This window comes from Falco peregrinus, chromosome 7 (assembly GCF_023634155.1).
Source record: "Falco peregrinus isolate bFalPer1 chromosome 7, bFalPer1.pri, whole genome shotgun sequence".
NCBI lineage: Eukaryota > Metazoa > Chordata > Aves > Falconiformes > Falconidae > Falco > Falco peregrinus.
The window spans coordinates 11,749,008-11,820,024 of record NC_073727.1 but is presented as its reverse complement, the minus strand read 5'-3'; the positions used below and the strand labels follow the sequence as shown (position 1 = coordinate 11,820,024).

General features: G+C 45.2%; 2 protein-coding genes across 6 annotated transcripts; one reads left to right on the top strand and one right to left on the bottom strand.

The window, feature by feature from the left end:
* Positions 1–24,191: 24,191 nt before the first annotated feature.
* On the bottom strand, positions 24,192–42,881 carry URB2 (URB2 ribosome biogenesis homolog). Of its 5 annotated transcripts, none has more exons than XM_055810367.1 (10): positions 42,790–42,881; positions 42,480–42,639; positions 41,117–41,293; positions 36,008–39,386; positions 33,922–34,082; positions 32,573–32,683; positions 31,392–31,634; positions 30,252–30,342; positions 28,454–28,593; positions 24,192–24,936 (listed from the first exon to the last, which is right to left on the bottom strand). In XM_055810367.1, exons 2-10 carry the CDS (start codon positions 42,603–42,605, stop codon positions 24,739–24,741), a joined length of 4,626 nt encoding a protein of 1,541 aa, XP_055666342.1. In that variant the 5' UTR covers positions 42,606–42,639; positions 42,790–42,881; the 3' UTR covers positions 24,192–24,738. The 5 variants fall into 5 exon arrangements, with proteins under 5 accessions (XP_055666342.1, XP_055666344.1, XP_055666343.1 ...); XM_055810369.1 differs by having other exon boundaries at positions 42,480–42,641; positions 42,787–42,848; XM_055810368.1 differs by having other exon boundaries at positions 42,762–42,830.
* Positions 42,882–42,954: 73 nt separating this feature from the next.
* On the top strand, positions 42,955–64,739 carry TAF5L (TATA-box binding protein associated factor 5 like). Its single transcript, XM_055810636.1, has 5 exons — positions 42,955–43,177; positions 48,148–48,292; positions 53,091–53,195; positions 56,034–56,758; positions 62,792–64,739. The coding sequence occupies exons 2-5, from the start codon at positions 48,151–48,153 to the stop codon at positions 63,587–63,589; spliced, it is 1,770 nt and encodes a 589-aa protein (XP_055666611.1). The 5' UTR covers positions 42,955–43,177; positions 48,148–48,150; the 3' UTR covers positions 63,590–64,739.
* The last annotated feature ends 6,278 nt before the right edge of the window (positions 64,740–71,017 follow it).

The following is a 71,017-nucleotide window of genomic DNA, read 5'->3' as shown; positions in this document are numbered from 1 at the left end:
TTACATGACTTTTCCATTAGCAGAGAGGAATTTGTGGGAGGTGTAAACTTTTCCAGACATTCAATTTGAGCTGTTTAATGAAACATTTTAACTAAACCATCAGGGTATAAAAGAGTAATTTACAACAACTTATTGCTTAGTTAAGAGTAGAGGAGAACATTTTAAGTAAGTGTGAGTACAAGGTTGAGCCTACAGTCCTACACATCGCAGTACTTAAGAGCACATGCGATCTCTGCGTTATTATCCGGTTACAAACCCAGACCACAGCCACTATTTCCAGGAGGTCCACAACAGCCCCACTAAGTCTGCTTAGGGGAGGAAAGGCTTCACTTAGCAGTTTCTGCTTACAGGGCTGGGTCCTTCAAGGGCAGCAGCGTCTGTGTTGGTGAAGGTATCATTGCTGTGTCACATAGTATCTTTGGCCTGTAGTTCAGAACCTCTTTTACTGAAAAAAACCCAAATGTTCAGCTAAAACCTGAGGCAATCTCTTCCCCTTCCAGCAGAGCCACTTTTCCAGCAGGGAGGTGCAAAAGGACTATCCATTTAGTCTGCTACCAAAATATTGTTTACCTCTGGAGGAGCAACAACTCCCTACAGCTGCCCTAATGTGGTCAAAGTGGCGTGAAAACAAAACTTTGGTGTAAGACTTGAACCACAACTAGTCACCCACCACCCAGGGACTCATCAAAGGGATTTATTGTGCTCTCTTCTATCCAGCCAAACCTGTTTCGCTGCTGAGCAAAGACAGCTCTTTGCATTTTTGGGGTGGATGTGATAGCAGGAAACAGCTCTCTCCCACAGCAACAGCGGTCATCTTACCGGGCATGGCTGGTCTCATTGGAGGGAAAGATGCATAAAGCAGGAGGGAGGAAGCTGTAGCTCACCATATCAATAAACCTGTTGACAAGTCAGCATGCTCTAGAGGAGCCTAGTGCAAATAGAAATGGAGGTCAGAGTTGGTCAGCCTGCTCCCCTAATTGTCTGAGTATCAGAAAGCACTGATGGCCACTGTGCTGCCATGTGGAAGCATCACTTGCTCTAAGTCACTTATTGATCCTTCATATAGCTGCTTCTTGCGTAATTAAGCCTCTAGAGAGGATAGGGGAGAAAAATAACTTAGGAAACAAAAAGTATCAATAGCTGCAGCTGAGGTTCTGAAGAGTTTTACGGATTCAGGTTGCTGGAACGAGCACCGCGAGCTTCCCTAGCAGAGAAATGACATTCTTACACAAAAAAAACCCCAACCACCTGGGAGTCAGATTATGGTAACTACCACTTCACATGGAGTTACAGAAGGGAAGAATTTGTACCCCAGAGTTTAATATCTGGACATATCTTTATAAATAAGAAGTTCTATTGGGGATATACTGGATAGAGCAGCCCATGGCTGGCCCTGCTCTCCCAGGCAGGGCAAAGGTGCTCTGCTCTAGCACTAACACAGGTTTCAGACCCTCTGAGCAAAAGTTCTGGGGCCTCTCAAAGTTTCCCACTACTGTAACTCACTTCTAATAATGAACTTGCACTGCATCATCACCAGGCTGAAAAAGTGTGCATTTCTACCCTAAGAGCCCCTGCTCTTCCACACCAGTAGGCCAGCAGCACTAATAGCTGCCATTAGCTAATAGCACTTGGAGCATCTTTATGGGTCAGCTGTGAGTTTGTGCATGACATCCATACGTGACATGAGGAAAGGAGCTCCCCATACATGAAGAAAAAAAAAAAAAAAAAGAAGCCATGAAAAAGAAAACAACAGTGGAGATAACCCAGATATAAGAAATACAAGTGATTAGATGAAGCTAACATAGCCAACGCAGTTCTCACAATTTTGAAGGACCTAGTGACCCCACAGTTCTTACGTTTGGCATCACAAAACAGAGAAACTCTGCCACAGGAAAAGATCTTAAATGCGGTAAGAAGTCCTTAGTGTAAATGTATGAAGAGCTTGATTTATCCTGATGGATGCATAGACATCATCACAGTTCATTTCATCCATCAGGACTAAAACTCATGCATGGTACAAATTGATTCAGAAGACTGACGCGTGCTATTACTGCTACATTTGATCTTAATAACTATGTACTATAAACAGACTTTGGTGCATGGCTGCTTCAAGGGAAAAAATTAAGGGAAACCCAGCAAGAATCAAAAACTCTTCTGAGCATGCTTGCCTTGACTTTGAAGGGTGGGAAGAATCAAGTTAAATCTTTTGTCTTCTCCATCCACCCCATCTTCACTGCACTTGGTGCTCCTAAAGTATTTGCTAAAGGCAAGGGAAGAAAGGAACTGCATTTGTGCTGTGTGTGGCTTCCTGATGGTGAATCCAAACACTCTTACAGCTGTTAATTCTTCTTCTCCTGCCCTGTTTAAAGGAGAAATTCTGGTTTTGCTTATCCTGCTGCCATGCAAAACCAGCAAGGCTTTAGGATTCCTATAACTACAGCCACTTCTCACAGTTTCCTTGCCTGGACATACATCTCTGAGGAATTTAAAGAAGAGGTATTGCTGAAAAGTAAATGCAAAGCAGTTAACCCTTCACTTGAATAAAATCTTTAAAAAAGGAAAATAGGTGGTGGTAATGTGGAGACCAGGCAACATCCTCCTTTCCCTGCCCTACTGCACAGCACAGCAAAGGCTGGACAAAACATTCCCAAAGGTCTGCAGCCAGTGACACTGACTCACTGCCGGGAGACGCTCCACCAGCTCAGGAGAAGTGTCCAGCCTGGCATGGAGAGCCCTGCCCTGTGTCCAAGGAGAGAGGGCTCTGTCCCCAGCCCTGCCCAGCACTTGCAGTGTAAGGTGATCTTGGAAGCATCGCTGCCTGTCCCTTTGCCAGCAGCACAGCAGCCTCCCATGAGGAATGCAGGGAAAAAAAGACGTATTTGTTTACATGTGATCAGTGACTGAATATATTTGCTTTTTTTTTTTTTTTTTTCCTCCCCATGAATAGCTCTTATTTCTTCTTGGACACTTCCTGCCAATGAGAGCAGAGGAGAAGGGAAACAAGATATAATCCGAGTGCTAGCAAAAGTCACCCTTTGCAATCAGAAAAACCCTAAACATCTTCCTTTTACCTTTTTTCTTCCTTTTCTCTCCTAAAGCAAACAATCAAATGCAATCCACCGGGGAGAGTGAATCATCGTAAAATCACTCAGGCTGTCTAATCAGCATGCCCAAAAAGATTTTTCTTTTCTTATAATTACATGGAGCACAGAAGTTTTAAGCAGCACTCCTTCCCGGCGTAAATGAACCAGGTGAGAAATCCCTTGGAGTCCCACAGCCCCTCATCTGATGGGCAGCCTCATTCCCTGGCCACAGAGCAGAAGTTAAAATTGGTTTCATTACTGTCAAGGGCAACCAGTCTGATGCCAGATTATCACACTTCATCCCACCTCCTTCCCCTCTCCTCATCCCAGTGCTTGTGGGCATAGACACGTGTGTGCTGGCACATGCTTAGTCCGATGTCCTTAAACGCATAGCGTGTCACCAGTGGGTTTTGACAGCTCCACAGGTGGAGGCTGTGAGCTGGGTATTGTTACCCAAAAAAAATATTTAGCTGTAGCACGGCAAGCTAGAAGGGAAAGGAATTGGCAGGCCATAATGGAGAAAGCGTCGGCAAATGAAAAGATGGAGTGGATAAGTAAAGAAGAAAGAGCCTTTAACAAAAATGCACAACAGAGGAACGCGAAAGATTGTTTCTATGGCAATGTAACTAACTGCTGCCAGCAAGCAAATGTATTTAAAACGAAACATGAGGTAACTGAGGTAACAGAGTTGGTGTCACTAATGGCAAAGCCTTTCAGCAGCACCAGGTCCCCATGTCCCCTGCACCTCCACCACCCGCTGCAATGTGAGAGCCCTGCCCTGGCTGCCAGCCACAGGGACCCTCTGCGGGGAGCAGCGTCCCGCCTCAGAGGCCACGGGCACCGCTCACATCGCAGGGCTGTTGCCCCCCGCCAGCGCACAGCCACCCAACACAGGCGGCCCCGGGGAGCAGAGCAGCCGGTCGGTCCTTGCCGGGAAAAGGCTCTCGCTTCCCCCCAGCAGCGCCTGGGCCCCCCCGGCCCCCAGCCACTAGGCCGCAGCCAGGCCCACTGCCCTCACTCCCCTCCGGCCTCCGAGCGGGACTGGGACTCCTCCCAGGACAGACTGGTGGCCTCCTGGCTGGTGACAGGTTTTCCCTCTGGAAGGTGTAAATGTGGGGAGGGGACCCGGAAAGCGGTCAGCTGAGCCAAGGAGAGGGAAGGAGCTGCCGTATCCCCTGTCAGGAGCCTTTTGAAGCACAGACCTGAAGAGGAGGCAGGGGACAGCGTGGGGATTGCCTGTGCTGAAGCGGGGATGTCATGGGAAGGCAGTGATGCTCGTGCTGGGGTTTCTCAGGTGGAGGAGGCACGGAGGTGGCTGTAGGAATGGGCAAGAGGGAGGGGTGGGCTTGGCTGACAGCGGGTCCTGCACATGTCGTAATGGCACCTGCTCCGTCGACGCCCTCGCTGCAGCCCTGGTCGACAGAGGCGGGCAAGGGAAACGAGTCTCCTCTCACAGAGATCAGGCTCACGGCTTGATCCAGCCACGTTGACTTGAATGCTCCCTTCCTGCACAGTTTTTAGCAATCTTAAAAACTGAGCGTTTTATACACATCTGGAATCCCCAGTTGAGCTGTGTCATGGGGTTTGCTCCTGTTTCTCTTGGTGCCACTTGTCTCAGCCACGCTGCTGCCTGCACCCTGCCTTGGGGGCCAGGGAGCCTTTCTGGAAAGGGGTGGCATGCCAGGGCAGGCAGGGACTGGCACTCAAGCCAGCCCCCTTACAGACACGGGCTCTTCCCCCTCGCGTGACACCAGCGTCATCAGTTCTCCAGCGCCCTGTTGAGCCCTCACCCTTAGTTTGCCTTAGGTTGGTGACAAGAACTCGTTTAGACCTTGAAGCATTGTGCGCGTACTGTACTGTAAAATAAAACACGTTATGTTGTATGTGGCAAATTAGAATTCATTTTTAGGTCAAATAATCTGAAATAAAAGCTTAAAATAGAAGGGAAATGAACCGAAATACTGTTCCTAATCCACTGCAAGGAAATGAGATTATTAAAAAAGAAATCAGCATTTCCCCCACATGACCCTTCTCAAACACTCTGGCTACTCTCTCCTGAAGACATACAAGATCTTCCTCTCCAAACCAGAACACGAATGAGAAACCAGCCAGGCGCTTACCAGCAGCCCCAGCTCTCCCAGCCTGGGAGACCAGCCCCGCTCGCTCAGCCCCAGCAAGCCACCTGTGTTATACCACCATCAGAAGCAACAGGCCAAAGATGACAGGTACACTTGTCTAAATTAAATGTTGCTGAGTGGTCCTCAAATAAAGGGCTCGCAGCAAAGCGTAAGATGTAAAATGAAGTGCAAAGAGATTGCTTCAACATACATTCTTATCAGTCTTGCTGCTAGATGCCCCTCTTCCAGCTATGTGGCATTTCAGTTCCCAAAACTCTATTATGCCCTATTTATTTCCATTTTCTGAACAGTAAAGTCTGTAACCTAGCACCTCAGGCACTGGGCTGAGGCTTTGGGGACTTGGGTCTGGCTTGTCACTGCGCATGCAGCCATGGCAATGCCGTTATTGAAGAAAACAGGGATAATACATCCATGCTGCAACTAAATCCAGGTTATAAGCCTCATATGAGGGCCCATTGAGTGCTGACGGCTTATGCTGCTACATGTATTGCCTTTGAATCAAACTCAGCTTTTTTTTTCTTTTTTTTTTTAACGTAAGACAGCTTATTTACTCTCAGTGCTCTTATTTACACTGTGCCACTGCCATTTATCAAAACGCAGTTGATGTCAGCTATAATTCTCCGCTGTCAACCTGAGAAAAACAACAGTGAATGAGGCCCTTTCCCTTTAATTAGCCACCTTTGTTCCCCCAAAAGCTGTGTCTGGATATGGCTTCCACTATATTAAGCAAGTGGTACAGAGCCCTCCCACCGCAGCTCCTCTCTCCAAGGCGTTGCATGGACACCACACAGTTGCTTAACTCTGGCTGTCCCCTTCCTGATAGTTACAGGACTGTGCCGTGCTCGTGACCAGAAACAAATTACATATGGAAGGAAGGGAAGCCAGGCTGGTGCCTGAAACTCTCTCGGGTTGTGACACCTGCTTTTATTTCTCAGAGACCCAGACTTCACTTCACCTGTACTCTTTCCTCCCACCTTAAAAGCCAAAGCTACCCCAGCCTGCTGCTAGGACAGGCTGAAAGACACCTTTCCTGCTTACAACAAACACCACAAATGTTGTCTTTTCCTTTCCCCTTCAAGGGTTTGTTTTGATGGTTGGGGTTTTTTTGTAAAAATGGTCCTTGTGGAAGCAGCCTGCCTGACAGCCCTGCTAGCTAAAATCTGCTGTTTATCCACAGAGTGGGAACGTTTTGTGCCGCCGAAGCTTTCTTATTCTCATCACCTACATGCTGCTAGTTTGCTTTGAAGAAGCACCTCTAGGGGTGAAAGCATACTTCTGTCTCTAAGCTAAATTCAATCCTGATCTCTTTGCAGAGACTAACAACAAGGGAGACATTTGGCATGATTGATGGGAGCCAAATGAATAATTCATGGAAGATCATTTATTTTGATGAATTTTAGCCTCTTTTTCTGTTTGCAAATTGTCTGCAAGTAGCTTATGAACATCTCAAATGTATATGGGATTTGAAATTAACTGCTGGATACTTTCTGCAAATAATGCCTAGCCTGTAGATTGCTCACAAACCAGCAGAAGCATTTGAGATTTCAAATTCTAGCCACGTCGATTAGCTTTGATTGCTCTCATGAGCCAGAAGCTCATCTACGATGCCGGTGTAAACGCAGAAGAACTCTATGAAATGCGCTGGGGCATGACTCCAGGTTGACTTTGGCGTTACCAGGCTCAGAATCTGCCCAGAAAACATTTCTGTTCTCTAAGCAGGTAGGAGACATTTAAAATCAGGTGTCCTCAGTGACCAGGAGAGAAGAAAGTAAAACAAAATAATTTTATGTTTACATTTATTTTCCATGAATCACGAAATGTTTTGTTCCATAACTCTCCCTGCCAGTAAACACCCATACCTTTAACATGCCTGGCTATCAGTCAGAAACCTGTCATTTCTTACCTGATGCATTTCCCATCAGTTACCATGACATTCCTGCTTCTAGAAATCCACTAAATGAGTTTGCGTCAGGCTGTCTCAATTCCACACCAGCATCGCTCCGCTGAAGTCAGTGGTGTAAAACTGGCAGGATACAACAGAGAAGTGTAACAGGGGGAAGTAACATTTGTTTAAGAGTAAAGCAGACAAAGAGAGGGCTTCAGTTGATGGGATGCTACTTTTGGGAACCAGAAGAAGGATCTCTCGTCGAACTGGGTACATCTGGATATATGCCAGTTTAGTGAACACATAAGCGATCTTCATCTGAGCCTAGAGGTGCTTGTGCTGAATTCCTGCTGGCTTTCCAGGGACCACCACAACTATTTCACACAAGGCCATTATAAATGGCCGAGCAGCCGGTAGAGCCTGTCACGCTATTCGTGTGGAGTACATCTGCACGAACACCCCAGCAGTGAAAGGCCAAGTCAAGTCACCGGCCCAAGACCCCCGGCTGTCAGCTAGGCAGGCAGATAAGAATCTGTCTTAACTTTAAGCTGAAAATCTGACTGCAAATCCTCTCTGACCAGGTTCTCTGGCTTCAGCAAGACCCTAGCTGCTCAAAAGTCAAGACACACTATTGCAAATGTCAAGACACAACCAATCTGAGCTCTGAGTGACAGCTGGATATTGGTTTTTTCCAAACTACTCTGGCTGCAAACAAGCTGCAGCACAGAGAGGGGAATGGGGAACTCTTCATCAACCTGAACGAGCAGCTGATGCTGGTTCTTCTTTTCCTTTCCGCACCTCAGCTGCCGAAATCCCCCAACATCAGACCTGCTGCCAGCCTCCCAGCACTTTTCCATTTACCACAGCCATGCTTCACCAGGCCTGCTGCGTCATACTTGTTTTCCCACTCCCGTCTTATTGCACCAGAAACCCCAGGACGGAGGAGGAGGCAGGATGACAAACACAAGCCCCCTCTGCTGCAACACTGATGCAGGCGGAGGAGGGTGCCATGCCAGGGTGGGGGGTGGCATTTCCTCGGGGCGGAGCGTAACTTGTGTGGCAATCCCAGCCCACCCCACATTTGTATCAGCCTTTTGCTGAAATACTTGTAAGCTTGTCACTGCTGAAGCCTTTTTGGCAGCCGAGTCTTAAATATAGACTCTAATCACAACTGCACATGTTGTACAATCAGCCTAAAAACTGATTAACTTTTATATAAGCTTATGTTCGAGGGGCAATTCAAGATGTGGGAGCTGGCACCGGCTCAGGGTCTGAGTCTGTGTCTCTTTGCCACGAATACCATAAAAACAGTGTATGGCATACTTAAAAGAGAACCAAATTATATTTAATGGGAATTTAAGAGAAGAACCATGGGACAACTTTCATAAATTAGGTGGACCATCAGACTACATTACATATAAATATGTATGTGTATATAATCCGATGGAATGAACTGCTGTGAAAACGCTTATTTTCCTGAGGAGTCTTCATGTGTTTTATTATTCAGCGGTTTTATTTCATTAGGGGGTGGGTGGGAGGGTCATTTCATTTTGAGAAAAGTCCAGGAGAGAAAAATAAACTATTCCAGCTCATATGATTTCTGTAGAAGGAAAGGGATGGTGTGGGAGAAGGAGGTATTTGTCAGCGTCCATATCCAAACCCATCACTGATTTACCCTGCGAGTTCAGTTCAAACACATTAGCTGTGCCACAGACATCCACCATAATGTCATTCCAGACAGCCATCATATCTCAGGACATAAACTGATCTACAGCAAGGTCTGCAGCTGAGGTCCAGCAAGAAAATTCCCCTCTGGAATTGAACTCTAGAGGAGTCTACACCTTTGCTTGAAAGATTCAGCATTCACCATGCTGGGAGGCACAGAGTTTGTCTTGATGGCCCTTTGATCTCTTCTGGTCCTTTAATTGCACACCGTGAGTTTCTAAGCAACTGGACATTATTTTCCATGCAATCCTGCAGACAAAAATAATCTCTTTATTGGTCCATAGTTCCCACTGGTCATATTTCATATCCCAAGTCCCCAGTGCTTCTCGCTGACTCCTGGTGCACCGAAAGCGAGCTGCAAAGCAGCTAGTGTTTGAACAGCTGCCAGGAAGTGCTCCTACTCACAGGGCTACTGGCTTGCTTTCCCAGGCAGTGGGTGCTTCATCTTTAAAATCAATCTGATGCATTGGCACAAGCCCAGGGAGTGTTAGTCCATCTGCTACCTAACTCTCCCGGTTTGTTTGCAGAGGCTTGCCGTCAGCTGTTCAAATCCCTCTTTTTTTTTTTTCCCTCCAAGGAATTTCCTTCCCCCCCCCCCGCCCCCCACACTGCTGCTAGCCTCCACCAGGATCCCAATAATCCCCACTTTACTTTCTTTCTCTTAATCAGCCTCCAGAAAGCCATGGAAAGAAGCTTAGGAGCACACAGTGCAATTAACACTACTTCTGATTTAGCTGGCATAGCGAGCACTGTACAAAGGGGTCGATGAGGCAGGAGAAGCTCAGGTTTCTGAGATGGTGTTTGGCACAGTCAATCCCCGAGCCGAACACCATTTCTCTGTGGGGTTAGAGAACAGGATCCTACTTCCCACACTTTCCTCCCGCCTATTGCGGTCAACAGCAGGCTTCACTCCTGGTAAGAGCCCAGTAGAAGACTCCAGCAGCCACCTGCTGCCTGGTGGTGGTCTCAGACAGATTCCCACTGCTTTGGTGCTTGTATTGGAAAGATGGATACTGCAGTGAGCAAGGGGGTCTGGGACTATGGGGAAGGTAATGCTGCTGGTGGATGCCACAATGTGTTCTGCAGCTGCTAGCCTCCAGCCTGTGGGGATATGCTTTTTGCAGCCCACTGAGTGCTGGGAGCCCCCTGGGGAAGGGCTTTCCAAGCCGTACCTTCTGCAAAGGCTGTTAAGCTGCATGACAGGTTCAGCGCAGCCCAACAAAGAATGGAGAGGCACCCACCAGGTAACACCTGGCTGAACTCTGGTGTCTGCTAGATGGTTGTGCATGACACTTCACACTCCATCTCCATCCCTACCCTCCTTCGCCACCTTTGAAGGCCTCCTCCTGGGAGGAGGCAATCTCCCAGCCAGGTAAGATTTAGGGCTGTTCAATCTCTCGTGTGGAGCCCCAGCTAGCTGCAGGAGCAAGATGCACCTTGTGCATGGCCTGCCTTGCTCCTGCCCAACCCGGTAAAATAGTCCTCCGGGAAAAGCAGCATCCAGCTCCTCCTGCTCTTCTTAGTGCAGAGCAGAGGTAATGCCAGCACAGACAGGCACTGACTGTAACTCCACAGGGGAGCTGCTTGAGAATGGCACTGTTTTCCCTTTAGGGTGTCCCAGGGTCACTGAACACCTGCCCTGGGACAAGAGGAGAGATGGGGTAGGCTTTAAAAGCATCCAGTTTCTCTCCCTCTCCCCTCTCATGCTTGTGGCCGTGCTTTACAACACAGTGCTTTGGTCCGCACTTGCAGTGTTGCTCCAGCCCTGAACAAAGACAGCCATTCACTCAGCCTGCGCAGCGGTTTAATGCTACAGATGAACATCCACCATTGTTGCCAGCACTGCAGCCCAGAGAAATTAAATGCAAATTGTCTTTGTTCCCGAGTACAGACCCCCATTTCTTCAGCCCCAGGAGCCTAACAAACACCCTCTGTGCTCCCCATTTGTTGTCTGCATATCACCTGCTTGTCAGCTAATACCAGGCTAGGCTGTGGGATTTAGCCTTGGGCGCAGCCTGCTCGTGTGCAACAGCATACCGATAATCTTCTAGCGCTGTAGCTATACATGCGTCTTGTACGGTGGGATGTGTTTCAAAGTAAGAACATCAAAGATCAGTCACTGGGTCAACAGGCAACACAGGTAAAACGCAGCAGGTTTCCTGCTTGTAAGGGAAAGGCAGCACCGCTTCGAAGCTTGGCCATCCACAACTCCTCCGCAGCTGGGGCAGCAGCGATAGCATGCCTCCAAACCTCGATGCAAGAAATCCTACTTCTCCTGCCATCATCCCTTGTATCCAGGAATAAGAGGATAAAATTGAGCCAATGAAAGTCAGGCTTGAGATCAAAGGAAAATTTCCATGACATTAATCTTTAAAGGTAGGAAATAACTTCCCGAGGGTACTGAGAAAGCTCCATTGTTTGAAATGCTTAATCCTATAACAGAAGAAAACAAATAGTATGAAAAAAACCCAACTTTTTGACAGTACAGGTGGCACACCATATAATTTAATGAGAATTGTTTGCCAAGACACTTCTAACACATCAGAGGCACCCATCCTGTGAGGCCCCTGAACATACAAATCCCTGGACCCCCACGCCCCCACCCCGAGCTATGATCAGCTATGATCAACTGGATTTCCTGCAAACACAGCCTGAACCCCTGCCTCCTGCTGCTCTGTTTCCTCAGGCTAGATCACAAATACTGCTGAGACAGTTCGGTCTCTTGATAACAAAGATGGGCCCCCTCAGCTCCCAGTTCAGATAGTTGATTAGTGGCTACAGCTCAAGAAGGCGCTGCTTATCTGCCGAGCTGAAGTGGCAGGCTGCACACACACTTACCCTATCACAAAAGCGAGATAAAAATATATTTGCTTAAATCTTTTTTTCATTACAGCTTACGCAAACAAGCTTTACCTCATGTTTGGTCACAGTGCGCTTGCCTGCCTGAGCCTCCAGCTCATAGCAGGTTGTGCTTTTAGATCCCAGGTTCAAGCCTAGATGATGATGATGGTGCCCAAGGCCATGATGTTATATCGACACAGGACGCAAGAGCTGCACAGAGCTGACAAGCAAGACTAAGGTTTGTATTTTATATCAGGCGTATCACCATGGCATCAGCTCCATCTACTACCAGCCGTCACTTACCTCTACAAAGCAACAACATTCAGGTCACCAGCTTTGCAATTTGTAAGCAATGAGGCAGACAAACCTCTGACTTAGAATAGATGAACCTCCAATTGGTTGAGGCATAAAATGAGAAGCTGGGGAAATCACCAGATAGGGTGTTTCCCCCCACATTTAGAAATCATCTCTGCACATTAGCTTGCTAGCCTCCTCAAACACACACAGATATTTGCTTTCCCAATACAATGAGGGAAAACTCCATTTCCATGAGTATGTTGCTGGTACGAGAGCACAGAAAGCTGGATAGTCTCATGCCAAGAGGAAATGATTAAAGCCACAAATAAGCCAAAAGCATATGGCAACAAAATGTTGGGGGTCCTCTATCTATGTCCATACGGTCCTATCCCCGTAAGGGCAGGGCAGTGTTCTTGCAAATGCTGAGAATCTTTCCTTGGCCCATGAAATACACATCAGCTCATTTGATCAGTTCATAGCTGTGGAAACGCCAAACCCAAAACAGGAGGAGCAAAAGGATCGACATAGTAGCACGGCTTCATGTGGATGGCACGTAAAAGCCAAGCGGTGCTCAGACTGACAAGTGGCAGGGCTTGTAAGTTTTATGCTGTTGCAGAAAGCCCCTGGAAGCTGTTGTCAGCAGGATCAGAGAGAGAAAAGGCATTTCAGAAGATATGCGTTGAAAAAGAGAGTTGGGAAAAGTTGAAGCATTTAGAGCAGGTAAAGATGCCCAGTGGTCTGCTATAGAGGCTGGCTTCCCCTAAGTGGTCTTACACACCATATTCATTTCTCAGACCAGTTTAACATCTCAGAAACCTGAAAGTTATAGACATAGTTACCACGTCTGACTGGGAGAATGTTTCACACTCAGTACTGAGCTGCAGCTTTGCTTTTCTTTTACAATCGCAATAATAGCCTGCCTTTCCAGAACCTAAGGAATGTTGTACAGCAGGCAAAAACTATTTCTGTCTTCACTGTGCAAACACAGGAAGTGCATGGAGGGGTGAGATGCTGCAGAAGCTGGGACACAGCGCTCCGCAAGGAGGTTCAGCAGCCTGAAGGAGATGACCCTGCTCAGCAGCGAGGGTTAGAACTTGGGCATCTGAACCTGGGCAAGATGAAGGCTCACCAGCCTGGGTATCCACAAAAGCTGAGCACAAAGCCACCTCAACTTGCAATCAATTAAGAAACAGTGAAAGATCTTACCCTTAATAAAGGCTACACCACAAGGACCCCACACTTACCACATCCCAGCTTATGCTGCTGTTGCTAACAGGCTAGATACCGTTCACATTTAGTACCACAGGGAAGAGTAGCTTGTCCTGTGGGAAGGCAAGGAGAACGGAACCACCCACCTGTAACACACACCACACAGTCTTCAAGACCTGCTTTTCAAAGCTCTGGAGAACCACCACTCCAGCTAACATCTGTCAGCTGCAATAAATTAGTCTCATTGTGGCCTTGCTCACCTGCAGTCTGCATTGGCTCCCAAAGGAAAGGAAGAAGGGGCTACCACAGCAGTGCTTTTCTGTCTTAACCTGTCCCATTTCACACTGCGATTCCCATCCCAGCTGTCTCTTGTAATAAAAAAATAAACACATTCTTGAAGTACTATAAATAGAAACAGCAGGGCAGACCTTGCTTTGAACTGAGTTGCACTGGGGATTCCTACTTTGCTGTCTTTCTGTATGCTTTTCATTTGAACATTTCCTACTAGCCCTGAAACAGACTGGCATCTGAACCTGTGAATGTTTCTTTTTAAGATTGTCCCAAAGGATGGACTCACGAGCTGTTTGGTTCCCAAACAACAGGGTGTCATCGCTGCACCTTAAACTAATGAAGCCTTAGTGGCTCATTTCATTCATTGAACCAGGCTGAAAACTCAGTTCTGGTTGCAGAGAGGAACCTGCATTGCAAGCCCTACAACAATAAACCTCATTTTGCTCCAGTCCAGTTTCACTCCCTCCTTTCTCTCTCTTGCTGCAGAGTCTGAACAACTCCCATGCTGCTGGAAGTAGAAGAAGCCGTTCTTGTGCTGAAGCCCAAGGCAAGGCTTTAAAGCCAAGGCATGTCTACTCTGCCACCAGAGGTACGGCTGCAGCGCTTCTGGCTATGCTTTGGCCAGCTCTAATCCAGGTAGTTGTGATGGCCGTAGTGGTGGTGCCAGGGTAGCAAGGGCTGAAGGCAAGACAGCACCCCCGCCCAAGGCAGTTAGTAGCCAGGACTGAAGCCTGACTTTTGAGCTTTGGCACCTGTGAGAAACCAGCTGAGATCTAGTTCGCCTGCTGGTGCTGCAAGCGCTCCGTCTGCACCACCACCACACCGCTGGGCAGGGTGGGAGGTTGGGGACGGGGCTCTGCAGGACCAGCAGTGCCCTGGGACTTCATGGGCAATTCTGTCTGACTGAGCTGCATCCCTTTCAGGTACTACCTTGAGTTGCACCAGTCACGTTTGCTCTGCCTGTGTGCCACAGACCCATTCCAGCAGGCAGCAGAGAGGGAAGCATGTTAGTTCCTCTGCAACTTGGTATTTTATCTTAAACTGTCCTCTCCAGTGGTCTGGGGTAATGGATCAGGCTCAGAGCTGCAGGCAGTGACCCCTCCACCACCATTCTGACTTCTACTTTTTTCCCCTCCCCTGGGGGATACTTCTTCTGCCTTGTCCTTCCTTTATACCAGGCAAACCCCCAGCACCGCTGCAGCCAGCTGCTGGGATGAACTCAGCCTCCTCTAGTGTATTACACAACAGCTCTGCCCCACTGACGCTGCTGTGGGGAAACTGAACCCCCGCAGGGTGCAGAGGGATTGATAAGACCACACACTGCTTCAAGCAGGTGAAGCTCCTCCATCTGAGGGCTTTAAGAAGTGACTGCCAGTGGTGGCGGTGGGCACTGCTCCCATCGCAGCGAATAAACTCCTGTCCCTTCTCGTCTCCCCGCTCCCTTCGCAGCCTGCAGGCAGTCCACGGCAAACTCTACCCAGCCAAAGGTGCCAAGGGGAAAAGATGAGCATCTCTGACAACCGGGCAGGTGGTTAGGAAGGATCCTTCCATTCCTCTGACCCTGTCCTGTCACAAACGCTTCTATTTTAAGTCAAGGTTTTCTTCCTTCAAGATTTCAGACTAGGTTAGCTTTTTCAGTAAAAGAGGATGCTGACAAGCGTCTTCCTGGTCTGACAGAGTTTGAGCAAAGCTGTGGGAGTGTCAAATCCACATTAGCTGAAAGAATTACCAAAAAAAAAAAAAATTTGCTCCATTTGGCATCCACTTTCCATCAAAGTGGCACAGGCAGACTACTTGAACTTTAAATTAGGAATTAAGAGACTTAAGAACAGGGCTGATTCTCCATGCTTAATAAAATCTACATTTCAGACTCAAAGCATTTATCCTGTATTCTATCAGCTGTAACATTTTACTCCCTTACTGCTGCATGGACCTCAATAACATAACTGTTTGCGACTTAACTGCAAATCTGCATTGCTGGAGAACAGCTCCTAGCCGTGCTGGAGTTTTTTTTGTTACAGGCTCCTCCACTGCATTGAAGAGCCCTCCCAATACCTGGTCTGTCACCCTGCAGAAGTATTTGTGTGCAAGAATTGAAAAGCCACCTCTCAATCACCTTTCAAAGGCTCCAGTTCATATATAGTGGCAGGCTTCACAGTTTAAAAAAATAATAATTTCTGCAAGCTTAACCAATAAAATACTATAACTAAGATTATGGGTATTACCCTTGTTGCTGATTTTCTTGGTGTTGATGTCGGTTCACTAACACAGCTGAGAAACTCTGCTTAAAGCATGGATAGAACACAACTCCTGCCCTGAAGAGCTTAATGTCAAAAATTCGGCTTTGTAGAAGATATGTTGCAACTACCCACAGGTTATTGGGTTTGCTACAGCAGTAACTATATCAAGTTCAATGGACTGTGATGTGATACGCAAGGGGTCTGGCCAGATGATCTAGTAGTCTCTCCTAGTCTTAAGCTTGTGAATCTAAATAAACAAGACAGGAAGGAGACAGAGGTGAAATCACTTGGCAAACAGCAAAGCACTGCCTAAGATGCAAATCACTAAATTCACAGTGCAGCATCCCAGGCACTAAGTCATTTAGTCTCAGAGCTTTTGGGGGGCATGTCCTTATTCAGAGAAAACATTTTATGTCCTTCCACCAACATCTACTGAGAGAGCAGGAGCAAACCAGCATGTGTATGGTAACATCCACACATCATGTATTTGTGTGTGCTTCAAGGGCACAACAGACGATGCTTGAGCGGTAAAGATGGAGGAGGAAAGCAAGATTTCATTTGCTTAGAGTACAGTTTTCGATACCTTAAACCCCCTGACATAGTCTTTCATCACCTTCCTCCACCTCCTGGGTCCTGCAAGTTACCCACTGTGAAATACTCTGCTAGATTACACTGGTTCTCACAAAAACACCGAAGATGTTGTAAACATTAGGTAAAAGTCAAGCTTTCATATAGCCTTTCTTCACATTGAAATCGCAAGCTATTCTCATGTGCTTTCCTACAGGTCCCAGTCATCCATGACCTCCTTTTTATGCATTTGTGTGTGCTAGCATAAATGTTGCATAGATGTGCAATTACATGGAGGTTAGGGGAGACAGAAGCAAAACAAAGGCTGCACAGCTGCCAGCTGGTTGTAGCAGGGGTAGGTGGAGTTACACCTAGGATGAAATTGCTCCTCTCCTTTCATAGTGCAGCTTTATTTACCTCGGTCTCTTGTTCTTCTCATCATCCCTGTTCCCTTTCATGTCTTTGCTATTAAAGTTATTAGGAAAATTATTCATTCAATTGCTTGTAGAAGCTGCCCAAAGATAAATACATTCAGCTTAATAAACCTTGTTAGCAGGAAGGAAGGGAAGAATGCCTAATTAATGTATTAATGATTATAAAGCACTTTGAAGATTAAAAGTGCCGTGAGCTCTAAGGGCACTTTTCTACCCTCCAGAGTCCCTAGGAATTGTGTGCAGAAGCTAATACTAAACGTTACCGCTACTACAGTGTGGCAGGGAAAAAGATACGCATGCCACAACTACTCCTCAACACCCCGGATCGGCACGCAGAGGTTAACCCATCTGCCAGATACCCCCCGTGTGAAGACACCACAGCTACGTATTCTCCTCCAAAAACAGGAATGGAGGAGCCATTTCATGCAGTTCATCCACGCTCCGTGGATATATGACCCGGCTACGACACCATTGCTCTTACCTAGGAGGAACAGATTGAAACTTTGCACCTTGGATATTGAACGTCAGCATTTCTTACCACTCACACTAATGGGTTTTCCCAACTCTTAGTATGCCAAGAGTCTCCCTCCAGACAAGAGCTGCTGAGGTGGTCCGTTGCTAGTAGACGGGATGCAACAGGTCTGGTGATGCTTTTAGAGAAATAGCAGCTTAGAGCAAAAGTGTGGGCAGAAATACCATGACAGATGATAATCCCTGGCTATTGCAGGGAAAGGGCATGTGGGTCAAAGGAGATTTCCAGCTGGGGAAGTTTCCATGGCTCAGGAACAAAAGTATTTCTCCTCCCCAGGTTTCTCCTCATCCAGGCAGTACAGCACAGGCCGAGATCTGAAGAACGGATTTGCCTCTTGCTGCACTAAGAAATCTGCCTTTACAGCAAGGGAAAATAAGTTGCTTAAAAAGTCTTTCAGATGTCAGTGCACAAACAAAATACGAGCTGCTAATAACAGGTTTCTTAGACACACATTTCCTTTGCTTGTGGTACCAGGAGGCACATACTCTAGGCTCTCATTATTATGGGCTTAGGTTATGAAAACTTTAATGAACATATTTTAAAATGTCAGTCTGAAGAAATCAGGTGCTAGCAGCTCACATTTGCATAGCTGTCTCCTGAAAACACAGAGCAGTCTCAACAAATCCTAGAAAAGAAAGCAAAATGCATGCTAAAACAATAGCAAGCTTCACCTGTGTCAGAAAAGGGCAGAAATTATGCTGTCAGTCTACGTATTTTCTGGCTATCACTTGGGATATTGTGAATAAACCAAGTAACGCTGTATCACTCATCTCTGTAGCATCTTCAAAAAACTAAAACCTCAGTTCACATAAGTACCCACAGAGCATTAAACATTCAGCAAACCTCACAGATCCCTTGCAGGGAAGATTCTTGTCCGTGTCAGAGGCCAAAGAAGGTAAGGCCTTGGCAAGCAAAGCACACAGGTGACCTGCAGCAATGCAAGAACAAAGCCCCACCAAAGCCCCAAGCTTCACTCCCAGCCACGGGCGCTCAGAATCAGCGGCACCCCTGAGCCTGGTGAACAGGAGCAAGCAGCAGCCGCTTGCATTCAGACAGGTCAGCTGTGCTCGAGTGGCAAGGTTTTTTGCCAGGCTAAAATCAGCATCTGTTTGTTTGTTCTAGTGCTTCTTCTCAAGTCATAAGCAGGGATGGCTACTTTCCCTTCAGGGGATTACAGACCGACAGCTACATCAGCCTTCCCTCCACAAGTTAGCCCGCTGTCTGATAAAGCTGAGGCTTTGTTTGCACTGGCCAAGTGATTATCAACGGCAGTCGTTGATCAAATTGTCTTTTATGCATTTGTCTGTGTGTACCCCAACATGAAAATTTGATTCTTTTGTAACACAGTCATTTACTCTTTCTTTCTTCTTGGGATGTTAACAAAACCCAAACCCAACAATACCATTCCCTGAGGTTACCGGAGGGAACTCCCACTCTCTGCTCTAAAACCAGCGTGAAAATCTAAACACAAATCAATCATTTCTTCCTGCAGTGTTGTCTCTTCTCCCACCCACCGTCTCTCACAGCTGGCAGTGCATTAGGAGAGCGAGTGCCCGCTCACAGTTCACACTGCTGCACACATGGAAGCCCACCATCAAAAGAGGTTTCTAGGCACTTGTAGTGCACCAAATAAAGCAACGCATGTTTGAGATGCACTGAGTGAGAATCAGGAACAGCCTCGTTTTCAAAGCTGCTTTCAGCTACCAGGAGCTTCTTTTCTTCATGTAAGCTGCTGATTCCTACCCAAAATCAGATCATTAACAAAGTCATCTCATCAGCAAAGAGCCTGGCAACAGGCTGACTGCAAACCAGACCCCCATTCCTGCTCTTTTTCTTCTTTCCTACAGCAGAAGCAGCCTATGGTCCTCATCCTTAGGACAGCAATGCTCAGCTTTGCCCACACCGCTGAGGAGCCCCCACACAGCTCTGGGAAGCCTGCAGAACCAACCCCTCAAGTGGAAGCTGCAGAAGTAAGAGCAACAGTGCCTGAACCAAACAGAAAACTCAGCTGCTGAATGAATTAACAAGGGACATGTACCTAAGTTCCTTCTCCTTTTATTCTTTGCTTGCTTTCCAAATCATCTCCAGCAGCTACCAGCAGAAAGACCCCTGTCCTCTGGTGGTGGGGAAGGGCTGAAAAGGCATTACAATGATGTCCCTGCTGGAAAAAGGGGACGGAGGCTCTGCAGCAGCCTCCAGGAGAAGATGGCTAGTTCAGAGCAGGTCATCTGTGGAACTTCTCCCTTCAAGCAGCAATTTAGAATCCAGCCTCTACAAAAAGTAATCAAACCAATGACAATTGCTTTGGGGAAGAGGTTGGTCTCCACCAGTCTTAAAAGAGAAGCCTCAGAACTACATGTCAGAATAAGGCTCTTCTGACACAAACAGCTCTATACCCAGAAAGGACCAAGCAGCCACTGCCGGGAAGTCATTGCAGGCCTGTACCTCTTGCTGCTCTATGCTTGTATTAAAAGATGCCTACAAAAGACAAAATGGATTTTGCCATTTTCATTTGTTACGATCTTTAGAAATAGGTGCAAAAAAGTCAGCGTCCTTCTTCAGGAGGAAGGGGATGGCAATACAGCATAGGCATTTGGAGTGCCTTTATTTATTCTTCCCAAATTCTCTTGAACTGTCAAGGGGTTTGCTCGAGGGCTCTCCTAGACTAAAAGCTCTGAGAAGGTCACAGGGACACACTTGCTCTCACAGATTTTCCAGGCTTTAAAGTCACAGGGGGGAAAAAAACCCACAAAAAACCCAACAAAAACCTTTCATACTTTAAAAAAAGTATGTGAATATAAATCAGTACTACTCCACAGTAAGTCAGGTTTCGCTTCCACTTGCCTGTGACATAAATCTTGCAGGGTAGGTACAATAACAGAAGTATCTTCACTTTTGGAAACTTTAACCATTTGCAGAATACTTCCCTGATCATGCAGCAGCAAATGTCAGCGCTGCCAACAATGATACAATGGCACTTTTGTATATTACTTATTGCAAAAAATCAAGCAGTGATTTCACTGAGAAAAAAATTTAAAAGAATAATTTCTCCATGCTTGAAAACACTGCTTAGGATACAAACGCAGTCGTCCACCTGAATAGCTAGAATCTGCTTCAAGCAGCAAAGCAATTGTTGAACCTCAAGGCAAGTGTCCTCACAACTTGTAATACACAAAGATTATACCAGTATAGCTGTGATCATAAAATCGTAGAATACCAGGTTGGAAGGGACCTCAAGGATCACCTGGTCCAACCTTTCTTGGCAAAAGCACGGTCTAGACAAGATGGCCCAGCACCCCGTCCAGCCAGATCTTAGAAGTGTCCAATGTTGGGGAATCCACCGCTTCCCTGGGGAGATTCATTCCAAAGGCTGATTGCTCTCATTGTGAAAAGTTTTCCTCTTGTGTCCAATTGGAATCTCCCCAGGAAGACTTGTACCCATTACCCCTCGTCTTTTCCATGGGACTCCTTGTGAAAGGGGGGTCTCCATCTTCTTTGTAGCCACCCTTTAAATACTGGAACACGGGGATAAGGGCTCCCCTGAGCCGCCTTTTCTCAAGGCTGAACGAACCCCGTTCTGTCAGCCTTTCCTCTCACGGCAGGCTTCCCAGGCCTTTGGCCATCTTTGTGGCTCTTCTCTGGACTCGGTGCAGCCTGTCCACATCTGTTTTGTATAGCGGGGACCAAAACTGAACACAGTATTCCAGGTGTGGCTGACGAGTGCCGAGTAGAGTGGGATAATGGCTTCTTTCTCTCTGCTGGTGATGCCCTTGGTGCTGCAGCCCAGCGTCCTGACGGCTTGCTTTGCCGCAGCAGCGCACTGCTTGCTCATATTGAGCTTGCTGTCCACCAGGACCCCCAGGTCCCTGCCCACAGAGCTGCTCCCCAGACAGGTGGATCCCAGGCTGTGCTGCGCTCCTGGATTATGTTTTCCCAGGTGCAAGACCTTACCCTTGTCCTTGTTGAACTTCATGAGGTTCTTGTTAGCCTGTTCTTCCAGGCCATCCAGGTCTTCCTGCAGGGTAGCTCTCCCTTCCGAAGCATCCACTTCCCCACTCAGTTTGGCATCATTGGCAAACTATTATCACTGTAGGCGTTTAATGGTTCAGTAATTAGGAGTCTCTCAAAGTAATCCTTTATTCATGCTATTATATTTTAACCCATAAAGGAAGCTTTGAAAGGCGCCTTTTGTTATCTAGCAGCCCCGGACCCACATCAAGAAGTAAACAAATAGAAAGTTACTGATCCATTTTACACTCAAAGGAAATTACTCAGTATGTTGTCTCTTCCCAGCAGGTAAGAACAGAAAAAATAATTTATTTCTAAACTAACAAAGTAATTTCTACCATCTTACACCACCATCTTTTTTGGCATTTACATCCACAATAGCAAGATAAATCAAGGCTCAAGCCCCACCTCCAGATAAATAGAAAAATCAGCTGATTTTCACAGCAACTACACAAAACCAAAAGCTAAATAAAACCAACATGGTCTTTGTCCGTCATGACTGTTCTTCTTGCTCATCCTGTCTCTTTATGTGTGAGCTAGTTTTGGCACTGCCCGGGCACACAGCACCCCAGGGGCACAGCCAGCAGCACCGCGGTACCCCAGCCCTAGAGCTCTGCCGGGGCCGGGGGGGGAATCTCTGCCAGGGCAGCAGCAGCGAGAAGCGCTTGGAAGAGATGCACCGCATCAACAGTTGGAAATCTAGCTGAGATTAACCCTTGCAAAAGCCTGCAATGGCTCTGCCTTTACAAGTTACAATTACTAACAATGCAAGTTCCCTTGCACGAAGCTAAGGCTCAAGTGAGAGGAAGGCTGCAAGCCTGTCGTTTAGCCCTGAGGTGGTGCTTCTTCCCACCCCTTCGCCTTCCCGGTGCTCAGAGCTCCTCAGCTAAGCCGGGCCAGGAGGAAGGACTGCGAACCTCCGAGCGCAGACGGTGCCTTTGCAGCCTTGCAGGATGGCTCCACCGTGTGGCCAAAGGGGGGCGCTGCAGCCACGTGGGGACGCAATACAACAAAGCCTGCTTTCTCAGCAGGTGGTCCTCTGCCAGTGACTTAATTTATTCTAGCTTAAAAAAACCCGGAGCGGTTCTTGGACAAAGACCTAGGATTAGCAAGTGAAATACAGCCTTCTTTTTAACCCCTTTGTAACTTCCACACAGAAACGCTGCTTTGTGTTTCAGAACTCCGCTGCTAAGCCTGGAGAAGGAGGAGGGTTGTGGGGCTGTCACACAGTTTATTTGAAATAAAGGTTTAATTGTGGCAAGGTTTCAAGTTTTCATTCATTCAATCACTGTGTCCCTTTTATAGGAGGAGTTTGTTATTTCCATCGGCCCTCTCCATGTCAGTTAGTTACACATTTTCATTTCCAAGCCAAGAAGCTAGAAGTGATAAAATTTTGAGTTAATATTAATGAAATAAAAGTGGTTATCAACTCAAGTAGTTTACCTCCTTTAAAGCTACGGGTGATTTGTTACTTACTCTGTGGTCTATACTCAGAAGCTTTTGAGCTATGTGTGTGGCTTGCAACCATATGGCTACATCGGGGAGCCTTGACACTTACATGCCAGAAATGCTACCTCACTTCCTTCCCCCGGCGCTCCAAACGTAGCTCTCCTTCTTCTACTGTGCTTTCCAGATGCTCTCCCAGCGCTCATAACCTTCCTTTGTTTTACTAGCACATCAACTGTCTTCACCCTGAAGACCTCTTCCTTTTGGTGCCCATTTGGCTGCGCTGAGCTCATACACGTTTCCCCCCTGGGACCTGCTTCACTGTCGCACCGCCTGGTGGGGCAGCAGTAATTGCCCTTCCCAAGGGTGGCCCACATCAGAAATAAAATACAGAAATGGCACAGTGGTGCGCAGGGTCCAGCTTGGATGGAGTTAACTTGCCTTGCAGCAGCCCATATGGTGCCGTGCTTTGCATTTGTGGCTGGATACCGCTGCTGTGGCTACTTCTGAAGGCTTGCACAGTATCAAAGCTTCCTCTCCAAGCTGCTTCTTCAGGATGTGAGGAGGATCATCTCCAGCCCAAAGGAGGAAGTTTAGCCAGCACAGGAGGCTCCACACAGTGAAGATGGAGGAGGTGAGCAGGCACCGTGTGAGTTGCAGAGGTAGTTGCCCCAGGGCCAGGGGCAGGTGCTGCCCAGGAGCCACCCACGGGCACACCTGCCAGGGACCTGCTGCCACAGCCTAGTCAAGGTCCCAGGGAGGTCTGCGATGTGCCAGCAGTGCCCTGCCAGGGCCACAGCCAGTGGGACAGTGCAGGAGGAGCGTGAAGGGCAGAGCATGGCACAGCAGCCGCTGTCTTGACATAAAGCCCCTGCCAGCCCCAAGGTCCAGCTCTACCTGCCTCAGCTCCCCCCACAGCCCTGCTCACCTCCCTTGTCCGGGCCACGTGGAGTCTCCTGCCCCAGCAAAACTTCATCCTTTGGACTTTGCTACAAGGCAGTGGACCCAGTAAAACTGCAAAGTCTTCCCCTACCCAGCCCCTACCTTCAGATTAAAGCAGGTAATCACATGAGAGAACGGAGTTTTTACTGAGTCCATGTGTGAAGATAGTTTTACCACTTACATAAAAGTTTAGATTTCAAGAAAATAAACTTCTGTAGTTTAGCTAATGAAAGGGAGCTATTTGACAAAGCTTCTTGCAGGCTCAAATGTGATTAATTTACTGCAAAGCAACAAGGCTCAGCTTAGACCAAAAAGGTCTCAGATAGGTCTTGCTATGTAACATTTGTAACAAGCTAAAAACGTACACCGAGAGTGATCACAGCTCAGATGACTAAGTGTTAATTGCTTAATGACAGTAAATCGACCAGGGCAGTAAATAGCCTTTTTGATTATCAGGAGATCACAGGATAATACAGTTGGGCAAGGTAATTCAATAGGTCAGACCAGGTTGCCAAGGGCTGGACTCAAGAACAAAACCAAACAAGCAAAGAGATACAAACCTTCAAATTTTTTACTGTACTTCCAGTTTTACACAGTAACATACCCTGTGGCTGTGTAACAGTCACATTCTTCAGTGACAAAATATAAAATAACAGCGTACAAAAATAAGCACTTTAACTGCTTTAATTCTGCTTACCACATAAGCGAGAGCAGGCATTATAACCCTCACTGGCTTTTACGCCAGACTGTTGCTTCCACAGATAAGCACTATGACGTGCCAAAGCCTGAAGCCTGACATCTGCTGCCAGACTGCAGCGAGCTCCCCAGGGCTCCCAGTGAGTTCACTGGGGCCAGCACAGGTGCAGCAGTTCTGCCATTTCTGGCACACAGCAGGACCAGACCTAACAGCACATCCTCCCTCCCCATTCCCCTGTTCCCCACTACAAAGGCTGGCTGCATAGAGACAGATGCAATCCACGTTTAGAGGACCCTCTTCAGATTTGATCTCACTAGTCATCCCAAACCCAACAGCAAGGAAGGATTTTCTGAGCACTGCAAGATCAATTCATAACTGATTATGCAGCACCAGGCAGGATTCATCATGCAGTATATTTTTCCTCCCCCTGTTTTTTTGCTTTGTGGTAGTGGTTGTAATCATTATACAGATCCTTAAAGACCTCCCTTACACCTGCTGGTAGCGATGCATTTAAGAACTTGACGTCGCGTTCAATGCAGAGGTCAAGGATGTGATATATCCCTTCTGTGAGATGTTTCTTCACAGCCGGGTGCAAAGTCACCTAGGAGAAGAACAAAACCGCATTAAACTTAAAACAAAAAGGCAAGAAAATACCCCTTTAACAGTCAGTATACATTAAATGCTGACAACATGATATCCAGTGCATCAGACCACCTGGAACAGCCCATTAGATAAAATCCAATATTTTGACTCAAGCAGTATTTTCCTGATTTTTGCAAACGTGTTTTGCAGAACAAGCACGCCCCTTGCAATAAAATCCGCAAGAGGGCTGCTATACACATTGCTGTGGAGGCAAAGACACTGATCATCTCGGAATCACAAGAGAACTCCTCAGCAGAAAAACTACAATTAAAGAAACCTAAAATACTTGCCCTGGATTACACGTTTCAGTTAATTCTGCATGCCGTATGCTACTGAGTCTCAGTTTCAAATGAGCACTTCCTTTAGGCTATCCTGTAATTTACACTGGGTAGTCAATCAATTTTAACTTATCACTTAACAACTTGATACTTACCTAACAGTTTGTATCCAAAGACTTTATAAGTATAAGCTTTAATAAAAGAAGCTTTCAAAAAGCTCAGGAGATGTGCACTTCCTTGATCTGTTTCAAGACCAGGAATCGGGCACCTTGCCTGAAGTCATGCAGAAAGTTGAAGAAATACCACAAATGACTCGGGACTCAGTGCCCTGCTCCTGCCATTACCCTGCTCAACCCCACAACCAGCAGAACCACCACTACAGCCAGGAGTATCAGCACTGACTCTGGAGTCCTCAGGTGCTCCAGGCTAACTGAAATTTCTCCTATGCTCACAAATCACTTCCTAAGTACTTCGCTGCCTGAGGCGGTGCAGGCCTCTGGCATAATCACATTATTTTTGCCACAGAACCATGTCTTGTCTTTGCTGCATCCCCAAATGAGCTTTATGCCTCCAAACCTAAGCTTCTGCACTCCAGGCCTAATGAAAATTACATAAAAAGCTGTCATTAAAATTCAGACTTCTTTCTTCCTGAGGCAACTAATAAACTTTCGGCTAATGAAGTGCACTCCTAATCACTGTGACAGGCTCCTGCTCTTTCTCTGCCCTAAACATAAAACGGCTAATATATTTTATTAGACCTGCTAACATAGCTGGGAAAAACATACAGTGGGTATTAAGGCACATAAGACTTTCTGTGACCCTGAAGAGTTTGCATATCCAAAAGTTGGTCATGTTTTCCCCCTCTATGTCAGTTATCTATTGGCTGATTTATAACAGATGCTATTTCTCCCTGCACCATGCACCAAAGTAACAGACCAGGTTCAGCATCACAACTCCCAGTGAATGCACTGGGCTGGGCTCTCCCTTCCTAGGGCAGAGAAATGACTGCAGAGAACAAGGGTGGGAAAACCCACAGCTATTAACAAGATGGACCAGATGTCCCACTTGGGATAAGCAGATACCTCAGAGCTGCAGTTAATGGAACTGCATCCCTCACATCACAAATTAATCTGGACCCGTGCCTTATTTGGGTCATTCTTGCTTTGCAGTGCAGTTTCCTATAAACAACCTCCAATAACACTATGGGAAGCACAACCAAAGATTTAAACAACTGCCACTACTGGCTGGCAGTTAATTATGCTTGTAAGTGTTTTATGGTCTATATAGTTAGCACAACCAATTTGTCAAGCATTACAGAGCTCTTGATGTGAGACATTAAATGTGTGAAGAGGTATTTCACTATGCTGAATTAAGCAACAGCTCATAGACAACAGGGGAAAAGCACTGTCAACAGCATGAAAGAGGCTATAGATGCCACCCACTCCAACAAGGAATCTTTCTAGATTAACACAAAATAATTCACAAGGATAATTAATTTCCTGGTATAAAGAGGAAGCACTGAGGGGACTGTTACACAGCTACTTTAGGAGTAAGTGACTGTTTGGGCCAGTAGCTTTCACCAGTTTTGGTCTGCAGACCTTAAAAGGGTTCCAGGAAGTGTGCAGATGCCCATACACAGACTTAAATCTACCAACATGTTTTTCTGTTACCTTTGATGGACCTCCAGGGTCTTCAGATCACAGGCTGAAAGCCACTGATCTGGAGTCTGAAGTGATGAACGGTTAAAGGAGTTTCTCTCTCCCTCTGCAGAGCAACATGAAAGACGTGTACGTGCCTCTCAAGACAGGCATGATGAGGCCTCCCCTTCCACCAGTATCCATCAATTCCAACCAGCCTAATGAGCAATAAATCATTGCCTACTTGTGAGCTACCTATTCTGTCAGACAGAAAACGCCTTTGTCACAGCATCTGGTGGCTCACTACACCAATTTCCCTTTTCACACCCAAGGGTTCCATACATACATTACTGACCTGTGGTTTCAGCTATCACACTTTGATTTCCCAGTGCAAGTACGGCACAAAACCTTCCTAGAAGTCTCATGAGACTTTGTCTTGAGGTAAGTGTCCTTTCAACTTTAAAAGGTCATTTGACAATTCAAGTCAGGCTTTCTAACTCACATTCAGTGGTGAACAGATTACAGATTTCAGAGACAGAGCAGCAGTCTTAACAGTAATTCAGTTTACTAAATTACTAAATCCCTAGTATTTGCTGAACTACTATGTTTACTACCTAAACAATAACCAATTTACCAGGAACACTAAAAAACATGGCTAAAAACTCACATATCCCGCTGTTTTGCTCACAAACCTCGGAAAAAAGCCAGGTAATAGAAAAGGCAGCCGAGTTTAAGATCCATAACAACCTTCGTGGTTACTTACATTGGTTACATCATAATCCTTCAGAAACATAGCACCAGTAGGGATATTTTTATAGTAAGAGAGCCTAAAAACAAAGACTAAAATTCCTTTCTGTATTTTAGCCCATGCCCAGACCAGAGTCACAAATAAACCATTTACAGGTAATTGCAACACACGCAGCATTCAAACCCTGGTGAAATCTAAATCCATCAGGCTGAACAGAATGACAATTTGAACTTAGGTCTGGATGTCAGAAGCTACTGACCTGGCTCTGGCATCCCTAATAGCAGGAGCAGTTGTTTCAGTAAGGATCAGAGTATCTTTGGTAAGGGAGAGTTACTGAAAAGCTAATAATTCTCCAGCTTGGTAACATTTTTCCCATTCATTTACTCATTTTGACCAGATTAAAAGATATTTTCCAGGAGAATTTTTCTCCATTGTTTAGCCAGATGGGGCCCTATCTGCTCAGTTCTGGACAACTGAGACTAGCTGGGAGAACCACCTAACACAACAGGCAGGAAAAGCAACACCTGACATGACAGAAAAGCAAAGCAGTTCTGTAAATAGGCATTGCACTGTTTTGCCTTAAAAAGCCCCCACAGCTCACACCTTTAGAAAGTTTTCAGGAGCTGAAGCTGGGTAAGAAAGATTCTCAGGAACTCTTGCTCGAAGTAACAGTGTCTAGATCAAACCTGTATCCCCACGAGGCACAGCAACTTTCATAACTTCACAGATTTTACACAACTTAACACTTTGGAACAGGAATTCCAAAGCCAGCACAATACCATGGCACTTTCAAGATGAATGAGAACATGTTACCTTCTGCAATTCAGTCACATACTGAGCCACAATGAAAGCAGAAAACACAGTGAAGTCCTCCATTTCTGCAGCAATATGAGTATACATCCGTTCCACCAAGTGTGCACACTTCAGTATAACTTCAAACTCATCGGTGTTGCCTAAAACAGAAAAAGATGTGCAGCCTGGCATTTGAGGCTTAAAAACACTAGGAAAAAAACACCAAAGAATCATCACCCAGTCTTCCATGATTCTTGAACTACATGAAGCCAATGCCAGCTTGCCCAATTTATCTTTTCTTATGCAGCCCCAGCTGAAAGGCCCCCAACAACACACCATACGCATCTCTTACAGCGGTTATCTTGTAAGAGCACGCTGATTCCGACTCCTTGTGCACTGCAAGGCAAAAAGTATTTGTTACAGATGTTGAAGTGCTAAAAGCAGCCGCTACTGCTACAGTCCCTTCCATGATTCAGTCCCAGCTAGCACTGTGGAGGAGAGAACAAGGAGACAGGAAAATTATATTCTCTACCTACAGAAAATCAGAAGACATCTCTTAGAAACAGCATAGTAAGAAAGCTTCCTGATGAGATCTATTATGTGGAATATAGCAGCAGAAGCCACATCGCTGGAGATATTTAAAGTGAGGCTGGAGAGATCACCTGAGAATTTACTCAGTAGGCAACGAATGAAGGTAACACAAACAAGGGAGAAGGAAATTCCAGAAACTCTTTTCTTGTAAACTGTTACGAAAATAGAATAATCCTGCATCAACTTGAGGGTGCCACATACCTGTATATTTCCCGTTACCCCTGCCTTACGTAAACATATTGCAGAAGCAAGCAATAATTCTCAAATTCTCAAAGTTTGGCACCAGTTCAACATACCCTTTTTGTCTATCACTGAGCCTTTGTTAGTATATTCCTCCATGACACACACATACACTTACACTTGCCCGCAGCTGTGGGCAACATATCAACCGAGATAAATCTGAACATGGCATAATCTGTAGGACATCAGTGGAAAGCCGGGATACCAGTTGACTTCATGGCCTGCAACTGATTGTCTCAATAAGTCACTGCTATTAATGACAGGATATTTGTGTCCTGACCAGCATAAAGCACAGGATGATTACCTTCATCACTGTGAACATCTTTGACTTGGCTACTTCAACAATGCAAATTCTTTAATAACTTCCAGTGAAGTCCTATTTTTTTTCTTCCTTTTGAGATATTTAACTACCCTAATTCCAAATCCTTGACTATACAGATATATCAGCTAATCCCAATTGATACTTCAGATATGTGTAATGTTCTGGCTTTAAGCCTAATATAGAATGGTGACAATTCAGGTCTGTAGTAAACTTAGTTCCAGCCTCGAGAAGCTCGATTTAGTACAATCAGTTTGGGGCTAGAACTCTGGCATATTAGCATGGACCACCAGCCACCAGACTTCACAGCCACCGTGCTTTCAGGCACCGGGGGTTGATAGGAAGAGCAGAACCTGGGCACAGCAAGCCTTACTGACTCCTGTAAGTTCTCCTGTGGCGAACACCTTACTCACCTAAAGCAGTGCTGTCTGCATGCAGCTCCACAGGAGCCCCAGTTATCTTCGTAAGCCCACGGACACTAAAAAGCTCATCCTCGGTTTTACATAAAGGACAGACAGGGCTACAGGACTGACTGTTTCAATGCCACAGCTAGCGTTTGAGGACTTTGCTTCTGGTGTCAGACCGCCCATTTCTGCACCTCCTCTTGCAAAGTATACAAAATTCCAGTGTGTGTGTATATATAATGCAAAAGTGGAAAAGATCCGGTACCTCTGTCTCCTTTCTGACGTCCTTCATGCATGACAGAAACAACCAGACGATGGAAACTGTTCAGAAAAGACGGTGCTGCTTTCAACAGCACCTGCAAAGACATGAAATAAAAACATCTGAGATGATATAGTAAAGGGAGTAGAGAGGGCAGAGGTACACCACCCCACAGGCTGAGGGAGATCAATTCCTGTGAAGGGAACTATATGGTCTATAGAGCTGTGAGGAGCAGAGACTCTCTTCATTGTGCTCCCATACAGTATCTAGAACATGAAAATCCTGAGGCAGGGCTGCAGTCCTGGCCATATTCAAATACAAATAACAAATAAGCATATTAAAGTTACTTCATCTCTCCGAAGCAGCATTTGATTTAGTACCCTAACGTCTAGGAAATTTGTTCTTGCTGGTAGAGAACCTGTGTAGCCAGAATGATTCACAGAACACAGGGTCCAATAACACCACAGATCACTGTGTGAAAACAGCCTGGATAGGCAGCTTTCTACCACCGGGGTTTTCGTAAGGGCATTTTAGCAATGTGTACTGCCTTGCTTTTAGAATTTGCCATTTCCCCATCTTTAGCTTCACCCTCAGTTCTAATACAAATGCATGAGGCCCCTTTCCTTTTTTTCTTCCACCTCTGCCTACATATTCCATGTAGGAGTATCACCAGCCCCCGGCAAGTGCTGGCACATCTTCACTTTCCCACGCCAGAAGGCTGACAAGAACACCAGGATGGTACAACGTTTGAAGGTCACCAACTTCTAACACATCTAAGGCCTGCTTTCTAAGGATTGCAGAATCTTGATCTCCAGTGAGAATGAGCTCCTAGAGCCTGCGACATTTGTGCTTCTAGAAATCAATCATAAAAATAGGGAAAGTCTTATTCTAATCTGGCATCAGATGTTGATAAGCAATCTGCTGCCAAAGAACAATGCAGGCAATAAAACAAAGCAGAAAAGCAACTGAAATTATGTGATTTTGAGATTCCCAGCCTTCTAAATGACAAACAGTACAAAGCATTTTCATACTATCAGGACAAATTCTTTCAAAGCCACTATTCAAAGAAAAATAAAAATCTCATCACGGCCTCTATGTTCGTTCTTTCTACCTTTTTCCCCTCCTCCCACTCCCTCACAGATGTACCTTTGGATGACACTGCACAATAGAGAAGAGCACTTCATGGACTCCCAGGAAGACACCGCGATAGTCTTCTGTCTTCAGATGATCCAAAGGGACTGTCAGGAGAATGCTGAATGACAGTGCCACATGGTGTGGATTTAAGAGAATCCCTTCTCCTTGCCTTAGCAGTGCTGCTGCAGTCTCTAGAATAGGTATAACTATGGTGGAAACCAGTGACTGGTCCTGACAGGCCTCTTTGGTTTGCATCTACAAGGATACAGGAAACAGATAACGAGGAGTGCATTAGCCACCTATCACTACCATTTGCACACCAGAGAACCATAATGCTCTGACTTGAGTCAGTGGAACTAGACTGCTGCAAGCTGGACTGACAGGGAGACTCCTGCATTTTTGCCATTTTTGTGAAACGGCATCCTGGGCAAGGATGCACATGATGCCCTTCAAGAAAGCATTGCTGTGAGTGTGGAATTGTAATACTTTCCAGTCCCCTGACAACCACCACCTCTTTGCACCCTCTCACATGGATGCACGGATGCAGTTCTCTTCTTTACAAGCATGCAAACCAAACAAAAAAAGGCATAAATTGCATGCTCATGGTTCCCAGGCACTGCAGAGCCAACCTCTGACAAATGCGGGTCTACAGACACCATCGCTATCAGAGAAGAAAAAACTGCATCACTAGGTTTGTATGCTGTACAAATGAGGGACAGGAAACATGGGTTTCATAACTTTAAGTTAAGCTTCCCATTCATAATTCAGTGAATCTATATTATTATTTCCTTAATACAAGCACTTTTTTTGTTTTGTTTTGCTGCTGTTGGCTTCTGCTATGACACGTGGCTGACAGTTACCTTCTCCTTTGGACAGGAGGAAGGACAAGAGATTTAGACTCTCTTCGCTGCAGCCCAAGCAGTTTCTCACAAGCTCCAGATTACAAGGTGCAGTCCCAGAAAATTACTGATAATAAGAAATGGACAACCTACGCACTGCACCCACAGATTTACTTGAGGAAGGAGGGGAGAGAGGGTCTAGACAAAAAAGCACAGGTGGATGTGGTATGGCTTTGTCTTAATATCCACCCCTTTTTTGTTTCTGTATGCCTCTGTGCATGTTAGATGTAAACAACTGCAGACTCCAACAAATAAAATGGATAGGTAATGAAGTTACAATAAAGAGATACTTACAGCTAAAGCTGTGATTATCTGTGGGCTGGCAAACCAGAAAGCTTTTTCTTTGTCTCCGCTTAATGGGCAGCTGAGCAACAATTTGGTTAGCGTAACAGCTGACAATACTTCCTGCAGAAAGCAAATTGATGATCAGTCGTGGGTACAAGATGCACTGGCTGCTTTCAAGTACAGAAGAGCTCTTTCAAGGGCAGTGGCAGTTTTGAGCATTACCAGAGCCTTGACACATGAAAGTCCTCCCACCAACGCATCTCTTTGGAAGCTGTGAAGTAAGCAGCAGCTCAGCAAAACTCAATATGCTGAACAGCACTGGCCCAAATGTACTGCATGCTATATTTATTTCACAAGCAACTTACTGTACAGAAAGGCTTACGTGATTTTTAAGAAAGGAAAGCCTTTTCCTTCAACTGCCACTAGATAACAGAGGGAAGCAATGAGAATACAAGGACAGCAGTATACTATATGCTAAGAATGCTGCATTTGGCAGCAGTTTTTTTCTTACTTGCTGGCTGTTATGAGAGGTTGATAAAAGAAATACATTACAAGCTATTCTAGCTGTTCTTAGGTGGCAGGAATTATATGCACAGTACAAGAACTCCAGACACACTTTCAAAAAGATGTATCTAGAATTCATGCAGTACATTCTTGTCTATTTCTGACAAATAAGACAGAGCCAGATAAACCCCCAAGTTCAATCCAAGTTCCATTCTCATGTCACTAAGCTTTTTATGGAGGTACAGCTGGCTTTTTTGCCAGAAGTGTTCCATATGTCACCGCTGCTGCTTAAGCTGCTCAGGAGAAAGGCTCAGTATTTAAAAGGCTACTGAATGGTACCTGGTTATTACAGAGTATATCTTTGTAGAGACAAATATCAAAAGCACAGGTGCAGTTTTGATTTTATGTAAAAATGCCAGCATTTCTAAAAGTGCCTTTAACACTTTAAGAGCAGCCACAGACAAACAGTGGTTAAACTCACTGACTGCTAGTATCTGTCATGCAAGAGCTCTGATAAGCAAGTAGAAAAATAATTGTAGCATGGCCTGTAACATCACAGCTGTGTGGTTTCTGTTAATAATACATGGAATTAAGACTGCTGAGTCCTTAAACGGGACAGAAAGTTTTTCCAGTAGGTTTCCATGATCTTTCCACCTCTCTTAATTTATATCCAGAACATATATACCTCAGCGTGGTTACCAAGCCCTTAAACACGTAAATTAATTTGACTTGACCGCTGAACATAAAGCAGGAAGAGGAAAAAAATATTTATCAGATGTTATTCAGACAACAAAATTTTATCAAGATCCAGGAAACTGAAGAAGGAAGCTGACTAAACTAAGCTCATGCCTTACTTTAGCTTTCTGTTGCCAAACATTCCTCATTTCAAGTCCCTGTAGCACCAGCCTCATTATGGTATAAAACTCCTCAGCCGAGCAGTTTCCCAGCAGCTGGACAAGCACCTCTGTCAGCTCTATCTGCATACTTTGGATCATCTGGGTTGTGATTGCAGGACCTACGTAGTCAAGAGACAGCAGCATGTATTAATCAATTCCCAACACAAGGACTTCAACAGGTAAGAACAGGGTGAACTGAACCTTAAAACAGCTCTGCAGGTACCTTTTTAATACACAAATGCATAGAGGGCCCCATGATTTCCCTTTACCTCCCTCCCTACTAGTGCAATGGATTGCTGTTCTCAAGTATTTCCTACCCTAGGGTTCACAGAGCAGTCATCATACCAATAAAAAGCCTTTACCAGCACGGAAACACTACAATAAAGCGTGTGCCCAAGCCAAGGGAGGAGGCTAAACAGCCCACAAGGCTTTACGACAAATGCTGGCCACAGAGCCATCACAAGTCACAAAAGCATTAGGCTGAGAAAGTTTAGGTCTCTACTGATCATAATTCACACTCCCCACTCACTCCATTATTACTACGTAGGGAGTCCTAGACTAACTTGTATCTTAATTGATTCCGATGGCTTGTTTCTTAGTTCCACAAGTATCCACAGGATCTGTGGCAATGCCAAAAGTCTTCTTCAACAGGAATTCATATTTCACCTCACTGAATACTTTACTTATTCATCAGAAATTCTTACAGCATTTTACAGTGATTAATTATGTCTCCAGGCAAAAGCACTTTACCAATCTTACAACAGTAAAGTGAGGCACAGGATGAGGGAGAGAAAACTCAGGAGAAAAATCACAGCAATTGACACATCCTTATGGTCCCTAGTTCTAATGCGAAATCCCTGCTCTCAGTGCCCTTACTGAACCCCTAGATCAAACTCAACTTTTCAAATTCAAGATCAGATTTTCCATGGAGAGCTGTGCTCTGTTCTTAGCTACCTAATGCCAGTAAAAACATCTGAGATCATGATTGTGGTTCATTTGAGCAATAGCCTCTGAAGTGGAGAGCGCACACCCCAGGGTCTGCACAAGACAAGCCACTGGGGTGTGGGAATTGTAAAGAAAATATCTTTAATAAATAAAATAAAATGTAAAAATGTTTATTTCATCTTCATCTCATGCTTGTTAAACTTTTGTGTATGCTTTGTAAAGTACATAGCATACCAGTAGAGTAGCACATGCATATAAATAAACATATATTGAGGCTGCATGCTCAATTTATTTATTTTTTTACTGATATGTGTGCACAATCAAAAATGTTTGGAGACTACTGCAGTAGAGCATGTTAGCAGTAAGTTCAATGAATTCCAACTCTTTGAAGAAGTCAAAGAGAACCGTTACATCTGTGCTGCATTTAGTTCCTCTCTCTGAACAAGACAATAAAAAGAAGCCATTAGGTCACACAGCTGGCAAGAACCGTCTTTCCTAGCCCTGGCTCTTTATTTGATGGGGATAATGGGACTGATCTGCCAAATCCCCACAGGGTTTTTCTTCAGAATTTTTTTTAGTCAGAATTACAGGTGTTCGGCACGCTTGAGTTAGGTGATTGTCATCATTCTAAAACCTCACCTATCAGATACAAAAACAGATGAGTATTTTACTGTAAGGTCCTCTGCGATTGTCAGATAAGACACATCCGATCTGACCTGGCACACATCAGCTGCTTCAGCAGTGCCTACTACACCGCCTATATGAGTAGAACATGGCACCTTCAGCCCTACATCCAGAGGAATTACCATGTTCTAGTTACTGTCAAAATGATCTACAGGGACAAGTAACTCAGGACCTCAACTTTGTTAAGATGTTTGCATCTTCCAGGAGAGGATCGTTACCAAATTAGATGGTGGCTGTGATCCAGGTACCACAACATTGCCTCCTAGAAAATTTTCCTGTTATGCATTTATAAAAGGACAGGCTACTTCTTTAACACAAGTAAACACATAGAGGCTTTTCAAAAAGCTATGTGCCTTTTAACTCGCCTCTGCACTGCAAAATTAGCAAAGGAAGTGGAGAAAGGGAGTTTTCATACCAGAAAGAAGCTTTTTTATAGCAAAAACAACCATGACCGCTGTTTCTTTTCCAGGATACAGCTCTGGCACTGAGCAGAAGATCGTTAGGAACTGCAACGCAGACTGAAGGAACTGTAGATTACCTCCGGCACAGGGCAGCTCTCTCAGTATCTGAGAGTAAAACTTTTGGTACAGTTTAATACGGGGTTGCTCCAAAAACCCACTGGGCTCCTTCTGCCAGCCCTTTTTGACAGCACGGCTCAGATCTGCTTTGAGAAGAGTAGTGACAGATGGTATGAATGCTACAGGCAAAGGCTCGTTTTCAGTGTTACTCTGAAGACCGTCTTCAACAGTTCTGACCATTTGCACAACTACTGGCTCCAACAGAGCAGACAGTACATTCGCAGACTGCAGCTTCTTTTCTGGCAGCTGCTGAAGGTGGAGTGTGACTACGTGACAGAGTGTGGTGAATGCCATGAGCAGTAACTGCCCAGCTGCGGGATTCCAGTTTTTCCAGCCTTTGCTTTTGGCTGCACCACCATCTGACTTGCAGCTTACCAGGAAAGACATGAACTTTTCCAAGTTGAGCCTCACACTTTGCCTTCTTTCAATAATCATCTGAAGAAAGTTTTCCAAAAAGGCTTGGGCTTCCTGGAGATACTGTCCCCAAACAGGAACAGTCAAGACATCAGTGAAGAATTTGCTAGCTGTAAGCTGGGAGGTCATAACAGCCTCAAGAACATCACTGGCGTGAAACACCTTAAAAATACAGCTGGCATTCCTGCCAGCTTGCAAGCACCTCAGGAGGCGGAAGCAGGTACTTAAAAACTTCAGCAGTAACAGCTTGCTGCAAGAGACTCTAGCCCTGGTATTGGCTAGCAGGGACAGGAGCACCAGAAAACACCGGGTACAGTCAGAGGGAAGAAGACTGTCTAGTTTCAGAAGAGAAGCAATTTCTAGCAAACCCAAGCAGCTTTCTAGCTGACTTTCTTTCAGGATGACAGGGCAGCAGCTTTTTGCTAACAGTACTATACACTGGGCAACCTTCTCCAGTGTTTTCCAAGACAAGCTGAACTCATTCTTCTGCAGTTTGTTTTCTGATGGTGCTTCCCACAGATCAACAGATCTGCAGTGAGCCAGCATTTCTTCATGCCAAGGGATATTACCTGCAGACAGCTGTTGAACTGGCTGATCTACTGAATCCTTGGCAGCAGTGGGCAGCACCCTAGCAAACCGACGAATAAGACTGGTCAGAAAAGCACAATGCAGGACCTTCATTTCTGGAAGAAAGGAGCTATGCATCAAACCAAGAGATACCTTCCCAATGCTGATGAAAGACTCCTGGTCTGCGGCAGCTTCCTGATCTTTGGCCAATACTAAGGTCTCTAGAAGCACATTTGCAAGGTACTCTACATCCTTCAGGGACATAAACGGCAACAGGATAGTCAGGTTGGAGATGATGAGGTGCCAGTGTGCTGTGGGGTAAGTAAGATCACTTATTGCGCCGATATCTCCATCCCATGGTTCAGATTCTCCCCTGTTCATGCTGGATCTCCCGGACTCCAGGATGAAAGCTGTAGCATGCTGCAAGGTCTGTAGGTCAGCTTTTGTCTGTATTAAAATCATCTTTATTTTCTGAAGCGTGAGCAGTTCTAAGCAATATTTACTAGTGGAGGCAAAACTATTTGCAAGTTCCATGACTCTCTCCCAGCACTGCTCCTCCACACCAGGGAGTAAAGCTGAAATGCCCCAGTGCCTTGCAGCAGGTTCAGTAACAGCAGCAGCAATTTCAGCTTTTGGAGACACATATTTACTGCAGCTAACACCAAACAAAGTGTCTACCTCAACCCAAGTGTAAACAAGGAGGAGAGCAGAGTCACTGGCCTTTCTTAGCCAAAGGTCTGACTTCTCTTCCTCTCTTCTAGGAGCCTGCAGCAGCTCCATCAGTGGCTGAATTATTCCCTTCTGCATCTTTGCCAGCAGACTCTGAGTGCGAAGGACCACAGGGGAAGGGGTGACATCATCTAGGCTCCTCATGTTGAACAGAAAAGCGTGCAGCACCAAGCTCACCGACAGCAGCTTCAAGGCCATGTCAACTGACCCTTCAACGTCAGGAATGATAAAGGTCTGGCATTTCTCCACAAAGAGACACAAAATGTCCAGAATCTGGTTGGGTGGCAGTTCAAGGAGGCACTCATGAAGCTTTACTGTCAGGCCAGCAGAGAAGACAGGCAGTCTCAGCTGATCAGCAGCTGGCTGGCAAATGACTGTCAATACCTCCTCAAAGAGCCGTGGGAATTGTCGCAGCTTGGAGTAAGTCTGAAACATGGTGTTGATGAGAGCCTCCTGGGGTTTCTTCGTGCGTGGCTCAGAGACCTCGGCATCAATCCATGCTGAGGCCACTAAGTCATCCAGGTCTGGCTCTACTATAAGGTGGTTTAATGACATCAAGAGTTTGAGACACCTGAACCAAGCAGGGATGGAAGCTTGGGAGTGCCTCAACAACACCTGTGCTAGCTTGCGGTAAAACCCAAACTGTACCTCCTTGTGCCGGATACGGTCACGGGCAACATTATAGATATCACTGCTAAGCACCAAGTTCAGAAGCTGTTCCAAAGCAAGCAGCTCCGTGCTCCAGTCCGCAGGGGAGAGCATATCCTCCCACACACCCTGCTGTAGGCCAGAGAGCCTGAGACAGCCAAAAAGGCTGCTCAGCATGTGGAAACACACAAGGTGGTTTTCCGCCTTACAGTACGAGTCCAGAAAGAGCTTATATAGCAGGGACACTGAACCAGCCACAGCAGCTCCATGAAGGGCAGGTTCACAAAAGCCACTGCCCAGCTTGGTCTGCACTGTGCTGACTGGTAGCAAAACACTTTTCAAAGCTCCTTTCTTCTTCTCTTGGAGGTTCTGTTCTGGCAGCAGCTCCTCTTTGTAGGATAAGAAAAGCTCAGGCTGGAATAACCCAGCCTGCAGCAAAGTTTCTACTTGGTTTCGGATTTCCCTGCTCAGGTGCTGACGCACATGGTTGTCATCTGCTTGTGTCCAGCTCCTCACAGTTAGCCAGTGTCTCAGGAGCAGACACGGCTGGAGCAAGTGACTTGTCACTTGCCCAAACACACGATTTGGGTTGGTTTGCTGCCTCTGGATCAGGAGGTACTGAGTAAAGGTAAGCTGAAGGACTCTGAACAACTGGGAACCCACAGCATCATCAGAAGCCAGCTGCTGACATGCCAGCTTGGCCAGCTTGCTGAGGAGATCAACCAAGAGCTCACACTTTGCTGTGTAAATGATGGAGAGCGAAGGAGTAGAAAGGATGCCACTGGAGCAACTCAGCACTGTGCCAATGTTTTGCTGTGTTTTTTGAGAACAGGCCTCTGATAACCTTTCGTTTATGACCTGAAGATTGGGGGGGGGTGGGGGGGGGGGGGGGTGGGTAGAAAAAAAAAAAGAAAGAAAAAAAAACCAGTCAATTTTACATACAAAGACAAAGCTCATCATCATGAACCAACATCACCTTCTGTGAACTTTGGCTGCAAGAAGGAAGCAACAGGGACCTGCCAACAGCTGCTGCCAGGCCTCTCACACTGTTGGTCTCAAACTAGAAGCTCCTTTGGCCAGAACTGCATCCCTGCATTTGAGGAAGCCCTCATTCAGTACATGTGCTACTGGCAACGGCATAAGACTATCCACACTTGATCCTAATAGTTGATCCTGCAGAAAAGGAATAGGGGTAGATTTCCTCCCTTCTTGAACGATCCCCAAAATTATGCTCCAAACATACATGAACAAACCCCCCCACAACACACATCCAACCTTTGATCCAGGAAGTTTATGTCCCTGACCAAGTATCATCTTTATATTTTAAAAAGAGCCAGTTTCCTTGCTGATATCCGGAACATGAAGGACTGTTCTCCCTCTTCTCTGAGGGATACACAACACTACAGAATTAACGTTTATTTGAACTTGCATTTCCCTTCCTTTTCTCAAACTTGATTTCCCTACCATCTTTTTGTCCCTATTTCCCTATCCCCCTCAAAGGGGTCCTTTGATCCCCTTTTCATTTGCTCCCTTTTCTCATCTCCAGATAATCTTGTCAGCAAACAAATTCAGTAACAATTCACAAATCTGTCTCTATTCCAGGGTTAAAAACCTCATCTGTCTCTTTACACTTTGTAGTGGATTCACCTCCTTAGCTCAAACCCCACCAGACTAAAACAGATCCTTAAATTCTGTCCACTGGACCCCTTGCCACCTCTGCCCTCAGTCTTCAGGGTACCCTGGCCTGTACCTCTCACCGAATCTTCAGCCAGACAGGCTTTCACACCCAGATCACATTTATATTTGGCACACTTTCTGCGTAGCACAAATTCAACCCAACCAAATCTCTGTACTTCACAAGTCAATTTCTGCAGGTAAAGACAGTCCCCTCATGCTTCCTTCTAACAGATCACAACTAAAAGGGTCTTTTTTCCAGTTACTTTGAATGCGTTTGCAGCCATACACCAATTCTGCTATTTCTGTAACGAGGAAGCTGAATAAGAAATTACACTTTCTGGTTCAATTCTAAACTGTAGCTGAAGTCTCCCCCATTCACTTTCAGCTGAGGCTAAAATAACAGTATGATTAAGGTCAATAGTAATTCAGTGCCACCACCGTTTAGAGCCATCATAAGAAGCCACAGGATCTGCTGAACGCCACGTCACAGTGCACAAGTACTCAAGCGAAAGACAGCAATGAGCCCCACACTGAGGGAAAACCTCTCTCTCCCCAAGACTCCCAGGCAAACCGGCAATACAAAGCAGTAAATAATATAGAAAAGCAACATACAGAACTGAGCTTTTACTTACCCATTGAAATACTTAAACCAGTTCACTCTCTGATACTTCAAAGAAGTTAAAGACAGAGAGGAAGATCACGATTACTCTGCCATTTTCAGCCTTAGTACTGTACAAATACAAACCGTATTGCAGAACAGAAACAGAGAAGTTTTTAGTAAAGGTCCTAAAAGCCATCTGATAGAATATTACATATCTCATGTAACACTGACACTGTGAGGAAGAGTCGCATACTGTAGAAGATATGCGCTATTATCCAGCATATTACAAAGTATCCCCAGTTTTAGTTACCTGTGCAATTGAAAAACTGAGACCAATTGTCTTCCCACTCTTTAAGAGATCTTGCAGTCTTCTACTATGGATAATGTTGTCTAAATACACCCAGAGTTTCTCAACAACTTCATCCTCCAGTTCATACTTCTTACTGTAGTATGAAACCAACACATGGCTTACCCAATCAAGTAATACCTGTTAACAAAAGGGAAAAGAAGTAATCTTTAATAACCACCATATAACAACAAGACAAAAGTAGTACTTCTTCACAACTACGGCACTCATGATTTGACAGCCGCTCTACATCCAAGCAGAACAAGCTCTGAATAAGCAGAGAATTCCACCCTTGTAGATTTCAATTCCTAAGAGCTTTCATCCTAAATCCAGTATTGGCCCTGTGCTCCTCCGTACCATCCCAAAACAGCTTTCAGGAGTGAACATCCTAAGGCACTTTCATCAGGGCATAATTCTGACAGTCAATACTGATTAGAAAATGTAGTCTTTTAAAACAAACAATCAGATGGGTTTCACCTTCAGGCAACTGGTATTCCTTTCATATCCTTCTCTTTGTATGTTTAAATTCATTACCTAGAAATTCAGGCCTAGGAATTTAGAAGTGTGCAAACCCGAAAAGGTTGAAACCTACTAATTTAAATCAGTGATTTAAAAATACAATGATCATGTATGGCTAAGTTTAATATTCTGATTTACTGGAATAACCATAACTCAAAACACAAATCTCAGATGGCACAAACCCTAGACTCCATAAAACTACTAGCTAGGAGGAGCAGCACAAGACACCCCTCACTTGGGAAAACATGGAGCAGACCTTCAGGAAAAAAAAGACTTGAGGGGAGAGGGTGGGTTCCAAGCAGAGAACACCAAACCACCTTCCAAGGAGAAGCCTGTGAATCCACAGTGAGTGCACAACAAGTTTAGAACATCAGAAAACACAAACCTAGCTACAGTCAGCTCTCCCACCCTGAAGTTCTTGCTCTTAACTGTGACCAGAAGCACCAAACTTCACAGCGTCCTGTATAAAATATAATAACCAACGCTAACAACAGCTCTGAAGGGAATGGTTCCTCATCTATCTGGGAGACAGAATGCACACACAACCCTCTCCATAAAAAATTACTCTTCCTGCCCCAATACAGATCTTTGTGCTGAAGCCACTTGAAATATGTTACAAAAAAATTTCAAATAACCACACAGAAATCAAGAGCCGCCCACAGTTCCACACCAGAGCTGTATCTGCACTGCTACCCAGGGCCAAAAGCTTAAGCAACTAGATCTGGATTTTGTAAATCAATTCATTCCTCAGCAGCAATTAACTACCGCGACTGTTTTCTTTCGCTATTTACCATTAGAAAGTACTTACTTGCTCCTTATTAGGCAGAACGCACTGGTGCGAAACCCACGCAAAGCGGGCGAGTTTGAGTTTGTCTTCCCAAGGAGTCTTGGCGCTTTTCAGCTTCAGGTAAATCCCCGAGTAGATGGCGGCCATGGGGGCCGCGCGTGGGGAAGGCGACGAGGCCCGACTGAAAGAAACGCAGTAGGTCGGACAGGCGGCCCCCGCTCGCACCCCCCGCAGCCAGACCCCGCACCGCCCCGCACCCACCTCTCCACCACCAGCGCCACCAGCCCCCCCAGCCCCCCTCACCGTGCCCTCAGGCCCCGCCGCCCCTCACCGTCCCGCCGGGCCCGCGCCGCCCGCTGACCTCCGTCCCCGCCAGGCAGCGCCAGCCGATCGCCGATCGCGGGAGGCGGGCTGAGAGGTGCTTCGCGCCCATTGGCGGCCGCAGGGCGCCTGCGCGCGGGGCGGCCCCAGCCCCGCTCCCCCCCCCCCGCGCCCGCCCGCCCGCCGCGGCGTGTGTCAGCCAGCCATGGAGCGGCCGCCGCCAGCCGCCGCCGGCCCCCGGGCAGCACCGGCCGCACCAGCGCCACCACCACCGGCACCCAGGGGAGGCGGCAGCGGCGGCGCGCCCGCCCGCAGCGCCTGGCGCCGCTGGGCGCAGTGACAGCGCCCCCTCGGCACCGCCGGCCCCCGCCTCCCGCCGCCGCCGCCTGCGATGCTCAGTGAGTGGCGGGGAGCGGGGACCGGCGCGGGGCTGCGGCCCGAGGCCCGCAGGGGACGGGGGGGCAGCGCGGGGCGGGGGGGGGCGGTGCCGGCCGGCGGCGGGAGCGGGCCCCGGGCGCCCCGCCGGGCGCCTCGTGGCGGAGGCCCGCAGGCCCGGCCCGGCCCGGCCCGGCAGGCGGCTCCCGGGAGGCCGGCGGCCGCGGGCGGGGGCGCGGGCTCGGGTGCGGCCCTCGGGGGCAGCCTCGGGGGGGCGGGGGCCTGCCCTGCGGCTGGGGGGCGGGGGGGCTGCGCTCGTCAGGGGCGGGTTTGGTTTTTTGCCCAGGGTGGGCTCAGCGAGCTCCTTGCCGCACCGCTTCCCTTCTCATCTCCTTTTTGTTAATTTTTTTTTTTTCAACCTGACAAGGGAAGACTTTCGCTTTCGCCTCCCCTCGGCCAGCGCTCCGCAGCCCCCCGCCGCCCGGCAGGCAGCACAGCCCGCGGCGCCCCGGGCCGGGCTGGAGCTCGGCGGGACCCCGGCCCGGCCCGGTTCTGCGCGCAGGGCCTGGCGGCGGCTCCGCGCCCGGGGCCGGCGGAGGGCGGGGGGCGGTGTGTAGGGGGCAGGAGCGAAGCCGTGTCCTGCCCAGGTAGCGCAGAGGACTTCAAAGGCATGAAGCAGCAAAGGGGTGAAGCAGCGCGCTGCTTGGCTCTGCCTTCGCACGTTAAGATGAGGAAAAAAAAAAAGCAGCAACACTGAGGAATTGGCAGTGCTTAATCCGTGAGCCGAATCTAGGGCCAATGCGGATGGATGCAGGCTTTTCTAAAATCGCAGCGGTTTCTTCTCAGCCTCTTTGCTCAATCGCCACTGCTCAGGCCAAAGCCACCTCTAGTTCCTGATACCTGCAGCACTTTTCCTATTTTGCACCACCACCACCACGCTGCGTCTCCATGTTGACCCGTCATGGTTACTTGCCTCTTTTTCTGAATTGCAGCTGCTGCATGCGTGAAGTCCCTCATCTCTAGGTCCACGGTTGTCTTCATATTAGTTTAGCCTTCTCTTGTTTATTCTGAAATTTTGTAACTCTTAGATGAATTTAACGTCACAAAATTAAAAATTAGGTAATCTAGAATTGTTGGTAGGTCCTAAATTTCACCTGTAGTGGGTGGTACTTCTCTGCCTACAACTGAAGCCTGAAACACTGTTCTCAGTAGATGGTATTCAAAACATGCTTCTGATGATTGTTTTATTGGTTTTTTATGTTTTATAAGATTGCTTGTCCTTGGTTCTGCTGTGAAGCTCACTAGTCTTTCCTCAGTCTGTTGGAAGGAAGAGGCTGCTGTCCCAGTGTCAAGACAGGAACGCAGAATCTTTAAAAGCAGCATTTCCAATACTAGTTTCCAGGCTCTTTTTCCTGTGTCTATGCTGGTAATGTTTCAGGGCCGTGGAATCTGCCTAAACCTGTACCTGAGATGTAGCATGGGCAGGAAATTAATTTCCTTGGCCCAGTGCTTAGTACCCAGCTAATTTCCAGCTTTTCTAGGAAAGAGGAACTTGTGATGCATTTTGTATCATCAGCCGCTCCTCTGGGTTTCTTCAGTGGTTTTGGTTCCTCAAAAAAAATTAACCTAATATCCCTTTTTTTTTTTCTTTGGTGCTCCGATTTGTGACACTGCAGAAGGTGCTGCATTGTAGCTGTGCAGACTCCCAATGTGTTCTTCTCTTTTCCCTTATGTATTTTGCTTATCAGTAAAAATGGTTAATGGCATTAGTATTTATTGTTCTCTGGCTGTTTGAGAAGAATGAAGCAGCTGGGACTTTTGAGCAACTGTTCAAGCTTTCTGCAGGCATGGACAGGGAACGCTATATGCTTTTCAGTTTGTTTCATATTTCAATGAAATTATTTTCATTAATTATAGAATGGGTTGAGTTGAAAGGGATCTTAAAGTATCATCTAGTTCCAAGCCTCCTGCCATGTCTTAAAATTGTTTGGAGGTTAAAATGGCAGGATTGTCCTTTTTTGCCTTTAAATTCTGCATCCCTGACCTGTTGTGAGCTGGCTCAGCTTGAACCCAGCTAAAGGCATTTTTGCAGCCTGTCCTTATGTTTATTTTATGATGTACTTTGATTTTGAGGGCTTGATAAAGAATATTTGTAGGAATGTTGGTTTTGCTTTTCTTGCACTTTTCATGACTGCTTTCCCTGCTCCTTGTGACATCACTCTTTGTAGTGCTGAGGGTGAAGTATAAAGGCAAGGTGAATGAAGAAACAAAGACCTGAAATGAAAGTAGAGGTGATAGTGTGGCTGCCAACGGGTGTTTCTCGGTGAAGATGCATTTCCTGTAAGGTCGTTCCTGGTCTGTCACCTGGGAGTAGGGAAAGATATCTTGAGGTACTTAACACCCACTACTGTGACTGCCCGGAGAAGTATAGAAGGTATGGGAAGGGAGCAGGAAGCTGTACAGATTGCATAAAGCAGCTGCGAACACTGCCTTACTAGCCTTGGCTGAAGAAGTGGGGCTTCCCTGTTATCCCCAAAGCTCTGAAAAAGGTCAGATTTGAATCAGCTGTCAGTGACTGCTCCTTTCCCAGGCCCTTCTCTCTTGCTGTTGAAATGTCTGTTCCTTGTGTTAGAATTTGAGACTACTGGATAATCTACTGCTTTTTTTGCCTATCATTTAAAATTTACTGTTTTCTCTGTTGGTCATGTGCTCACTCAGCAGCTTGAAAAGGCTGATCTCGGTGCTTCTCGTGTTTGTCACTGTCATTTCAAAGGGTCCTCTGAATCCTGCATCTTCCACACACCAATTCTTAGTTTCTCTGATCCATTATGAGTTTATGAGGGGAATTATCTGTAAATGTATACTGTGCCACAACGAATAAGGGTTTTCCCACCAAATCTAACCTAGTGCAGACTGATCGTGTAACTGAAGCAAAAAAGTATGGGCAAGGATATTTCTAGGTGCTCTCTCTTTGCAATTGAACCACAGACCTGAGGCTGATTCGCACAGTTCTGACTGGCTAAACCACTTCAGAAACATCTAGTTGAATCTGTTCCATGCCATTTTGGGAGTGAGTTTCTCTTGGAATAGAAGCCAAATACAACCGTCTAGATGCAAACGGTTTTTAGACCTGAATTAAGCATCTATGAGAGCATCTCAAATACAATTAAGTTGCTACCTAAACTTACGCTGTGTGGCAGACCGCGTGCAGAGGCGTTAATGTGGTCCTGGGCAGGTCACTTGTGCGTGAGTCCATGCTGCTGTCTGAAATGCAGAATGGTAACATAATACATCGTGAAGTTCAGTTAAGGGTTTTTTTTAGGAGGGGTGCTAAGATGCCGGTCCAGCCCTGTGTCCTCCCTTCTTTGTGGTCTTCATTAGAATTCTGTCTGTCTTACAGTTCTGTGCAGCAGAAAAAGCATTATGTTTGAGACAAAGTCTCAGATATAATTTCTTCAGTTGCAAGGAAGGTGAAAAGGAAGTTTGCTTTTGGAGTGGAAAAAGTTGTGGTTGAAACGCAAGATTTTAATGGTGCTATCTGGAAATGCTTTGAAAACTCCACACCTGTTGATGCCCCTTCCCCACTCTCAACCATTGTTTCACTTGTGAGAACAAACGGAAATCAAATTTTTAAGGTTTTTGCCAAAGCATATATGGGTTTGCAATTCCGCATGTCTGTTTAAAGTAACTTTTGCTGAAACCTTGCATCCCCATCTGCTTGGAACTTCACAGAGGGCTTATTGTTCTAGCAGCTGAGATAAGCACGAAGTGTGTGTGCATGGGTATTAGAAAAGGCTCATTTATGGTCATATTTTTAAAGCTGTCATTTTGTTAGAAATGCGGGTTCTTATAAGGGGGGGAAGGGCATCCTTGTCTGTCTCTCTGAGAAGTTGTGTTTAATCAGGTTTAGCTACTCAAACCAGAAAACCTGTGTGCTTGTAAAACGTGTGCAGGTCATTGATAGTGGGGCTGTAAGGTGTAGAACTATCTTAAGGCAAGCTTTACCTATTATTCTGGTAGAATGAAACTGTTGCTTAGTTCTGCTTTTTTTAAAGCTCTTCAGGTTATCTAAACTTTGGTGTAAAATAGATGGCTATTGCGAAAGGTTGGTGGCAGTCAGGGACGACTGAAATAGCAAGAGAGCTATTGCATTCATCTTACTGAGGCTCTTTTATTACAAGCCAGAGGCCAAAAGCTAGCATCGGGCTCCTTTCAGTATCGAGATACTACCAAGTGGTGTTTGTGAGGATGGCTTTCAAAATTTGTATAAAGGAAACATCAAAGGATTATTTTGAATTATTATTTCCCTAACTTTTGTAGGAGGGAAATCTGGATAGATGGGGGCAGGTGAAAAAGGCAGAAAACTCTGCTTTTGTTTTGATTGACCTGGGTATTTTTCTGGGGGCTTACCTGACTGAAGTGCCAGAAGTCTGGCTCTAACCTTTACGTTCAGGTGATAAGCTGTTGCTTTCTAGGCTCCCCAAGCAGGTATGCTATATAAAGCATTATGATTCTCAAGTTTCCTTCTTTGTATATTAATTCCTCATTCCCTTGACTCTTCTGGAATTGTTTTGTTGGTTGATCAAACATAGGAATCAGAAAACAACTGGAAAATACCCAAACTGCTACTATCAAAAATCAAGGAGGAGAAACATTCCCTTTTTAACGAGTTATTTTTAAAAAAACCAAATGCTTCAGCTCACCACTGTGGTTTTAGTCCAGAATCCTCAAAAGTATTTTTGATTCCTCAGTGAAATTAGTAGAATTAGGCAGCAAAATACCTTCAGGGATCTGATTCGAAGTGTCTAGTTACGCCTTAGTACTGAGAGGCAATCGCCTCAAGGTTTTGTTTCATACTTGAGTAATGAAGTTGTTTGACTTCAGCAATGAAAATACTGAGCCGTTTGTTTTCTATCAGTTTTAATACAGCTGCGGTGTATGTTGATCTCAGTTAACTACACAGAGCCTCATCATCTCTTTCTTTTCTTTTGAGGTCATGAAACGCGTACGCACAGAACAGATTCAGATGGCAGTGTCCTGCTACCTCAAGCGCCGTCAGTATGTGGACTCAGAAGGTCCCCTAAAACAAGGGCTGAGGCTGTGTCAGACTGCTGAAGAGATGGCAGCTAATCTCACAGGTAATCCTATCGTATTTCCCTTGTGTGCTTCTTGGCAGAGTTGTGACAAGTTGAGTGTGTATACGTGAATTTGTCTGCACCTATGGACAGCTCTCCTTCTGAAATAAAGACACTTGCCAGTGTGAAGTTGGTATGTTACAAACGTTTGAAGAATGGAAATGTGGGTGAAAGTGTAACAAGGTGAGATTTGTGGTCAGTGAAACAGCAGGCTGAAATACCAGGTCAGGGTAGAGAAAATGTGTCTGTTGTATCCCAAAGAACATGAAGCCTGGTGAGCATTGGTTCTTTGGGTCAGAGGTGAGAAGAACCTACATAAGGAATTAAGTAGAAGCAGGAAAAATCAGTTGTACCTTTGTATTCCAGGAGAGCTGTATCATGTGAAATGGAGGTGGTACAGGCTGTTTCTTTTTCTGGCCCAGTCAGCTTTCTAGTTGTGAAAGCTCTGCTCTGTCACTTTTTGGGGGAACAGGGGGGGACTACCACATTCAATGGATGAGACAGTTGATTCTCCTGCATGCCCTTTCTCCTCTTTCTTAAAGTCTTCTGAATCCTGTTAAGCTATTTTCTTTTTAAATCATGTCTGTGATAGTCTTCGTTGTAATTATTTTTCTTACAACAAACTACGCTGCTGCTTGAGTGCATACAGATTTTGAATGGACGTAAGCAATGTGGAGGTTATAAAAATTAAATTTACTTGTGAAAGTAATAGAAAATAAATACTGGGCCAACCTTTCGGTGGAAGTGCAAGAAGGAAATACTTTCTGTTAATGAAACTGTTTAGATCATGACAGCATCTCAGGCAAAGAGTGGTGGATACCTTAGTTACTTGCGGTACAACTTGATTTGACAAAACATTTGTTGCGGTATAGCTCTGTGCTTGTAGCTAGATAAGATTGGATGTCAAAATAGGTCTTCCCACCTCCAGAGTATACTGCCATTGTTATAATCCAAATACGAGTGACTTGTGGGTAAATGTCCAAGCTGATCTCTCAGGGGCCTGAAAGCAGTTGTGTAATGTTTTGTTATGAGAAGTGACTTACATCTTCTTAGTGTTTTTAATTTCCTTGCTCTTTTCAAAGTAATTATCAGAAGTTTGTTGTGACTCCCTGAAATAATACTGGGGGAGATAGGGAAGGAATGAAACCGAAGTAAAATGCTGAATTGTTTTTGATGGGCAGTTTTATGGGAGAGGTGAGTAGAAAGTCAGCGATGAAATGTAAAACTTGGGACCAACTATACTAGGAGGACACAAGAGTATCTGAAGTAGGAGACATGAATTGGATTATAAGCCCTTGCATTTGCATATGGCATCATGGAGAAAAAAAATCTTTTTACCTTGGTAAAGAGTGTGAATGAGTGTTTGATTGGATTTTGTCTTTTTACTAATCTTCCACCAAATGTTATTACTAAATTTCTTCTTATTAGTTTGTATCCTCTTGCCAGTACAAGGGTTTTGTGGCGGGTGATTCAGAACTTAGTCATCAGTTTTCATTAGAACTGAAAATGGTCTGCTCTCATGTATTCAGCTACTAACTCCTCCTTGTCAAACATGCTTGTAGTAAGCTGTCAGTATGCTACAGTTCCATGAATGACTGTTGAAAAAGAACAACCCAGCTTCTTGTTATTCTGACAACAGAGGCTGAAAATACTTTCTGCTGCAGTCATCTTAGTTTTGCAAACTGAATAAAAACTGGCCGGATTCTAAAGCCTGCGGTGCTTTATTTTGGGGAAAGCAATCAAACATTTTTTTCTGAAGTTGTTTGTGCTTGTTCCTTAACCTTGCTTTTTCTGTTCAGCTCTTTTCTTTTGTTTGGCTTTAAATTAATGGAGTTGCTTACTTCTGTCTTCAATTGTGTGATTTCTTCCTTCATAGTGAAAACTGTCTTCTGATTGTGGTTTTAAATAGTTTTGGTTTTCAGTTTTACCTCAGCATTTTTTTTTGTCTTCTTCCAGAGTCTTATCAGTTCAGCCCTCCTCCATTGCTTCATACACATGCTGTATCTGTACAGCTCTGTTTTCACAGAATCATAGAGCAGCCCAAGTTGGAAGGGACCTCAAAGATGATCTGGTCCAACCTTTTGTGGGAAAGGAAGCCCAGATGACATTATCTAGCACCCTGTCCAATCACATCTGCAGTAAAATACAGCACAGAGCTTCCTCGTGACTATCCCATATTTCTGTAGAAAACTAGAAGAATATTTGAGGAAAGAATGTGTGACTAAGGAACAGGTTCCTCCAATAATGCCCGTAGTATACTATCAACATATAGGACTATCTGAAATAATGTAAAATTATATGTCATCACATTCATGTAAAAGAGGAATCAGTTGCTGTTAAACAGTGTTTACAGTAGTCCTGCATTTGTTAGCTGAAAGCAATGCTGCTTGTAGCCAACACACAAGACCAGGAGGGTACTGCCTGAGTTAGGAGTAAGTTCCTTTGAATTTGCTATCAGGTTGCATAGCTGGCTGTGAGTACTGGAAGTGAAGTCAAGGAGCAGAAGTTTCCAATAGATGTTCTTGTGACCTCTGGGGAAGGTGGAAAATAAACTGTGGTGAATTTATTAATGTGTGGGAAGGCTTTGGTCAGTGTTTTATTTCTACAAGGAGAAAAATGCGCTTGAAAATTTACTCTAGTTTTGGAATCAGTTGAGCTCTTGATCTTTTTTGCAGTTCTGGTTGGTGTAAAGTTTTGGGAAGGAAAAGAATTAGAATTTGAACTTGTTGTAACTGGTGTGTAGGGTTTGTTGGGATGGGAATGAGCTCTAGCATCATTACTGAAAGAGCAGGGCATACTTGCCTGATGATTACCTCATCAGACTGTTCCAGCATAGGTAGCCAAAGTTGATGTTCCTCTTTCGGAAGCATGAAGTGTATCTTCATTTTGGAATTAAATTGTTTATGCAGAGAAAGTTGAATAAGTGGCACGGAAGGAGCACTTCATAAAGCCAAGGACAGTAAGTTGGGCTTGCATGCCACGAGCTAGGTGGCAAGTTGTTGTCATTCTTGCTGACATGAGGCCACCAGAACTCTGGGGAGTTGACACTTGTATATAACCCTGTGACACAACGTAAAAGGCAGCCCTCACATTTCTGGTTTTCTTTGCTCTTACAGTGAGTAGTATGAGTGACACTGAAAACTCACTAAGCATTTTTTAGTTGCTATGCGTGCACCCATGCAGTTTACTTTCTCATGCTAAATGGTGATTATATTCATTTTTAAGTCAGAATAGCAGAATTTTTTACTCCAGCTGTTGAGTAATACTGGTATGTGAGCCTGGTGTTCTTACCAGTTTTGAGTTTCTGAAGCAGCCAGGCTGTAGAAAGTGCAGTGTTATCTGTGACTTTTGGCAGATTATATTTGTTTATTTCTAAACTGATGGGAGAGAAGATAGGGTATTGATGCTGGAATCTGTATTTGTTTTTTCCCATGAGGGGATGATGAGTACAGCCCAGCTCTCTGTTTCCAAAGCCGAATTGAGCTTGCCCTGGAGAATTAGTAAAACATAGCTCATGTATTTCCCTAAGCTCCAGGAAGATAGACCTGTGTATTACCAGGGAGAGAGTGAGGGGAGAATAGCAACAGGCTGCCTGAATGCCATGTGCTGATCTCTTTTAAATTAGAAGCACTGAGATGAGCTGGAGGCTGGCCTATCTCTCTTTAGCATGTGAACATTTTATGATGTTGTTTATAGACTCCCAAGGCTGTCAGACTGTGCATGAGTCAAATGTTGGAACAGAAAATGATCAATCAGGAGTAGGGAGGCAACGCGGGGGGGGGGGGGGGGGGGGGGGGGCGCGGAGCGGGGAAGGGGCAGGGGAGACTGGAAAAAGTTGAAGGCATTAAGAGTGATGAAAATGGGTTTTGTGGAGGGGAAGTTATGCATTGGGAAAAAAAGTTGGAAAGGAGAACAGTGAAACTCCTTGCCCTTCTGTGTTCTTCTTAGAAGATCTTTGAAGTTTCTAATCAGTGGTATTTGTATATGCTTAGGGTATGTTGGTGGGTGTACATAAACTTGCACAAAGATCCCTGTCGGATTCAGAGAGATGAGCAGTAGAGCAAAGGTGTCTGGTGCCAAAGAAGGAGAAGCCGATTCTCTCTAAATAGTTCAGAACCACTTTTATCAGAGTTGATACTGGTTCTGAAAATCAGTTTAACACCATCTTAGGAGACCGTAACAACTGGGTTTGTCAGATGCCAACTGTTCTTTATTGCAGAATCCTCAGGGAAGAAGACACATTTTGATTAAAAACTTGTAAGTGTTTGCTTAGAGAGTCAGTGTGTTTCCACCACCACTTTTGGGAGACTGATAAATGATGATGACTGCGATGAGGAATTTGAGACTTGGGTAGTGGCAGACCTTCTGTCCATGATGGTTGGTGGGTCTCACTAAAAAGAAACTTTGTTTTGGAGAAAGTTGTAGATTGCTTTCCTCATCTTTTCTGAGTGCAAAGTAGTAAAACTGCTGAGTATCTTGTAAAACTGTTAAGAGATCTATGATGGTGTGATTCTGAATTTCTTGGGAACTGAAGGTTATGTTTGAAATCATAAAAATGTATTCTGGGGGGAGCAGGTGAGTTGCTGAGGTTTTTAGAGGGTGTGTTTTTTTAAGCTTTCAGTGTACTTTCTCATTCGTGTTCTGTCTAGGTTGTTAATGCCATGTTTAGATGCTTTGGACTATGTCATCCCAGGAATGTCATCTTGGTGGCTGCGTTGGATTTTATGAGAAGCTTTGTTTCCAGACACACATGTAAAACTCCTTAAATCCCGATCTAATTTTTACTTACTTTATTTCACAGTCCAGTCTGAATCTGGTTGTGCCAACGTTGTGTCTGCAGCTCCCTGCCTGGCAGAGCCACAGCAATATGAAGTACAATTTGGACGATTACGCAATTTTCTCACAGGTAAATATCAGGAAGCAAGGAAGAGGAAAGTAGCTGCCTTTTTTGTCATTTCAAGGAGTAAAGGACAATATAATAAAATTTATATAATCATGTCCCTAACAATCTTTAGATTTCTGGTTTTGAGGTTGCAGTTACTACAATCAGAAATATTTGATGTTTTGTTGTCTGACTGCTGCTGAGTACCTTTGGGTTTTGTAGATCGCTGACTGCCCGTTCTTATTCAAGCATTTGACATTTGTGGATCTTTTAGACAACAGCATATATATACAGGACGAGCAGGAAGATTAGAGTGTTTTATGTGAAAGGCAGATAACTTAGAAATTAGTGTAGTTCCCTGCTGTCTCCTAGTTTAGGGGTTTAATTTTATTCATAATTGGCTTATTTTTATGGTGGTCTAGAGTTTTAAGGGGGAATTTGTTCCCTTAAATTACTGGCTTTGAGACTGGAGGTGTATGACAGAAAGTAAAAAAATACTCTTGTTCCGTAGTGTAATGCAGAAGACAATAATTATTTTTCTTTTTATAGTTTTTTAATAATTAAAATAAAAGCTACACTTGGGAATGACCTTATTTCTTCTATACCTCAAATGTGGGAAGAAGAGAGCAGATAGGATTTTTAGAGAATGGTACCAAGGGAAGTGAGGTTGCCACTCCTCCCACCTTCAGGCATGTCTGCATTTGTCCAGCGTAAGGATTTGATCCTAGTGTGTGTAACACTAGGATTAATATTCCTGATAGTTGTTCAAGGGAAAGGGAAGGAGGCAGACAGGAAGGCAGAGGCAGAAAATAGTGAAGTCTTAGCCTTGCTGCCTAGAGCAGTTCAACACCATTGGCCTTCAGTATTGGAAGTAAATTTTTATGGTTTAATGGATTTTTGAGAAGTATGATTGCTCTGTTGAGTGATGTAAGTGTCACTTGAGGAAGCGCTGTGCATGGTTTTGGTGTTCAGGTGAACTGTTTTCATCTTTTTTATCCCTCTTGCTCAGTTTTGGGTTCTTGCACGCATGAACTGCTGCTTTTTTTGCAAGGGAGTAACTTGCCAGGCAGCCATAAGGCACACCAGGACGCTTCCCGTTTCTGTGATGCCTGTCCCCAGGGGCACTGAGGAGTGGGCAGGGGACTTAAGACCACTGAGTAGTTTAGGACTTACTCTAGAGGTCTCTAGTTCAATCAGCTGCTCAAAGCAGGGCAGGATCAGAGTTTGATCAGGTTGCTCAGGGCATTGTCCAGCGAGGTTTTGAGAATCAAAAAATGTGGAGATTGTTCTGTACCTGGGGGCACCAGCTGCAGGGCTGATCAGGTGGATGAGAATTTTCCTTGCAGCAGCTTTCCTGTTGGCCTTTCACTTTTACTCTGAGGCTGGCTCCTTTTTCTCCATAATGACTCACTAGGTACCGAGGGCAGCAGCTGAATACCCCTTATTCTCCACACTAGACAGACCCAGCTCCTGTAGCGTCTCTTCATATGTTCCTGGGGAACATTTTCGTCATTCCTGTTTCTGCAAACTTCCCATCTCTTCCCTTTTCCCCCCCACTGCAGAGTGAGGTCCTTCCCCTTGTTGCATTTCTGGACCAGAGCACCTTCAAAGAGAAGAGCACCTGCTTAGCTGCTTAGAGCTTTTACTACATATGACCACTGGTTTCACTGGCTTTGGCCCAGTTTCAGTAGGTCAGAAAGGAGAATGATGGCTAAGTATGCAAATACATGTGTGTACACTGCACACCACACAGACTTTGTGGTTACTTAAAGAGAAATGGGACAGAGGCACAGTATGGACCAGAGAAAGTCTGGAAGAGTGCTCAACAGGAGAGGAAAAATAACCTGATGGAAAGGGGGGGGGAAGGAATATGCATTAATGAGTGACAGAAGGGAAGAACAAACTGAAAAGAAGCAATGCTGTTTAAACACCAGCAATGCTGTTTGAGAATCAGCAATGCCTATTTTGTTCCAGTAATGTGGACCATTTGGTTCTCTGGTAACTCGTTGTTGTGGCCCTGTATGTTGCCATGGTGTTCTGCAGCTGGGCTCGGCTCCTTACAGCTCTGCAGCCAGCTGAACATGGCAGGAAAACAGCCCCAAGAAGCTGGAGAAGGAGGTGGGGTGGAGCTGTTGTACCGATTAGCCTCTGCAAGGTACAGCACAGCCTAATTGGGAGATTGTTACACTGTGTACTGGGAATTACTGCTGGGATTTGCCTTGGCAGAGAGAGGGGAGAGAGAGAGAGAAAGCATGCACATGAGCAGGCACAGAAATAAAACAAGAGCGCAGCACACTGCAGTACATTTTGGAAACCAGCTTCCCTTTCCCTGGAGACAAATCAGTTCCATCCAAAGCACCACATGCAAGTTTTATCGAAGCTGAGATGGAAAAAAGCCACCAAAGTTAAGGCCCACACAAGCTGGGTATATAATGATGACTGAAGCATGTTAAATACTATTTTAAGTATAATGAGTAAATTTTAAAGGCCATTTATTGCAATAAACAGAGGGCATAGTTTTTCTTCTTAAATAAACAGGAGAAAAATTCAGCTGTCGTGTTTTATGAGGTAGTATTTTAATAGCTGGCCCACACTTAAAAAGGGTTTTGAAATATCTGCATTTTGTTCTGACAAGGTGCCTCACTGACTTGAAAATCTCTATTCAGATCTGTAATAGGTACCATGTATCCCATACACAGGTGACAGAAGAGGTTCACTTAGATGCCCCAACAAAAGTGTTCTTTTGCTTGCTCTCTGATGCTACTGTCCAGGCTTTTTGCAGTAATTGTCCTTGTTCTGTTTTATTCCCAGTAGAACGTGGATTGAGAAATCATTCAAAGTTTGTTGCTTTTTTTTATATAGATTCAGATTCACAGCACAGCCATGAAGTGATGCCTCTTCTGTATCCCCTCTTCGTCTACCTCCATCTGAACATGGTCCAGAATGGCCTAAAAAGCACAGTGGACAGTTTTTACAGCCGCTTCCATGGCATGTTCCTGCAGAATGCCAGCCAGAAGGATATCATTGAACAGTTGCAGACTACCATGACTATTCAAGATATCCTGTCCAACTTGAAGCTCCGGGCTTTTCTGGACAACAAGTATGTCATCCGCCTTCAAGAGGACAGCTACAACTACCTTCTTCGCTACCTCCAAAGTGATAACAACAACGCCCTGTGCAAAGTCCTGACCTTGCACATTCACCTGGATGTGCAGCCCGCCAAGAGGACTGACTACCAGCTCTATGCTGGTGGGAGCTCCTCACGCAACGAGAGCAACGGCCTAGAACCCAGTGATGTGCCAGCTTCCATTCTGCAAAATGAGGCGGCGCTGGATTTACTGCAGGACAGCATTAAACGTGTCAAGGATGGGCCCCCTTCCTTAACGACCATCTGTTTCTATGCCTTCTATAACACGGAGCAGTTGCTGAACACTGCAGAGATTTCACCAAATAGCAGGCTGCTGGCTGCTGGCTTTGATAATTCGTGTGTGAAGCTGTGGAGCCTGCGTTCCAGGAAGTTAAAATCTGAGCCCCACCTCGTTGATGTGTCCCGCATCCGCCTGGCTTGTGACATCCTGGATGAGGAGGTCTGGATAACCTTCCCCCCACCCCCTCTTCCCCCAACCCTTTCTGTCGAGGTGTTTTGAGCATTGCTTTGTGGAGTATCTAATACTGTCTTAGGGGACTGTGAGGCTGTCCTCAACCTGCCTGCCTTGCCACACAAATTTTATAGCTTGCTTGTGGCCTTGTTCTTTCCTGCAGTGGTTGTAAATAAATACTGTACCAAGGTGCAGTGAGTTTGTGCTGGGGTCATAGTTTGTTAGTCCTAGGTGCTGATCTTCCAGCTGTCCTTGAACAGACGACAGTACACAGATAGCCCAGTAAGGGCAGATGACTAGAGAAGGCACCCTTTCCTGAGGAGCACGGAGCCTTCTTCTGGATGGGAAGATGAAACACAGAGATGCAGGCAGTAAAAACACTGTGGTGAATGAAGACTAGAAGGAAAATGGCTCAGAACACCATATCAGAAGGGTGGAGAGCAGGGGAGAGATGCAGACAGAGGAAAATAAAGACAAAGTAAGGAAGGAGCTAAAGGAGACTGGTCTGAGGCCTCTGGAAGAAGGAGAGATGCCTAAGTGCAAAATTCTATTTCAGGAATCACTTTAACCAGAGGTGAAGCGTTGGCATGGAAAAATTATGCAAAATGGCTCTGCTAAGGAACCTGCAGTGTAGAAACTTCAGAGGCTTCCCACTCTGGAGTGCTGGAGACAGGGACAGGGATGTGTGTGCCTTCACATGCCAGGCTAGATAGCATCTTCTCATTTACTCTTCCCCCCTCCCCCTTTTTTCTATTTTGCTTTTTGCCTTCTAGTCCCACCCTTCCTCCACTCTTGCCAGAGCTTCCCACATAGCATCTTATATTTGGTTAGAGACTAGAATTTGTGACTCTTCTCTTGTTTAATCGCTTCCCTTTTGCGGGTGGGGGCAGCGGGAGCCCCCCAAAAAACCCCTCATTTGCTCGTGTTGACCGTTTAGCAGGGGAAACATCCTTTTTTCCACTGTTTTTTCTTCTCATAAAAATTACCTAGTGGCAGGGTTCTGTTTATTTTGGAAGACTGCAGAGAGCTTTCTGTATGCCAAGATCTATGGTTAGGGATTGCTTTGTTAGTCAGCTTGAGAACTAGAGGCAGGCATCCAGGTGAGATAGCACAGTGGCATGCTCACTGCTTCCCAGGTTAACCCTTTCTGCAGGGTGAGCAGGTAAGTGGGTCAGACTAGCCCAGGATAGAGCTAGGGACTTGTTTTCATTATAAGCTGCAACAGCTCGTAGGACATGTGACTGTGTATTGCCTGTCATGGAAACCAAAAGTCAATAACCTGCAACAGAGGAGAACTTCTCTGGTAGATCAGCAGGTCACCTCCTTTGGCTCCAGACTATAGAAAAGTGAGATATTGGCAGGTTATCAGGAGTGTGTATTAGCTTTTTTTGGCACGTAGGCACATACTTGCATATTGTACGTGTGTTATGAAACAGCCGTGGAAGCTTGAGTACAAATGGCTCTTGTTGGCTGTTTAATATTTTCTGTGTCCTGCAGTATTTGTGCACAGGTCTAAAACCAGAAACTGGTCAAAGACCAGCACGGATCATACTCATCATTGCCCTGAATGACTTCCAGCACTGACAAAACAAATAGCAAACTGATCAGGAGTTCAAAGTTAAAGGAGGACAACAGCCTGAATGCATTGCTGGTTACATGTCCCAAATGCAAACGAAAGCCTTTAGACTACAAAGGAAATAAATCCCAGTGTCTGCAAGCCCTAAGTGAAAATACACAGGCACCCACAGGGTCGCAGGTGGGAACAGACCAGCATCCACTTGGGTGCCATGGGAGTGGAAGCCACAGATACTAAGACAGCTCAAACAAGACCACCCTGACCACGCTGCAGCTATAGTAATGCAGCTCAGTGTGAACAGGGGCTGTTTTTCAGACTGTCACTGCAGTCTGATCAACAGCAATGCACAGCGATAAATCTGATGAAAACTTTGACAAAGATCAAAAATTCTGAATGTGCTTTCACATTACTTCAGTGAGTTCTGTAGAGTAACTTGTGAGGATGTTAAACTTGATTGGGTTTTGTAAGGTTTCTACATGTTGCTTGTTTCGCTTGATGTCTGTATAGTTTAATTAGCTTTAGATACTGTATTTAAATAGTAGTGCCTGAAATAATTATTCTTCAGCTTGGTTTCTGATTTGCTGCAAGCAAATAGGTCTTTCTGTTTATGAAGATACAGAAGTCTAAAACTGTGCTAGTTTCAGTGGATCTTGTTCAGGGTGGCACTAAAACTGCACTACTGGGTTTATTAACTCTTTTTGTGTATATACATAGTTATATATATATAAATGAGGTTGAGACTTGGCAAAAGTGTTAAGAGAACGTAATTTTTTCCTAGACCACGTAAAGCCTTTGCGTCACTAAGGACAAAGTTGTCTGCTCGGTGTAGTGAATATTGCTCAGTGTGATGCCCCTGTGCACTTCACCAGTGTTGCCTTGCTTCTTGGAAACACAAGCAGCTTACCATTTTGAGATAAAGTAATTCTGTTTTCTTTATAGTAGCATCTCACAAATGTCACTTCATAATCTCTTTTACTTAAGGTCCAGTACAAAAATGCAGTTTTGCAGCTGTGAAAATGGGCGTATTGTCTGTCTCTTTGCAATTTTCCCATGCTCATGGATGTACTACGTAAATCAACAACAGAAAATAATAATCTCTGTTCCAAGCCACAAGAGTAGCAGCCTTTAAATTCTGTGAAAACTAAGACTTGACCATATTCAGTTCTGCTTCTAAGATTCTGCTTTTTAAGTGGCAGTGGTCCTTCAAGTGGTAATGAGCAGGGATGATGCTGACACTTTGGTGGATGGTACGTGGGAGGGAATTCTGGAAGGAGCGATAAGAAATGTCCTGCAAAGACAGCCCATGGTATCTACTTCTGCATCTTTCCCTGCTAGGAGTTCCCTACTATAGGCAGATAAGAGATCTTTCCCTTTTGACATCTTAAGAACACTGCAGGATGAGAGAGATCACAACACCCAGGGAAACCTGTTACTAGTTAGAAAAAAAAGGAGGGGTGGGGTGAACTTTTGTTTTGTTTTTTCGAGGTTATCATTGTTGCTTTTTCAGGCTTACTCATTCCCTTGAGGCTTATGCTGGGTGGAAGATCAAGATAATTTTTGTCAGCTAGATAATGTTTGCTGCTCACAAGGTTAAGTGCATCAGCAGTACATTTTTAAGGGTCCAAATGACTGTCATGCAAAATCCATTGCTGATTTAAGTAATAGCTGAGGAGTTGGGCAGTCTGGCCGTAGGTGTACCATTTGGAAAGTGTCCTGTGTAACAAAACATGCCAACGTTTTTGGTCTTTCCAGTTTCTTAATAACATAATTTTGGGGATTCCTATACTTGCTCAGGAAGTTTTCCTGTTCACTGTTGAAGGGTAAATTTGGTTTTTTAGGTTGTTTTAGTAGTATTAGTAGGTGTTCTAGTTCTATCCTACTACTTAAAATCTGTTTTGATAGTACTTATTTTCAAAATGGAAAATTCAAACAGTAAAAGTTAGCTTTTAGTGTGTGTGGATTTAGGTTATTGATTAAAATAGGCTTATGTAACTTAATTTCTTGTCCATTCCAAGGAAATACAAATTGTTCATGCTAACCTCGAGCAGCAGCCGTTTCAGAAGGAGCTAATTGATATCTGGATAGTTTCCAGTGGTATGTTACATCCAGGAAATATATTCAGTGTGTGGAATTGGAATCCTGAAAAAATACTGTGAAGAGGGATTTCCTGCCTCCCTGCTGATTTGTAACACAGGTTGCAACCTTCCTATAGCTGCTGCAAATACATACCTACATGGTAGTAGCTGTGGGATGCAAGGAACACTGTGTTTGATCTGACAAAGAAATGAAGCTTGGTTCTGCAAGGCAGTAATTTAGTGGCTGCATTTCAGCTGCTTTATTAATTTGGTCAGCAGACTTGGATAGGGAGGAAACAGAAGAATTCAGCGACGCGGAGGCGTTATAGGCATACTGGGTTTGTTTGGTGAGCTATAATACAGTGTGCAGTTGTTATATTAAGTGGGTTTCAAACAGAAGTCGAAGTAAGACTTGCAACCTGTGACTGTGTAGGAGCGTGGTTTTGAATGCTGCAGAAGGCATTGACAAATAAGCTGCTACTGTAATACAAGAAGAAGAGTACATGCTTGTAAGAAAGAGTATGTGCTTGCAGGCAGCCCAAACAGCCCTGTATGAATTTGGAATCACAAAATTAAGTACCTGGACTTGCAGAATTTACAGAAACTATAATACAATATAGGTAAGTTAAATGGGCTTCCACTGGTAACTTGTCAGGAATCTTATGGTCATAATTAAATAGTATAAAATGCTGCAGGTGTCAGCCTCTCTCCTTTAATGTGGTTAACAGCCTAGAGATGCTGTGGATTCCAGCAAGAAAAGGTCTATCAGAGGTAGAAAAAGCAATTTGAATAAGAATGGGGCTTTGCATGCTAGAGCCTGCAATTTCTCTCTGCCTTACCCTCCATAGCAGAGATGAAGTTGGCTCCCAGCCATATCATAAAACTCGCATGGGCACAGACTACTCTGAAGAGAATTAACATTGCTAAACACAGCTTGCTGCTTACTACTCAACACACAGCTGAGATGGAGAAAGACAGGGAGCTAGTTAGCTCAGACTTTGCTCACTTCTGATGTGAGATTTGAAACCACTGGAGGAGAAGGGCTTTCAGGACTACTGTTAAGTCTGAAGCAAAACTGTCTGTGGATCCTGAGGTCAGAGGGACGGGAGATGTCATGTCAGCCAAGAGAGCTGCTGATGACACACTGGCTTGTACTGGTCGTCAGCAGTCCAGCAGCCCTGGGGAACTGTGTTTCCTCTCGGGGCAGGAAGTGCTCCTTCTGCAGGAAACGGGCCAGTTGGTGATGATAAAAGTTAAAGGGGCTGCTCACAAACAAAAGGGCGTTGTGTTATATTTGATGTGCACAGATTGTCTGTGGATGAGTGTTACTGGTTCAGTACTGAGGAAGAGTGTCTGCCTGATAGCCCCAAGGAAGGGTGATCTCAAGCTGCTTACACAGGTGCACCCCAAGCCATGGTTATCATGCACTCTGTCAGTGAGACCTCAGCTTGTCAGGCAAGGACACTCTCTTGAGCTGAGATGTGTTGAAACTTGTAGCCTTTGAGTGTTGAGAGGTGCTACTTGAGTAGACTCAGAGGCTCTTACCCTCCATTGGTAAGCACAGCTCACTGAACGGTTTTTAAACATGAAAGCCTTTACTTGACTATTTGCCCTGGTACTTGAATTGGAGAATTACAGGATAAAAAGGTTTCCAGTGCCATCGTTTTTGTGTTCATTCACCTTCTACCCAAAAACAGATCCTTTGACCTAAATAAGCTGCATACATTTGCTGTTCTTGAAGGATGAGGATGTGAAAGCCTCCTGACGGAGCTTGCATGGAGAAATAGGTATTACAGCTTAACTGGGTTTCTGTTCACATGTGGGACTAAAAATGTCCAGCAGACACCTTGTCAAATATGCTTTGTCTTTCAGTCTCCTGCCTTTTAAGATATCTGTGTTTCTTTTTGTCTTCTGTGAGATTCACTTCCAATAATGACCACACCAAAGAACAGACACAAAGATCTGTTTCAAGATCTTAGCTAAAAGTTTGGTTGAGAGTGGATAGGGAATAACATACGTTTTTAGCAAATATCCTAATATCATAAAATATCATAAATATCATAAAATATCCTTTTTTCCCCTATTTGCACATAGTACCAGGTTAAGATGCCTTCTGGGGTAAGCATGAGGCTACCCAAAATGAAGATAAAACCTTTATATAAGTCTTATCTTGCCATCACTTTCAGCATTGACCTAGATGTAGCAAGTGCGCTAGCAATGTTTGTGCCTCAAGAGTTGCACAAAACGTGCCATGTCTAAAATAACTTCTTCTGTATTAACATCCGCCTGTTTTCCTCATGGTGGTTCCTGTATTTGTTGAACAAATAAACATGCTTTCCTTTCTTGTTTCTTTTTCTCCTCCCCAACCAGGAGGAAGAGGACGACAGCGCAGGCACAGAAATGAAGATCCTGAGAGGACACTGTGGACCTGTGTATAGCACGAGGTTCCTTTCAGACAGTTCAGGACTCTTATCTTGTTCTGAGGACATGTCCATCAGATACTGGGACCTTGGGAGTTTTACAAACACTGTGTTGTACCAAGGACATGCCTATCCTGTCTGGGACTTGGATATTAGCCCCTGCAGCCTGTACTTTGCCAGTGGTTCCCACGATCGCACTGCGAGGCTCTGGTCATTCGATCGGACGTACCCGCTGCGAATATACGCAGGCCATTTGGCGGATGTAGACTGTGTCAAGTTCCACCCCAATTCCAATTACTTAGCAACAGGCTCCACGGACAAAACTGTGCGCTTGTGGAGCACTCAGCAAGGCAACTCAGTGCGTCTTTTCACAGGCCACCGTGGCCCTGTGCTAGCACTTGCATTTTCTCCCAACGGTAAGTACCTGGCATCAGCGGGTGAAGACCAGCGGCTAAAGCTGTGGGACTTGGCATCAGGAACTCTTTACAAAGAACTGAGGGGCCACACGGACAACATAACCAGCCTTACTTTTAGCCCCGATAGTAGTTTAATTGCTTCAGCGTCGATGGACAATTCAGTCCGGGTCTGGGACATTCGGAACACTTACTGCAATGCCCCTGCAGATGGGTCTTCCAGTGAACTGGTTGGTGTATATACCGGACAAATGAATAATGTACTGAGCGTACAGTTTATGGCCTGTAATCTTCTTCTAGTGACTGGAATTGCACAAGAGAATCAGGAACATTAATTATTTTTTTTTCTTAGGGAAGTGGGTGGGTGTATTGAATGCCAGAGTCCATTGCAAGCTGAGATTACTGACTGTGAAACACTTTTCTTCCTCTGTCCCCTTGAAAGGCATGTTCAGAGTGATGCAAATGCTTTAAAATGTCTTGTCCACAAAAGGCCTGTGCTGTTGAATGGAATAAGGAAAAAAGGAGAACTGGTAAAAATATGTATGCATTCTAATCTTGAACTTGTAAGGATGGGGACAAGGGGAGTAAAGCCAGTAGCTTGGGGAAACCAAAAGCCTGGTCCAGACAAGTGAAACTGCCAACCAGATAAGCTGCTGACCTGCACTTAAATATCCTGCATTGATTAATGGGCACATGTTACCTACTGTTAACTGAGGCTTGAGTGTGTGGAGAACTACTGGCCCAGTGTGTTTTGTTTGTTTTGCTTTTGTTTTCCTGGTATTGCAGAGGACCAGCATCTTAAGACCCCTCTATTAAAAGAACATTATCTATTTTCTAAGTGATAGTGTCCTAAATATTACAGCTCCCTAGAGCACTTCTGGAATATTTTGGACTAGCTAAAGTAGAAAATACCATCTTTCTTTTTAGTGAGGGGATGGAAATCTGACCTCAGTTGGGGCCCATCTCTGCATTGTCGTTTGGGTTTGGTTCCTGGTACTAGCTGTGATATTTGTATTTATGTTCCATTAATTAGGAATCTTTCTGAATCTGGTTGCACTGTGTTTTGAGGATGGGAAGACAGTGGGGGTAGAGCAGTGGTTTTAAGGGTAATAAACAACTTGCTTTGTCTGGAGGGAGGACACAATAGAACTGAAGCGGCTGAGTTTGGACTCCTAATGGAAATGAGGCATGTCAATCCGCCACTGCACCTCACAGAAATATTTCCGTAAATGGAAATTGGCAGTCTAGGGAGAGGGAGACAGGGAGAGACAACATACAAAATGACATGGGAAAAAATAGTATTACTAAATTATTGTGCATAAACAGAGGCAGCTCTGCCAGTGTTGGATTTTTCTCAACATGTTGCAATATCAGTTTCATGAACACTTTGTGAGATAAGTCATCAGCATTTACAACAAGGATCTGCAGAAAAAGCACGTTCTAGTTTGTCATTTGGAGAGATTAAATATTTCTGCTTTCTGGAAAGAGTTATTTTGTATTTTGTTTTCTATTAAAAGCATTTAGTTTAAAAAAAACAACATGGTTTTGTCCCTTTCTGGGAAATTTGCTCTGACTTGCATGGGAAGGAGAGGTCAGGAGCATGCTTCTCTGATGCTGCTTGAGCCAGAGCCCACTTGGCACTTGGAGGCTGAGTCTGGTGGTCTCGCTCACTCGGTGCATGCTATTTTAATAACCCCCTGCTTGCTGTCCACGGAGCTGACTTGGCAGGTCACGGAGCAGGGTGTTGACACAGCTTTGTAGGTCAGCTAAAACACACGGGGAGGGTCTAGGTGCACCCTGAGGTGTTGTTGTACACCAAAAGGCCTCATTCTGTGGTGCTGCATGACCTGTACTTTGTGGTTTGATGTTCTTTTGAGCAAAGGCACAATCCTAGTATATTCTAGGCAGGCTGTCAGTATTAAATGGTAATTCCCTTCAGTTTACCTCAGACTTTCTGGACTTTCATGAGCAAATTCTCTGAGAACATCCAGTGTAAGAGTTTAGACAATGGCTCACAATTGCCTCTTTTTTTCTCTTTTTTTTTTTTTTTTTTAATGTCTGCTTACATGTCGGTAAATGGCCAAAACCTTTTATCAGAAAAGTGTTTGACCGTTCTGAGATCAGTGACAGCACGTGCTGCAGTTCAGTTCTGAGAGTACCAGAAGCCCCTCTGTACACCTAGAGTTGAATGCCATTGCTAATCTGATGGCTGGATATCAAAAGCGTGAAGCAGCTCAACAATCTCAGACCAGGATCAGGCATTTGAAAAAAACAAAACAAAACCACCAATATGGGAGATGGTTGTATTGCTGATGCTTTGTGCTATGCGGATTCTAAAGAGACCTCCTTCAGATCTATTGAGGTGATACTGCTCGCTAAACTAAACACATTGTATTGTTCAACCTGTAGTAATCTCTGTGATAGTTTTGAGTGGTTTTGCTTGATTCTGTAGATTCTAGCCCAAAGATTTCATTGTGAAATGACTGCTTTTATATCATAGCAAAGTACTGAAGTGCTTGGCTGAACACCTGTGTGAACACCTAGGGAGGATATGGCTCACTAGTGCTCACTGGAGTTCATTTTGCTGTTTGTTCCCATATGTCTTGAGCAGTGTTTAGATTTAGAGCAGTTGGACTTCAGTGCTGAAGTAGAGCAAACAGCCACCAAAAGGGAGGGTGGGGGGTGAGATGGACAAGGAACAAAGTTTTCCTTTAACATCTGAATTCTACAGTGGAATTGAGGTTTTTATTGGTTGGGTTATTCTAAAGTATTTTGCATACAAAAGTGACAAGTAGAGAGACTCGGGAAGCAAATCCTATTATACATAGGCTAAAAGATGTGAAAGTGATTTCTGAGGTGCTGGAAAAACAGTATCACTAATGATGCACTTTGAACCTATACTCTGTGGACAGGTTTTGGTGCTCATGGAATGTAAATGTTTGAAGGCAGGAAGCCAGGAAACAATCTAGACTATGTAAGAAATGTGTGCAGTTGATTGACAGGCTGATTTTCAAGCTAGAACAGGGAGGAAAGTATGAGTGGGAGGAAGGAATACCATTAAGTCTAGCAAAATTTGGACCATAATCTGTGTAGTTCAGAACTAAGTCTGCATTTGCACAGGCCCTTTCCTTACTCTATTTTAAACTTATCATAAACACAAAAGCATTTTAAGTTGATATAGTTAAGGACTCAAATATTAATAAGCATCGTAGCAGGGACTGTTGCTGCTTGTGAGTGTGCGTAACACAGTTCTCAGTCATGTAACTGGGTACATCTTCCCCTGCAGAGCTCTGCCCACTTTATGCACCTCCTGGACAGCGCACAGTGCACTGCATGGTATCAGCCAGTGGCTAACAGGAGATGCTTGGAGAAGGGGTATATAGACAGTGGTCTTTCCATGGTTCACACAACTCCTGTCTTCCCACAGTTATTGTTTGTTGGGTTTCGGGTGTTGTTTTTTCAGTAGACCTCCAGAGCTGCATACTATGTATTTGCAGTAGCCACTGATGGATGTAGGTTCCATTAATTTTGTCTCATCCCTTTTCTTAATCAGCTATATACTTGTAACTTCCACAGTTTGTTGCAGCAAGAAGTTCTACACCTTGATTTTATAAGGGGGGGAAAGTTCTTCCTTGGTTTTGACATCCATTCCTTAACCTCTTGAATTCATAATGACAATGAACAGCAAAAAACTTTTTCAAAAGGTGTTCAGGTAGTCCGGGTCACAGTAAACACAGATAAAACTGAGGTACAAGTCCATGCTTGGTCACAGAATACTCACGAAAGGGAAGTGTTACTTGCTTTAATAAACAAACTGCTACACCCATTGACAAGTCTTACCTTAAAGTTGCCCTTCCCACTGTGAGCACCGGCATCTCCTGAGCAGTGTGCTGCCGCACTGTTCAGTCTAAACATCTTAACTTCCCAAATGGTGAAGTTCATTCTATCCCTCCCCATTCTGGTTCCCTTGTGAAAAAGCTGTCTCACAAGTGTTTTTTAAGTCTAAAAACATTTTACAGAAGTGATACTTCCGTTAACGGATCCTTCGGGTTTGCCAAGAAAAATAAAAAGGACTTCAGGCCATTTTGGTAACCTTGTTTCAACTGTTGCTGACTTTGTAGTCCTCCAGGCTCAGCAGGTTCTTCAACCAAGTCCTGAAATGGCCTTCCTTCTGAGTGGTGTCTAGTTGCTTGTGGTGAGCCAGGCTCTAAAACTGTAACATTACAAGACACCAATGTGACAGTTAAATTAACTGCCTGGATGTCCCTTGCCAAAGACTATCCCATCATGCTGCACGTTAGCTATGGGGTTTTTTAAAAAGTACTGGATAGGAGCCCAAACCGACTGAAATAACTGAACAATGCTCACCATGCTCAATGTATTTCAAGTACAAAATACTGGTAAAGTTTGTCTCCAGACTGGGGGGGGGGTTGGGGGTTGGTGGGGGTTGGGTTTTTTTGTTGTTGTTGTTTTGGGGTTTTTTTCACAATTTTAAACATGCGTTTGGCTTTCTGTTTCCTGGACACAGCTCTACAACAGCACTGAGCAGCAGTTGTACAGAGAAGGTGGTATATTCTAAGTTTAAGACAAGGCATTATTTACTGCATCTGTCATCCCGCAGAAACATTTGCGACAGTGAAATCCTTGAACGAGGCAGCTGTGGAAGCTATTTCTATAACTTGATATCATAGGTGTTACTCTACAACTAAAACATGATCCTGTTTTCAAACAGGAGAAGGAATCAGCTGCATTAAGGTGAGGGTCAGACAAGGAATAAGACTTCTTCAGAAGCCTGCTTTATTGGTAGCTCTGCTTTCCTGCCTAGTCCAGATCTTTGCAGTTCCATTTTGGATAGAATTGTCTTCTCTCTGCATAGGTTTTGTGGTCCTCAGTGAAGTCATGGTCCTCTGTTTAGGTACTCCGACAAGCTTGATGGTAAAAATGTTTTGGCATACACAGCCAGCAGATGAGCTGAGAACAGGGCACTTAATGGTGTTTGGTACTGTGCAAGCATATCAGCACATGGGCAGTGCTCCTCTGACACTGCCTGAGAACAGGAGGAAGGAATTCCTTCTGAATCCTTCTACCCTGCTGTTGAAGGGAGGAGGTGTACCGGTATTGCTGCCCCAACTCTGGAGAGCGGGATGGCAGGTGGCGCAGAAGCTATGAGTGCCAGGGCATGACACTGGGGTCATGATGGTGTCCACTTCTATTTACTTGCTATCACTTCTTCCCCCCCACGTAGTGATGCTTCTGTTCACACTGCTACACATCATGCAACACCACCAACTCCAGCAGCTTCGGACGGGGGGCAGGGCAGGGCAGGCAGCTTGTTGAAATAATCAAGCTGCCTTCCTTGCTTATAAATTGCCTGTAAAAATTTCCTTAAATCTGAGTTTTGAGTTTTTCTCTTTTTCCCCTCTAATTTGAAATTGTGTAACAGAGGTAGGCTGTAGCATACTGAACTGCCTGATTCCATCTGAAAGAAGCCTTTGATCTTGGGATATTTTTGGGGATATTTGGTGGATATCCTGAACCACCAGCCCCTAATTTGGAAGGTGCCAGATCAGATTCACCTGAGTGTGAAAGAGAAAGTAAAGCAGGCTACCTAGACAGCAGTGAGTGCCACAGTTGCTGTTCGGTGGCACATCAGTGCTCCAGCTGAAGCATCCAAAGGCTGGGTTACACAGGAGTCTTGGGAAGTTCCTAAAAGCAATGGATAGAGGAGGGGTAGGTGGACACTAAGGGGAACGAGGCCACTAGATAACAAACCACTCTTGCCAGAAGGAGTTTCTTGGTCTCTGGACAGCAGTGATAGTACCTGTCCACTCTGATGTCTGCCTTAGGCCAACCCTGGACCTGGCTTTGCAATAACTTGTGATGCTTCGTAGTTCATGGAGAAAGAAAGGACAGTGCAAATAAAAGCAGAAACTGCTGTGTGCTTGCTGCAGTGATAAACTGGGGTCATGCTGTAAAACAACCCCAGATTAGTGCCAACTGCATCTGGAAGATGGCCATTTGTCTGGCACCCAGAAAAGCACAGCAAAACTTGTGTAATGACAATTTGCCCTTTAGAACTAGCACAAATCCTTCTGGAGCTGCCTGTAGTTCAACACCAGAAATCGACCAAGCCCAAACCATTTGCTCAGGCATCCCAAGGTCTGGAGTTGTGAACACACATGCAACTTTGTAGTATTTTATGTTAACACATGACAACTTCAACCCATTGCTGGAGTTGAAACAAGGCACATTTGCCCAGATTTTGTTCATTTTTTTTTGTATTGGTGAGCAGCTGAGCTGGAGACTTAATGTGCTGGACTGCTGTTGTTTTTGCAGTTTTGACTTAGCGCTCTAGCGGAGCGATCTGCGTGTGGTAAACAAACTGGAAGAGAATAGCCAGAATTTTAGGCACTGTCTTCACTCCTGGCAACTCCAGTCCACTAGTGCAAAATTGCATGACCACTTACGATGAATGTATAACCATGTGTAAGTTTGGGGATTGTTGTGTTGTTTTACAGGGTTTTTTTCCCCAGAAGCAAAGGCTAAACCAAACTGGAACATAAAGCTCTGCTGCATTGAATCTTCCCATCATCTTTGCCAGTCAGATCCCCTTGTCCTGGAGGAGGGAGAGGGTGCTTTGTCTTCTCTCCCTTTTTTTTTATTTTTATTTTTAGTTACTTATCCATAATGATTTATTACATCTCCAAAGCCTCTCAAGAGAAAATGTCCTGTGTTGTCCAACAGCCCTCATCCTGCAGCCACTGCAGGAAACACACAGGTGTAGAGAACCTGCCTTCCTGAAGCACTGTTTGCATCTATGGATTGCTTTATTGTGAGCATGTGGTACTTCTTATCTGCAAAATTACATCAAGAGATCACCTCATACATCGGTGACATCTGTGTGCAGGGATGCCAGGGCCCCACCCTGCACACCTCATTACTCGAGCTGCATGCATGTGCTCCTCCGGCTCAGGTGCACTGTGCACCTGGCAGTGGGAACTGCATGCTTCAGTCAGGTTTCATGATGGAGATATTTCATTTGCCTTCAAACAGCACTGCTAAAGAACATGTCTTGTGGAATTTTGATGCTCTGTGTTGCTTTTGTACTGCTTGCTTTGCTTGATGCAAGGGCTTTTGTCCTGCAGTGCCTAGCTGTTTCTACTTGCAGATGCAGAACAGGCTACAAAATTATTTCAATATTACACAATAACTAAATATAAATTTAGCATTTGCAGTTTAATCTACAACATGTAACCCCATCAGCTTTCATACACCCAGTCAGGTAACCTGGCGTCAGCACAGGCTGGGCCAGATAGCACGCAACGCCTGAAGCTTTTCTGGAAGACATAAACTTGCATCTCTGCAAACTGTCCTGAGCATAGAGCACGCCCTTCTTGCGGTGCTTGCACCTGCCTCCCTTTCACCTGTATCTTCCCACATTCACCGTGTTTCCCCTCCACACACCCAGCACCCTGCTGGGGAGGGGGCCCAGGCCGTGGCAGGATGGGCAGGGGCCCGGGCCCCGGCCCTTGCTATGGCACCCAGGCTGGCGGTTTGCCCTCTGTACTTCGTCCCAGGACCCAGTTATCCCCCAGCCCCTGGAGGTGCGGGGTGTCCAGCCTGGGGCTGGCAGGGGGACGTAGTATGTCCCTGCAGCCACGGGGAATGGCGCTGGGCCCCGGGCAGCGCCACGGCACGCAGCGGTGTGTGCCGCCTCACAGCCCCAGCAGGCCCAACTAACTGTCCCTCTTACTAAAAAAGGT

Excerpts from the sequence above, each read along its gene's own strand:
- TAF5L (XM_055810636.1), top strand. The coding sequence starts at position 48,151 with ATGAAACGCGTACGCACAGAACAGATTCAGATGGCAGTGTCCTGCTAC. Across the intron at positions 48,293-53,090 it reads GATGGCAGCTAATCTCACAG|TCCAGTCTGAATCTGGTTGT; the intron begins GTAATCCTATCG and ends TTTATTTCACAG. Across the intron at positions 53,196-56,033 it reads ATTACGCAATTTTCTCACAG|ATTCAGATTCACAGCACAGC; the intron begins GTAAATATCAGG and ends TTTTTTATATAG.
- URB2 (XM_055810367.1), bottom strand. The coding sequence starts at position 42,605 with ATGGCCGCCATCTACTCGGGGATTTACCTGAAGCTGAAAAGCGCCAAG. Across the intron at positions 31,635-32,572 it reads AGATAATCACAGCTTTAGCT|ATGCAAACCAAAGAGGCCTG; the intron begins GTAAGTATCTCT and ends GTATCCTTGTAG. Across the intron at positions 30,343-31,391 it reads TTGTGCAGTGTCATCCAAAG|GTGCTGTTGAAAGCAGCACC; the intron begins GTACATCTGTGA and ends ATGTCTTTGCAG.